This window comes from Apodemus sylvaticus, chromosome 1 (assembly GCF_947179515.1).
Source record: "Apodemus sylvaticus chromosome 1, mApoSyl1.1, whole genome shotgun sequence".
Lineage (NCBI taxonomy): Eukaryota > Metazoa > Chordata > Mammalia > Rodentia > Muridae > Apodemus > Apodemus sylvaticus.
The window spans coordinates 27,836,485-27,908,573 of record NC_067472.1 but is presented as its reverse complement, the minus strand read 5'-3'; the positions used below and the strand labels follow the sequence as shown (position 1 = coordinate 27,908,573).

Here is a 72,089-nt window from a genome sequence, read left to right as displayed (position 1 = left end):
GCTGGAAGACATTTTCCTGAACTGGACAAAGCCGGGCATTTTATTGGCTTCACCGTTTTGGATGTTTCACATTTCAGTTCTTCAATGGGTGTCTCATCTCCAAGCAGGCATGATAAGAACTAATGTGTCTATTTTCCATCTTCAAAGATAAAACTTGATCAAATAAAAAGGGAAAAGGCGATCACAGAACAGGCATATTGCAGGCCAGGGACATGACATAGAGTTCTGCCTGACAGAATTGGACTTTGATCTCTGGAACCTATCATAGAAAAGGGGATTTGACTTCTGTGTATGTGCACTATGTGCATGCCTACATACATACACACATATATTCACATAAATAATAATAATGAGTAATAATAATAATAATAATAATAATAAAACAATGAATGCAGAAGTACTTAATTAAAGTAAGTTTAAATGACCAAATTCCATGTATAAGAGGTGCCCCTGGGAGGGAGAAAATTGAAACCGTCACATTCCTTATCTACATGACTCACTTAGATTCCCACTGGGATCTGAGTGATGGATTAGATAAAATATACTAAGATTTGATGGTAGTTTTATTTCTTCAGATACCACCTGATAAAGGTTAGATCCAAAGTACTCAACTAACTCCTTTATAAATATTTGGATTTGTTTCCCACCCCACCCTTTATTGGTTTGCCAGAAATAAATAACAATGGTAACCACAAGAACAGTTGATTTTTTTTATTTCCAAGCTAATAGGAAATGACATTTGCGAATGCAGATGTACAATACAGACGTTCACAGAGTGGCCCCAGAAATTTGTGCAGTTTCTGCTTCTTGTTCCTAATGCATAATCTCCTGGAGAAACCAGGAAAGAACTGATGGTTACATGGAGGTTCTGTGATAGAGAGCTGACATCCACACCTAGTTTCTTGGCAGATTATCCATGGTGGGGAATGGGGATCGTAACACTGCTAGCTAGGATGGTGGCTTGTTAACTGGCCATTTTAAGTGAAATGAAATAAAGTCTGTGAAGCCTCACAAATAAAGACAGGTCAGCTTAAATTTAGCTGTTGTCTGGGCTTTGGGCAGCCAGAATATGAGAGTTTAATTGGTGTTTATACAGTAGTGATATGGCACAAAGGGAGTGTAGGAACATGATTGATGTCCTCTCATGATCACCCTACTGACAAATAATATAATATCTGAGGTGGGTTAGTGAGCTCAGTCATTTTCTGACTGGTTCCCACATGCGGCCTGTCAGTCTGTTGTCTTCTCTCCCTACCTTTTTTTTTTTAATAGCACTTGAATGTTTTTCCACATTTACTGATTTGTACCTTACCATTCCACACTTTTCTTCTGTGACTTTGAAGGAGTTGCTCTACAGATTAGAATATATGTGTTTAAACAGTCACTGCCCATTGGAATTAATACTACCTCGCTGATAGAGGTAATTAAAACCCTCTGAGAGCCAGGCCACATGCTCCTTCAGGTAGAAACTGAGTGCAAGCCATATAATGGCAGAACTTTCCTTTGCTATTTTCTCTGTTCTTTCTGATGTTGCGAGTATGCCATCAAAGCAAGCACATTTACCCTTTAACGCATTTCTGATTCGGTTCCTAAGGTCTGTCTAACTGAGAATCCTAAAGGCAATTCCGCAGCATCCTTAGGTATTTGGATAACAGTCTAAAAATCCTGAGCCTGAATGTGTGTAAGTTTACATATAAAGACCAGCTGCTGGAGGATTCATTGACTTATACAGAATCGAAGTTGAACTGATAAGGAATTTTAAGAAAGAAAACTTGTAATCTTTAGCCTTTCTAAAAGTGCTTTTAATTTCTATGTTTCATTTATCAGCTTTCATTTCCCCATACAGTCACAGCTCATCAGTGTGTCTCTCCTCCTGAGAGACCATAACTGGAGTTTCACACAGTCCTGAGCTGCCACATGGGTGCTAAGACTGAAGTTAGGGTCTCCATAAGAGCAGCCGGCACTCTTACACGCTGAGTCACATCTCCATGTCTGAACAGCTTTCAGAGAAGCAGGAAGTGCAGTGTTCTAGTAGAGAAAGTGATTGGGCAATCCCAGAAGTTTCCATGGGGACACTTGTGAAACCCTTCCATGCAGTTCACCACAAAGAAAGCAGCAGTTTGTTATATATAATCCCTTCAGTATCCTCTTTCTAAAAAAAAAAAAAAAAAAAAAAAAAAAAAAAAAAAAAAAAAATCACATTGCTTCATCCCCAGCAGCCAACCAGTTTATCAAAGTCAGGGACTGATACCTAGACCATGGTTAGGATCCTGTCTTTATCACTTTTGCATCTCATAGTAAATAGAATAACTAGTAGACACAACCTAAGGGAAAGGGAGTATTTTACCTCACGTTTTTAAAAAATTAGAAATAGTGAGTTAAGTGTGTGTGTGTGTGTGTGTCTGTGTGTGTCTGTGTGTGTGTTTATTTGACAATATATATGCTTGCATGTGCCCATATAAACCAGAAGAGGGTGTCAGATTCTGTGAAACTGGAGTTACAGGGTGCTGTCAGTCACCACATGTGAGTACTGGGAATCAGGCTATATCCTCTGCAAGAGTCGTGTGCTTTTTATTTTATTTTATTTTATTTTATTTTATTTCATTTCATTTCATTTCATTTCATTTCATTTCATTTCATTTCATTTTTTTTTTTGGATTTTTGAGACAGGGTTTTCTCTGTGTAGTTCTGGCTGTCCTGGTACTTACTCTGTAGACCAGGTTGGTTGGCCTTGAACTCAGAAATCTGTCTGCCTCAGCCTCCCAAATGCTGAGATTAAAGGAATGCGCCACCACTGCCTGGCCTGTAGTGTGCATTCTTAACTGCTGAGCCATCATGTCTCCAAACTTTGGCTCATGGTTTATGGGGGTACAGTCTAGCATGCTGGGAAGGATCGGTGGGGTGTATGGCTTCAGGGCTCTTTACATGCAGTAGGTCTGAAGAAAAAAATTCCAAGACCAGATCAGAGGTAGGTGTAAGTTTCAAAGCCGTCCTTTTAATCTATCACCAGGCCTCACCTCTTAAAGGCTCCGATGTCATCAAAACAATGCAAGGCAACAAGCAGCAAGCGCTGGAAATGTGGAACTGTTGAGGCACTCCAGATTCAAACCGTAATGGATGGGCTGAGGTGCTTGCCGCATAACAGCCACCCTCCAAAGCCTTCAGCAGCTGATTATTTTCCTACAGGATCAAAATAATTAACTAAATAAATTTCAGTTATTATTAAATGGTAAAAATTTGAATATGGTCCATATTCATTTTGCCCACTAGAACAAAGCCTTTTCCAAAAGCACATGATAAAACTAGCTTTTACCAAGCTGAATATAGGCATACCTGTAAGGTTTTCATTGTTGTAGATATGACAGAGCTTTAAATTTTTTTAATTATTATTGCAGGTGTGTGTGTTATCTGTAGTGTGTGTGTGTGTGTGTGTGTGTGTGTGTGTGTGTGTGTGTGTAAGCACGAGAATGCCTGTGTACTGTGTCCTGCCTGTGGAGGTCAGAAGGCAATGCTCAGGAGTCAATTCTCCCCTTGCAGCTTATTAGGAAGGGATCTTGTTTCTCCCTTGATACATATTCTAGGCTGCTGGCCAGGAGCTTCTAAGTTGTTGTCCTGTCTCTGACTCGCATCTCTCCATGAGATTGCTGGGAATAGATGCATGTTGGTGCATCTGGCTTTGTTAGATAGGTCCCAGGGATTGGTGGAACCAAGCACCTCAGACTTGCTAAGCAAGAGTTTTCACCCACTGAGTTCTATTGCTAGTCCCAGAGCCTTAACCAATTATACTTTAAACTTAGGGTTGAAACATTGAGATGACTCATAAATGATTAAAAAAAAATGATAAAAAGTAGCTTGGCTACTTGATAAAGGAGTAAAGTTCTCAGGACTTAATTAGTCACATGGTAATTCTGTTAGGCTCTTGAGCCCCATCTCTAGGACAGCAATGCAAACAGAGAGCACTCTTGTTCTCCCCTAAAGGCATGTCTGGAAGGTTTTTACTTTAAATTGGTGCTTTAGGCATTAAAAGTAAGATTACACATAAAGCCCTATCCATTGCTTTGAAAACATTGGAAAGAGAAGCCCCATCATAGAAAAGAGAAGCACTGTCATAGAATGCAACTTGTTAAGGACCTAGGTGGGTCAGCTAAAGGTTAGTGAGCAAGAAAAACATTTCCGTGAATTCCATCTGACCTTGCCAAAGTTGCTTTAGGCTTTGTTTGGTAAAAATAAATCTCTTTTCTCCTATTTAGGAAGCAGCTTTTGGAACCTGAAGAATGTTCTAATGTCCTGGGGTCAGGACATGTGTGCCATGTGGCCTCTGTTTAAGTAAAGCTCCAGGTTACTGAGAAAAGCAGGTGAAGGACATTCTTATGGAAAAAAAACAAACAACAACAACAACAACAAAACCCCAGACTATTATTATTGATTTCTATGGATCTAAAGAGTTGGAAAATATGCTGCTGGTTTTCAAGGTATTTTACTTTATTTATTTACTCTGAGAATTGCATTTGTCTGTGCAATGTATTTTCTTACAACCCCTCCTCCTTCCACTTCTCCCAGATTCCTTCATTTGTTCTCAATCCATCTCTTATGCTTTTTCATTGTAATCCACTGAGTCCAGTTAGCACAGCCAGGATGCCAAGGCTGTAGCATGCCCAATATAGCACGAGAAACATCCTTGAAGAAAACTGAGTCTTTGTTCCCAGAAGCCATTATCTGCCAATAACTTTCAATTAGCCTGTCTCCTATCCATGAGTGCTATAACACACACACACACACACACACACACACACACACCACAGCTGTCAGAAGAATTTGTGTTTTGTTTTCTGCAGAGAAGACAGGGGAAAAAAATATATGTATATATATTCTTTCTCCACTGTCATTGTTCAGATAGGCCAGAAATCTCAGGAGCAGAGAAAAGAACCCATAATAGCAAGAGCCTAGAGACCAAGTGGAGCTTCCAGAAAACACTTCTCTGGACTCTGAAATGAGCAGAACTCAGGCCCTAGCTGCTTTTCTCCCAAACTATACATTTCATGAAGGAAAAAAAAAATTGAAAAATGGATATCACATTTATTATTTAGCATGTCGTCTGTGTGTCTGCAGAAATGTGAAATCCACAGCACGTGTGAAGAACAGAAGGCAACATGCAGAAGCCTATTTTCTGCTACCACCTTGTGAGGCCCTGGGGTTGAACTCAAGTTGCTGGCAAGGAAGCTCTGTCTGCGGGGAGCCGTCTGGCTGACACTTTCCTCTATTTTCTTCATTACTCCAGCCTCGCAATGTAAAATGGCCGACTGTGTAATGGACTCTTGATAAATATTCTCAACGAATGGCCTGTGCAAGATACTACTCAGGTAGGAAGAGACAAGGTAAATCCTTGGTGATTCACAACTTTGAGTCTCAAATGCTCTGGAGCTATCTCTTCCCTCAGCCTTGAGGTGTGTTCAGAGTAGAATTAGCATATTGGATTAGCACTGTCCGGCAGAATCACAGAGCCACACAGCTGGAGTTAGAAGCTTAACCCTAAAAAGCCAAGGTTGTCCAACATATGTTATGGTGTAGGCCTCATCAAGAGTTATTTCACTAGACTCCCCAATCAATTAAAATGCCACCTAAATCCAAATTCTCCCTCAGACTTGAGACCAAGACCAAATTGCCCCAGCACAGAACCTTATGTTTCCTTTAAATGACCAGTCTACCATAGACTGTCATCCTTAATTAGTTATAGAAGTTGTGCAGCATATAAGGCAATATATTAATAAATTACACTGTCACACATGCCAGTAAAGGCAAGAGATAATATATAGTCACAAAAACACAGCTTGAGAGAAAGACAATATGTATATTTGTTCATCACAAGATCATGTAAAACAGAGGAAGACATTAACCACATTTAAATATGCTTTATATTCTATTTTTTATTTCAGAATTCTATACTTTTAACTTCCTTCCCTGTCAGTAACCTGACAATGACTAACATTATTAGTTACATGTCTTGAATATGGGTAGACCCCTAATGATATTACAAATTCGAAAAGTGCACTAAGTATTCAGAGTAGTGACACTTTCAACTAATATGAATCTGTGAAAGAAAATACCAAACAAAAAGTGTTGTAAGTTTTTTTTAAATTTTTTATTAAGCAAATCAAAGCATAAATGTATAGATTTAGCTAGAGGTAAGTTTTGCAAATGGAAATCATTAATTCTTTTCACTAACCCAATACAATACCTGTAGTGTGGCTGCCCTGGAGTTACACTTCACTCTGGGTGAGGAGATTTTTACCTGTGCCCTCTAGATTTTGTTGAGTAATTAGCAAAACCAACCAACCAACTAAAACAAAAAACAAAAACACTCTTGGGCGACCCCATAGGAGAAGCTGATTGATTGATTTGCTCCTCTGGTAGCCAATGAATTATCACTTTCATAAAGAATTATCCATATATTTTAAAAGCTTGGGCACTCTGTTGATTACCTGTTTTACATATAAAACCTAGAAAGCATATAAAACCTAGAAAACAGCTCTGCATCTGTTTGCTGGCTTTTGCAATGAGGCACCAGCTGCACACTGTTGTACCTGCTTTGAGCACAAATTTCTATCACACCCACTGTTCCCTGTCAAAAAAAGGGGTGGGGTTAAGAGAAGGAAAATGTTCTCAGTTGGAACCAATGTAAAGAGAAGGAAGAAAGGCCAACTGGCAAGGCCCATGCTAAGATCTGGGTACAGTAAGAAAGCACCGGATTGCCAATACACTGTACTGCCAAGGAATGGAGAGGAGAATCTCTGTGTGGACAGCCTAAGGCAGTCATTGTGAGTGATTAAACTCAGTCTTCTCTGCTGCTAGCCCAAATTAGAGTCTTCATCTTTAGCAACGTTGCCTTAAATACTTACTATAATACCTGAGATTCTAGGACACCTCCTCCTTTTTAATGTCTAGAATTTTACCTCATCTGTATCATTATTTTATTCATAATAGCTGATCCATCAAGGACTTACTCTGGAACATAATTTATGCAAACTGCATCCTTTACCCTTCAGAGTAAGCAAAAGTTTGCTCTGTTCTCATTCATCTCCTAGACCCAAAGACTAAAATCTCAACAAAGCAAAGTGCAGATGCTTCTTCCCTCAACAGCGACTTGACTGTGCTCTTTGACTCGATGGTGTTGAAGTGTACTCACACAACCATTCTGTTTTTCTTCTGTGTGGAAAGCAGTCAATCTATCTGAAGCAGCATTAGCATTATTGTAAAATAAACTTTCCGAGGCCAGGCTTGATACAGTTCGTCAGTTATCCCAGCATGTTGGAAGCCAGCCTGAGCTATGTAGTAAATCTGAAGTCAGCCTAGGCTACATAGAATGTAAAGTTGGTTTCTGCTCTCAAGGTTCCACCAAGCTAGTTTTGGATTCTAACTGACACAGAAAGCCAAAACCTGTGGGCAAAAATTGTGCATTAGAAGACCTGATAATGGATTTCTTTTGAAATTTTATTGCTTAATTATTTATTTACTGTTCATGATCTTTTATTTTTCTCACTCAGGTATAAATGACCTGAATTGAATCATTTACCAATTCAGTTTCAGAATTGGTGTAAGAATTTGAGATAATGAACAGAAAAATAAGTAGAAATTACACTTGATGCACTTGAAATAGAAAATTAAAAAGTCTAATGCCTGACAGAGCTGCACATACTAAAGAGGGCGGCTTAGAACTCTCTTCTCTTAGGGGAAGAGAGGCTGCAGGAGGGTGCCACACCTCATCAGCATCATGACAGGAAAGCAGGAAGAGCAGGATGAGAACTGAAGCCTGGGTGGCCAACACCCTAAAAAGGCCAGGGATGGCTGTGACAGTTTCCTGAATGTGTCATCTGTTCTTACGTAACTGAGCTGTGAGACTGGGACCACCCTTAACGCCTACTGTATTTCTCTGGGACATCCACTGTACTGTTTGTCCTTTTAAGGAGTTGTAGAATTATGGAAGATTGTTGGGATCCAAATTTAAGCTCAAAGTCTCCATGTAAAGAAACAAAAAAGGAAGGAAAGAGAAGAAGGGAATGATATAATTGTGATAAGAGTACAAAAATGATATAATTATATTTTAATCACAAACAAAGAAATAATTTAAAAAGAAACAGGAAGAAACAGAATCCTCTCAGGTATCTGCTATTCTGACAAGGAAATTTGACAAGGAACAGGTCACATACCATGTAAGGTCAAGTAGATACTGATTAACAAAAGAACAATAATGCAGTCTAGATTGACTTAAAATATTCATTTAAAAAGACAGACAGCTACATGTCACCGGCTCCAATACAACATTCTCTCTTGCTCCCTGTTATGCCAAGGAAGCTCTAGGTTGGGAAAGGTCAGAGTTGGGTGATGTGAGTCAGGAGAGGATACAAGTCTTTAATTTTGCCTTATGTGGGAAGTGAGACTCAAGGAGGGTCTTTTTAGAGGTGATATTTGGGTGAAAGGTCTCCTCAGCTCACATTGCCTATAGAGCCAATTCTTCTTTGCTCTTACCATTCCTTAGTTCTGAATTCCTTGCAGCTGGCCTGTCACCCAGCTGTATTCTTGACGTGAAAATCAGGTAGTAAAGTCTATTTTGAGTGATCTATTCTAGTACTCAAAGCAAGGAATTCAAAATGAAGATGCATTTAATTCACAAGCAAGAGCCCAGGTCAAGGCCCTTCTGAAGCCCTCCAATACCCACTGTGGATATTGTAACGGTGTTCATAGAGTTGCATGGGCGGATGATGTACTATACAGAGGGAGGGTTGAGAGGGGTGCAGAGCAGAGATGAGAAATGGGGTGGAGAAGATGTTAAGCAATGATCATTCCAGAAAAAAGCGTCTCAGGACAAATGCTAATTGTATCAGCCTGAGCTTTGGCTATTGAATGGTTTAAGATGAGCTTTTATTAAAACAAAACACAAGGCAAATGGTCTCATTCACAAAAAACAAAAACAAAAACAAAAACCAAGAGCTAACCACAGAGTTTATTCATATGTACCTTAATTTCCATTTCTGAAAAGACATTTAGGTTCGGTGTGATTAATTATTTAAAAATTCAGCATCTTTTATGTGAAAAGTTGACTAACTCATATATTGTTTTTGGTTCTCTTAATAATAATCATAGGTAACCCATTTAGAGAACTCAGTTATGAGCCACGCACCATTATAAGGCCTTTATAAGTGACTGCATTTTATGCTCATAGAAGTTCCCATGATGCCCTACTGCACCATGGATTTGATCTATCTGTATCAATCAGACAGGTTTGAGAATTAAATGAGTTAATATATCCAAAAAGGTTTGGCATATTTTGAGTTCAATGAACTGTAATATGTAGTATGTAATATGTCAAAGCACATTGCAGAACTCAGGAAACAATTGTTTTGCTTCAAATCTCTGCTCGATAATTTACTTACTGGGTGATGACTGCGTGATGCTTCCTAGTGGGTTCCTTTTGCTATTTCTCCTCTGTAGTAGGGCATCATGGGAACTTTCATGAGCAGAAAATGCAACCATATTTATAAAGCCCGTATAATGGTGCCTGGCTCATACTGAGCTCTCTAAATGTGTTAGCTACGACTAAGAGGACCTAAAGCAGTGCGGGCGTTAGGTTAAGGGCTTTCGTGTAAGAGACGTTGGGATTTTAGATTAGTGAAAGGCCATGGATGAAGTACAGAACTGTAAAATGCAAGTCCCCAGGACAGAAATAAAAAACGCAGAGATTCAAAGAGGGGGCAATTCATGGACATTTATGGTCACATTCTTCTGATTGGCCGAGGGACACAACTGACTTCCAGCCAATTTTCCTTCACTTCACAGAAAAGCTCAGCGTACTTGCAAAGGAAGTCTCTCTCTCTCTCTCTCTCTCTCTCTCTCTCTCTCTCTCTCTCTCTCCCTCTCCCTCTCCCTCTCCCTCTCCCTCTCCCTCTCCCTCTCTCTCTCTCCCTCTCTCCCTCTCTCTTTCTCTCTTCCCTTCCCATCCCCCTCTCCCTCTCCCTCTCCCTTTTCTTCTCCTGATTACCAAAGTCTGGCTTCTGCATTATAATAGGAAGCTATCCTAAATAGGAACCAGGTAACATGCCTGCCAGGAGAGGATTGAGTTCACTAGTTTTCCTGCATTTCTCCCCTAACCCAGCTGCAAAGATGCTCAAACAATAATCCAGCTGACAAAAATGTGAATGGCAGAGAGAGAGAGAGAGAGAGAGAGAGAGAGAGAGAGAGAGAGAGAAGGCCGGCTTGTTTTCATGTACCGGTGGATCCTTGCCGGGAGCTGGTTATACTCTTGCCAGCACTTGGGTCCTTTTAGGTCATAATGTCACTGTTGCCCAGGCAACCACGGCCGCTTAGCCTTCTCAGACTTTAATATATTAGACTCCAAACTTAACAGTAGCTTGTGTGGTACTGGGAATGGAATCCAGGGTTTCACCACAGGTTTGAAATACACACTGTACCACTGAGTAGCATCCCCTGCTCTCTGTATCCTTTTGAATTCGAGATGGTATTTCATCAGATTTCCTACAACAGCCACGAGCTTATAATTCTGCTGCCTCAGCCTCCAATGTAGCGAGAATTCCAGGCTTGCACCAACAGTTACTGTTGCACTTAATGTTAGTAGGTGATTTATTCCAAGTCATAGAGTGTGAAGTTATACCAATATCATCTAAATTCTTCTGTATGTGCACCCAGTGTGTGTGGCTGTGACCCACATTCAGTCTTGAAAAGGAGAATGGGTAGAGGCCGTGGAGAGGAGAAGCAGCCCCTTCTGTGGGGATTTGCTCAGTGCAGTGAAGAGCTTCCTGGGTCATTCTATTAGGATGTTAATGAAGTCAAGGACTTAAGAAAACAGTGTAGTAATGGTGTGTTATGAATCAGCAGGAAACCAAGTATTTGACTAGACAGCAAAACAAGCAGGTTTTCATCATAAGACCACCAACACATGGGGTTGAAAGGAATTGGGCTTAGTATGGATTTTCCAAGTGTACCTTGGAAGCCCACGTAGTCACTGAATGAACATGGGCAAGGAGCTACTCCCTAGGGAAGTGTGAAAACTGGATGGGCTGATACTATGCAAAGAATCCATAGCCAAGCCAGCATCAGTTATATACTACGAATGAATGCAACACCTTAAACTATGCATTCTCAACACACAAACAAAAACTACACAAATCCATTGGTTAACTCTCCAGGTAGCAGACTGCTGTCCTAGTGTCCTTACTCAGCTTGGAAGCTTCTATAAAAATATCCATTGCTCCCTCAGTTTTCTACAATGAGACCATCAGGCAACTTCATTGGGTTTTTTTGTTTGTTTGTTTGTTTTTGTTTTTTGTTTTTGTTTTTTTGTTTTTTTAAATTTTTTTCTATATTCTTTGTTTACATTCCAAATGATTTTCCTGGTTCCCCCCTCCCTATAAGTCCCATAAGCCCTTTTCCCTCTACCCATTCCCCAATCAACCCCCTCCCACTTCTCTGTCCTGGAATCCCCTGCATTGCTGCATCAAGCCTTTCCAGGACCAGGGGCCTCTCCTTCTTTCTTCTTGGGAATCATTTGATATGTTAATTGTGTCTTGGGTATTCAGAGCTTCTGGGCTGATATCCACTTATCAGTGACTGCATTCCATGTGTATTCTTTTGTGATTGGGTTACCTCACTTAGGATGATATTTTTCCACTTCCAACCATTTACCTAAGAATTTCATGAATTCATTGTTTTTAATTGCTGAGTAGTATTCCATTCTATAAATATACCACATTTTCTGTATCCATTTCTCTATTGAGGGACATCTGGGTTCTTTCCAGCTTCTGGCTATTATAAATAAGGCTGCTATGAACATACTGTCCTTATTGCATGCCGGGGAATCCTCTGGGTATATGCCCAGGGTATATGCCCAGGTATATGCAGGGTCCTCCGGAAGTGTCCTGCCCAGTTTTCTGAGGAACCGCCAGACTGATTTCCAGAGTGGTTGTACCAACTTGCATTCCCACCAACAGTGGAGGAGTGTTCCTCTTTCTCCACATTTTGCCGCCTGTATAAAAGATTCTCAAGGAGTAGGAACTGTGTAGGATTAGCCAAAGGCCTCCTGTGTGTATGGGTTGGGGGGGTGGCATCAACTTACAGTTCTCACCTACCACATGGGTCCTGTGACTTTGGTCCAGGTTGTTTAGCTTGGGCCTGCCTCTACCTGGTAAGCTTCCCTATCACCCAAATGTTTTATGGAGTGAGTTTACTTTTGCTTACAGGTACTGCTCTGTACTCTGAATGTTAGGCAAACCTTTGTCAAACCACAGTAAGTTACTGCATCAAGAAAGACTTCTAAATACTGAAAGATCCTTCCTAAGGGAGTGTACTGACTTGGGAAGTGGGGAAGGGAGCAGGTTTTGGAAGGATTTAGGTCAAGAGTAGTACTCAACTCCCAGGAGCATAGGGAGGAGAATCAGGTTTGAAATGGCGGATGAATCATGAAATGGTTAATTCCATGATTCCAAGATCCTTCAGCTGCCACTCTCCCCAGATTTCTGAGGACACAAGTCAGACATTGCCAAGAACAAGTAGGAAGGGCCCAGGCCACAGCCGGCAAGAGCCTCAAAGGATAAAGAACCCTGACATGCCGAATGGAATTGTGACACAGATGTAATTCTGAATTTAAGTTTTAAGTGTTAAAAGCATTGGTGGACCAAAGGGAAGCACTAAATATTTCCCATTTCAATATTTTACTGACTCCTTTTTGCTTTAATATACCAAGAATTTAAACAGTCTGTATGGCCTAAGCTCTCTCTGATCCAGCTCTCTCGGCCTGTGAGAATTTTTTTCTTGAGTTCAGTTTTTCTTGCTTGTGTAAATAAAAAAGTCATATGTGAGGGACAGAGTCAGAAAGAGACAGAGACAGAGAGACAGACAGGCAGAGACAGAGACACAGAGAGACTGAGATTAAAATTGATGGTTTCATTTTCAGATCTAATGAGAGGAAGCAACAGACTCAATGGGAATAACAATCCTGACCCAGTGGTTCTTTTTGGTTCTTGATATGGCTTTGAATGAGTTCCCAAAGATTAAACCACAAATTTAAATGTTGATAATTATTTGGAGTTGGGGTCTTAGGGAGGGGTTTGGAGTCCGATGAGATCGCGGGGACTGAAGCCTTTGGGGCTGACACCTTTATAAGAAGGGCACCTGAAGCCTGCATCCCGCTGCTTTCTCACCTCCGGATGTCTCTGGATGTGAGGAAGCAGCCAGGAGCAGCTCACCAGACAAGGTCCTTGACCTTAGTCATCCTGCTTTTGGTACTATACAAAATCAATGTCCTTTATCTATGAACGAGTTAGTTTGTTGTGTCCTGCACTGGCAGTATGGTAGAGATTAAGACATATTTTCTGAAGCTTAAAAAGAGAATAGAAAAGTAAAATAAAATAAGAGTAGAACTGCAAAGGCAATCATCACATGTTCCCTGAGCTGGAAAGGGAGACAATCCAGATAAACGTGGTGCACCAATGTTGGTGACTATATGTAACCTAGAAAAGATGTTGGTGAAGCGCATGGTCTTGAGAAAGCCATTTGTGAAATGATAGTGAAACATCAGGATGCAAGGGGAACCGTCAGCAAATAGTTAGTATTTAATAGGCTTCCATTTACTGAGGGAGAAAACTGGGGCTGAGAAGGTTGAATACTATGCCCAGTGAGTGAAATAATTGAATTGGAACACAAATCCCTTCAGTCTGTCCTCAGAGGAAGGAAGCATCCCCATGAGCAGGGGCACTCACAGCCTAACAAACCAAACCTCCCAGCTTCTTCCTCCCTGCTTCTGGTGTACCACTCAGCTATCCCACTCTCTCTGTAGGTGGCTAACACTCCTGTCTGCAGAAAACCATACACCCATCTCTGCGTTTACCTGGGCCTGAGCTCTCTTGTCCTCTCTCCCAGCTTCAACTCCGTGATATCTTTTTAACTCCACAGGACTCACTGCAGTCTTCCCTTCTTGCCCTCCCTTGTCTCTCTCTAGATTCCCTTTGGCATCTGCTGACAGGGAAAGGCTGTGCAGGCAGAGGGTACTATCCTATCCCACTCCACTGCAACTGCACTGGCCATCAGAGATAAACTCCCTCCCTCACCCTCCCTCACTCACACCTCACTGCCCCAGCAATTTCTCTCATATCGCCTCTCATCCAGGGCCCTAGGCCAGCTTTGGTAGTCTTAGCTTGTCATTTGGGGATAGTCCACAGGATAACACTGAGAGTATGGACTACGCCTTATATCAACCCTTCAGAAGGACAGTGTCTTACCGGTAGTGATTTGAAAAACAATTTTGGTGGTATGCAGGCAAATATTTTACTTCTTATTTATTTTTGTAGATATTTTCTATTTTTGGCAAGGAATGTCGATTTTTCCATTTTCGACTGTCACGTGATGTCTTATTTTAAGAATACAACAATTGGAGAAAGAAGTAAGCTGATTTTAGAAATACATTTTACTGAAACATGTCTTTAATATATACTGAAGTCAACTGTGTGGTGCACACACATGTCTGGGTAAAACACTCGTGCACATTGAATAAGTAAATCTAAAAGGGAAGCAGAAGAAGAAGAATTAAGGGATGTGGAGCTTTATGTTTTGTCATCAGTTGGCCAGTTGACCTTTTTAGCCAGGTGTCCTGATGATTACAGAAAGATGATGCCCTTGTCAGTTGGGCATATGCTTTGGATCCTTGCCCAGAAGTAGGATGGCTTATGCTGAGTGACTTATAGTCCATCAACCAATCTTTCCCAATGTAAAGCACAGAGATGGCACAGGATGATCATGTCTTAAGTAGGGCCTACCTCAGACTAAAGCTCACCAACACCAGGCAAGCGAGCACTCCTGAAGACAGTGCTCCTCATCCCTCTGTGTGCCAGGCCATGCATGGAGTCCTGGAATGTCTCTGTGTTTACTGCAGCCTCACATACAGAAATGGCAGGCACGAGATGCTCACCTAGGTGTTGAAGTCTGGGTCTTCAGATAAGCTATTTTCCCCACCTGTCTGCTGCAGCCCCTTTCTGCCACCTCCCTCCCTGACTGCATCTCAGTTTCTGAATGTTTTTGATATTGTCGTTTCCATGTTGTCGGATCACAGGGGATATTGGTGTGCTGGTTTTCATGGTGGGAGAATTTGGAAGATTGAATAGTGTACTGGCTGGTTTTGTGTGTCAACTTGACACAGGCTGGACTTATTACAGAGAAAGGAACTTCAATTGGGGAAGTGCCTCCATGAGATCCAGCTGTGGGGCATCTTCTCAATTAATGATAACGAGCAACGAGCGGGGTTGGGGTGGGGGTGGGGGCTGGTGGGGCAGGCCCCTTGTGGGTGGTGCCATCCCTGGGCTGGTAGTGTTGGGTTCTATAAGAAAACAAACTGAGCAAGTCAGGGGAAGCAAGCCGGTAAGAAACATCCCTCCATGGTCTCTGTATCAGCTCCTGTTTCCTAGCCTGCTTGCATTCCAGTCCTGACTTCCTTTAGTGATGAACAGCAATGTGGAAATATAAACTGAATAAACCTTTTCCTCCCCAACTTACTTCTTGGTCATGATATTTTGTCCAGGAATAGAAACCCTGACTAAGTCAAATAGCTTCTTCCACATCTCAGGGGCTAGGCATTCAGCCCTCATCTGTCAGGCTCTGGGCCACTTTTCTTTGGGTGGTGCTGTTTCTTCGGTATGTGAACATGCTTGCACACAGGGAAGGTCAGGAAAGGACACCAGAATCCAGCTAGTTTGTCTCCATATAGTTTGGCTTGTAAAAAGCCACAATGGGACTATCACTGTGCACTTTGAAGCTGGCTTTCAGGTATGCTAAACACTTTGCAAACATAGTCTCTTCATCCTGTGAGAAATATTATCTTCCAGAGGTGAGATGCCTTTGTGATCTGCACTGCAGGTTACTTGCAAAGTTAAGGTTCTTCCTTTACCCTGACTATGAACCTAAATACATTTTTTTCTTTCACAACAGATTTTATTGAGGAGCAGAGTACACAGATGTTCCAATTCTTAACACACGTACCTAAACTTTGAAGAACCATATATTTAGTATGTTCAGGAACCCTAACTCTAAAGAGTCCCATTGTGTTCATGTATGCAAATGAAGATCCTCATATTGTTTCTCATTGAACTTATTCCAATGATGTTCCTGCCTCAAACGTGACAAGTTTCTTTAAGACCAAATGCTCATAATCTTCGGTTCTACAGATTCACGATTTTATGCCACACAGAGAACATACTCAAAATTTCCATCTTTCACAGCACATTATCACTACTGGTAGAAAAAAAAATGGACTGCCATGACCAAAGATGTTACAGTTCTTACAAGGGAAGGAACAAGGAGTGGTTTCCTTAGGAAACGGTTCTACTCCAGGCAATGGTGGCACATGCCTTTAATTCCAGCACTTGGGAGGCAGAGGCAGGTGGATTTCTGAGTTTGAGGCCAGCATGGTCTACAGAGTGAGTTCCAGGACAGTCAGGGCTACAGAGAGAAACCCTGCCTCAAAAAACCAAAACAACAACAGCAAAACCAAACAGTTCTACTAGAAACATGAGACCAGATATAACCAAAATATTCCAGTCACAAATATATAACTGAGACTCCAAATTGCCATTTAGTATGCTTTGTATTGTAAGATATGAAACTAGACCCTTCTATGGAATGTTACATTGACCCCGGAGACAGTCACAGCCTCTCCTGATTCAGTACCCTGCTCTTTTCTGGTTGTACCAAAAACTAAACTAAAGCAAATGATTTAACCATTAACAACAAACACTTACACTTTTAAAATGGGATGTGGTAGGATTCCCTCACCTTTAAAAATGTTTCTAGAGCTACTATAAAACTTGCATTTACAAAATAGTTGAAAAAAAAAAAACCTTCCTCTGGCTTGTACAAGAAGGGAGGCGGGGACCAATGACAGATGTGGTGGAGGCTTAGTCGCTCTCGGTTTCTTCCTCTTCTTTGGAGCTGGACTCTGGTTTTTGGTTTCTCCTGTTTCTGCAGGGAGATCTTCAGTTTGCTGGTCACTTTACCTTTCACTCCCCTCTTCCCCTTTGTTTGCCCTTTGCTGTCTGATAATTTATCCTTTCCGCTTGGGCTCTGTCCTTTGCCCCTCCATCCCTCCATCCCCACTAACCTTCTTCTTGGGCATCGTGGTGACACACGTGACACCAGATCTGTCAAGGAGCTGCACTGCCCAGCAACTACCACCCAACTCCCCTAAATACATTTTTTTATTGGTCAATAGAAAATCCAACCTGTCCTTTGGTCAATGTAAGCAATGATGCCCTCTAGTGACAGAAGATGTATTTTGTAGAGACAGTGTCTCTCTGTCTTAAAGGGAATGTCTAGGCAATCTTCCTTATTTAAGTTTGAAAACAAAATAGCAAATATTAAGCTATTACTTTGATAACGAATAATTTCTTACACTAACCATAAATTTTAATGGCACCTGAAGAAACTTCAGTTGTAAGAATCTAGCTTTTACAACAGCTGAGAACTGACTGCATTAGGCAGTGTGGGGATGCCAAATTTCAATCCTAAAGACAAGTCATCCAGGAGTCAGGTGGAGCCCCAGGCCCCACCTCTCCATGTGACTTCCTCTCAGCGTGAGCACTATTATTTTCACTCTGTCAAACCACAGAACTTTCCCCACAACTAACTGTGCCAATAGCGCATCTCATGTATATATTCATCCCATTTCAAATCCAGTGAGAAAGAGTTTGTGTCTCAGTTGCTTCCAGCAAACGATGCCAAGGTTAATTCCAAGGGAATGTGATATGTTGTTTTTCTAGACTAAGCAGTCCCTGGTTCTATGTTTGGTGTCAACTTTGCTGTGATGGTTAATATTATCTGTCATGTTGACTAGACTGTGATGCCCGAATATTTACTCAAACACTGTTCATGTTTCTGTGATACTCTATTTTGTATGAAATTCAAACTAAATCCATAGGCATTTTGTAAAATTATGGCCCCTAACAATGTAACTAGGTGTCCCCCAAGAAGCTCAAGGCTTTATGAAAAAGACTGACCGTGAATGAGAAGGGTGGGGGGATCCCACCTGCCTTTGGATTTGAACTACAACTCTTTCATGGGTCTCCATCTGGCAGACATGCACTGTAGTTTCTAGGCATATCATACTTGGCAATCATGTGAACCAATTCCAGAAGATCTATCATCTTTCTATCACCTCTCCATCCATCCATCCATCCATCCATCCATCCATCCATCCATCCATCCATCCATCTATCCATCCATTCATCCAACCATCCATCCATCTATTTATCCTTCCATCCCCTATTCTAGTGATTCTGTTTCTCATCCCCTGGAAAGCACTGACTAAAAGAACCACTCAGATAGTCATGGACAGGAGTGGTTGAGCAGTTTTTCTAGAACCATTCTGGAAGTCTCATTACTAGGAAGGAGGAGAAAAACTAAAAGGTGCTGGGTTAAATAAAAGTCATGGATGTCCACTACCGTTGGAGACTATTAAATCAACGTATCGTTATTTAGTTAAAGCAGTTTGGATGATAGCAATGTTTTAAAATAATAGCTCCATGAAGGAAAGAACAGAAATACTGTCTGTAGTGAAAAGTTAAAATGTTTTTACCTGTTAAGTTTTTCCAGTCCGTTGTGTATGTGAATAGCATGCAGTCTGCCCAGGAAACCGTGCTATCTGTTTGCAGTAGAAGTATACTCTAACTTGCATGGTTTGTTTTGAGTAAACCAGTATGACTATCCAAAGCACTCCCCACCTCCAGTGGTGTGCCTGAAGCTATATAAAAGAAGACAATTCATGGAGCTGTAGAGAAAGCTCAGGGGGTAAGGTTGCTTGGTGTGAAAGCATGACTAGCTGAGTTTAGATCCCCAGCACACACTGAAAAAGCCAGGCGTGGCCTCCTCTTCTAACTCCAGATCTGTCTGGGGACAGAGGTAAGAGGATTTCTCAGGCTTTGCCTGGGCCACCAAGGCAGGATAGGTGACAGAACATCAACCTCCAGTTTCAATGACACAGTCTATCTCAAAGGAATATGGTAGACAATAATAGAGGACACTCTGTGACATGCATGGATCCATATTTGCACACACACACACACACAAAAGAGATGATGACTCTTCAAACTGTATTGTTACAAAACAGTAATTTAGGGAGGAAAGAGTTTATTTCACCTTACTTTTGACAACTCTCAGATCACCATCCATCACCGAGGAAAGTCAGTGCAAGAACTTGGAGGGGGAAGCCAGGAGAAGACGCTGCTCACCCCTCGCTCTCCTTGGCTTGCTTTGCTTACTTTGTTGTACAACACAGAGCCACTTGCCTAAGGGTGGCACTGCTCACCCTCCCGTGCCAATCAGCAATCTGTAAAATGCTCCCACCAGCATGCCCACAGGCTCTCTGATGGAAGCAACTCAGCTGGGAGTCCCTCTCACCAGGTTACTGTGTTTGGGTCAAGTTGACAAAAACTAACCAGGGCAAATACCCAAAGTAGTCTCCTCAGAATATCAACAGGGTTCACTCATTCCACAGATTTTTTTCCTCCAAAAGTTCCATAAGAACGAGCTTCATGGAACAGCATATATAGTCATCCCTTCTTAGTACATATTGGCATATTAAAGACGATGAGGAATCACAGATTAGGATACTCTAAGCATTGATAGCTTTATTATCATTGTGTGCATATGTAGAGTATGTGGCATAGTTAACACTCGTGGAGGTCAGAAGACACCGTTTAAGAGTTGACTTTCACTTTCTGGCGTAGGTCTGGATGATAGAATTCAGGTTGTCTGCATTTCCTGGTAAGTGCTTTTAACATAATTTTATAATCACTTACCTTGCCAAGTTAAAAAGTACTAAGAAGGAATCTTATGATTCAGTGAAGTTGCTGACTCAAGTTTATACTCAAGAGCTGTTGGTTTTACCTAGAGCTTGTGCTCTGCACCCCCATGTCCCCCTTCCCCTCCTCTCCCCTCCTCTCCTCTCCCCTCCTCTCTCCTCCCCTCCCCTCCTTTACTCTCCCCTCCCCTCCCCTCTCCTCTTCTCTCCCCTCCCTTCCCCTCCTCTCCTCTCCCCTCTCCTCCCCTCTCCTCTTCTCTCCCCTCTTTCTCCCCATCTCTCCCCTTTTCCCTCCCCTCCCCTACTTCTCCTTTTCCCCCTTCCCTTCCCTTCCCCTCTCCTCCCCTCCCCTCCCCTTCCTTTCCCTTTCCTTCCCTTCCCCTCCCTTCCCTTCTCTTCTTCCTTTCATTTTTGCATGGACTTTTTCATTTCAAATTGTTTTTCCCTTCCTTTCAATTTTAGAATGGTTGTAGGAGGGCACAGCCTGAGGCTTCTTCAACCTACAGGAAGATGATGCAAAATGGGGGTGGGGGAAGGGAGAGGAGGGAGGGGTGGGGGTGGGGAGTGGGTATGAGTTTAGTGACACCTGCCAAACAGAATGACAGAATGAACAGAACGCCCACAGGAAGGAGAGGAAGGTGGGTGACAAGCTAGATTCAGAGTACTTTTAAAAAACACCTGCAGAAGAAATGCTGCAGGATTTTCTCTCTCTCTCTCTCTCTCTCTCTCTCTCTCTCTCTCTCTCTCTCTCTCTCTCTCTCTCTCATCACCTGTGTGTGTGTGTGTGTGTTCTTAATTAGAAGGATCCTCAGGGAAGAAAAGAAGTAGAAGCAGAAGCAAGAGTTGAGTAACCAGTGGATTTTGCAGACATCTGACCCAAAGAGGTGGAGTCCAGAAACCGCTTCCTAAACAGAAAACTCTTGGTGCTGCCCTCGAACAAATTTATCTTCTAGACGAGTCGGTCTCAACCTATGGGGCTCGACCACCATTGAGCTCACATATCAGATGCCCTGCATAGCAGATATTCACACTACCATTCACAACAGCAGCAAACTCACAGTTGTGATGTAGCAGTGAGATAGTGTTACCGTTGAGCGTTGCCGCAGCATGAACTTGTATTTAAGGGTCCAGCATTAGGAAGGATGAGCATCACTGCTCTAGAGTTTTCACAGGACCCAAACATGCTATCTACTTTTCCAAAACAAAAGTGACTTTGCTATCAAGCTGTCAAGAAGTATAAGAATTTTTTTTTAAAGGAAATTGGTCAGGAAATAATCTGTGACAAAAGGAGGAAGTAATAATGTCTAACATAGCAGGTGAGGGTTTTCCCTTTTATTGAAAATACTTTCTTTTCTGATAGATGTATATCTTAACTACGGTCCCTTCCCTCTTCTCATCCCACTCTTTCACACCTCCCCTCCTATCCAGATATTCCCTTTTTGTCTCCTTCAAAAATAAAGTGGAATTCTAAGGAATAATATGAAAAGAAGATATATTAAGATAGAACTAACACACTGCAATTGAATGAAACAAACAAACAGAAGAAGAAGAAGCCCGAGAGAAGGCACAAGAAATAGAGATGAGCTCATTTGCACACTCAGGAATCCCTTAAAAACACTAAAATTGAAGGCATAAATAGATATGCAAAGGACCTGGTACAGACCCATGCAGGCCAGGCCCTGGGCCTGCTGCCTCAGTCTCTGGGAGGTCACTTGAGCTTTGATCTTGCTGACTTGTTTTCTTGGTGTTGCCCACCCCCTCTGGGTCCTACACTCTTCCTGCCTCCTCCTCTTCCTGGGGTTTCCTGAGCATGGCAGGCAGAGATTTGATGGGGACATCCCATTTAGGAGTGTTCCGGTATCTTTGGTATCTTTCACTCTCTGAATAATATCTGACTGTGAGTCTCTGTATTAGGAGTCATTTTATTATAATGTGTGTGTTATTTGTTTGTTTTTTATAATAGGTATTTGATTTTATCCCTAGGTCCCTGGGCTATAGAGTCTCAAGTTCTTGGTTAGTGTCAAGTTTATGTTCCATCTTGTAGAGTGGGCCCAAAGTCAAATCCAATATTTATTGGTGGCTCCCACAAACTTTGTGCCACTATATGCAGTAGCTTATCTTTCAGGCAGGACACCATCATAGATCAAAGGGTTTGGGGCAGAGGTGATGTTTGCTTTTCTCCTTTGGTAGCATGCAGAGTATCTTCTAGTACCAAAGTCGTTAGCATGTAGGGATGAAGACTCTACGTAGGCACTTTCTTCTTGCTCTCGACTTCTTCATATTCAACGAGTTGTGTGGGTGTCAGTTTGTGGAAAGCAACCTATAGTCTTGGCAACAGGCTGCATAGTTTGGGGACTCCTGTGCAACTCTTTTTTGGCCAACAACTCAATTAGATGTAACGCCATCCAGGAACGGGAAACTTCATTTGGTGACAAGAGATGTCCATTTGTGACTCTGTTTCCCCCATTATTGGGCTAAAGATCACTTTCATATATGCATATATTTTAGGAAGCTTCTGCTAGGTTTCCATACTACCCCTCAAATGCCCTTTAATTTTGGCTGTCTCACCCTATATTCCCATTCACCCTCCTCCTTTCCCCTCCCCCACCTGATCTTCCCATCAAAACTACCTATCTTTTTCCTCTTCCCTAATAAGATCTATCTGTCCCCTCCCCCACTCCCTTACTTTATATCTAACCCCTGTTAGATCACTGAGTTAACTGCTGTGTTATTTGTCACAGGTCATTTAGCTTCGTTCTTCATTTAGTAAACGCAGCCAAGGGGATATTTCCCTCATCAGGATCCCACAGCCTAGTATCTCTACCTCTGGTATCGTGATTGTCACCCCATGTTTCATTTATGAGCTTTGTGGAGGGTCCCTTCCTCATCAGGATCCCAGTGTGTGTACCTCCTCTATGGCAATTACCATTCAGGGTACCCCACCACCACCTCCAGAAGCCCCAACAGGCCTGTCACTGACAAAATACTGAAAGTGAAGGCAAAATGGCCTTTGTCTCCAGCAATTAGTCAAAGTCCAGTTTAATGAGTTCAGACTTCGAAAAAGATTTCACTTGACCTGAGGGTGCGACAGTGGAAGCGCCCAGGATGGGGAATACCCATTTATGCAATCAAGGCGGGCTTAGAGACTCCCTCTGCCACAGCCCCACCCCGCCCCCCTCCCCCGTGGGGTGATGAATCAGTGGATTTCCCGGGGAAACCAGCAGAACTTCCTCGCAGCCCCTGGGGCTTTAAGAAGGTTGTGGCTGGTCCCTCAAAAAAAAAAAAAAAAAAAAAAAAAAAAAAAAAAAAGAAGACATACAGGTGTTCAGAGAGATTTCTTGGGAGTACAGAGTGGGAGTGAAGGGGGCGGACCCGGGCAAAGTACACACCCAGAGGGCAGTCTAGAGCTGATGGGTGGAATCGACCGGCAGACTGCCCACTGGCCTGCCGGGCTGCTTTTCCTTGCGGCAGACATGCTGTGGATCTGGGCTGCCCTGCCTCTGGTAAGCTTCGGGATGCCTGGGATGTGAGACGCTACACACTGGGGACGGCCATGTGAGAATCCAGATGTGGCTGGCATTGGGTGACAGCCACCCCACCGATCCAGGTGCTTAGAAACGCAGGGGGGAGTTGCTTTCTCTCTTGGCTAAGTGTTCAAGGCTTATCCCCAAGCTCGGGACCCCCAGTGCTAGCGTTTTTTTCTGGGAAGAGTGGGTGGGGAACTAGCCGACTCTTGGATCGCTTTGGCATGGCTGGAGAGGGACTCTGGCTTAGAAACTTGCCCAGGCAAAGATCCCACTTTGTGGCAGGAGAGAAGTTCCCATGGCGTTTGTTTGACACTTCTGACAGTTCGCCCAACTAGGGAAGTAAGTGACTCTGGGCTGTGTTTACAACCCAAGCGAACGAAGTACGATTTCTCAAAGTAACTTTGCCTCTGCAGGTTTGTTTACGCTCCTGTAACAACACGGAAAAAAGAATAGTTTCCTTCCCTTCCGGGAATTCAGCTGTCAAATTGTAGATGGTTGGATTGGTGGATATATTTATACTGCTTTGTACTGTTTCTTCTGTCATCCTCTTTCAACTGGGACTCTCACAGCTCCCTAGTTCCAGTAACCCTAGGGCTCTGAAACCAGCTAGCTGCAGGCTAGAAATAAGAACCCTCCAGCACTTGGCCTCGGTAGAAATGCCGGTTAATAATGACCAGTCAAAAGGATTCGACCTTTGGAGGTTCGATTCAGTACTGAGCTTAGACAGATTGCTTTATTAGGTCCCTAAAACCCCTCTGGGCACAAAGATCTCAAATCTGTTTTCACAGCAGTGGAGAAGGGAGGAAGACAGCCTGTCCTCACTTTTCTTTCTTCCTTTCTTTCTTTCTTTCTTTCTTTCTTTCTTTCTTTCTTTCTTTCTTTCTTTCTTTCTTTCTTTCTTTCTTTCTTTTTCTCTTTCTTTCTTTCTTTCTTTCTTTCTTTCTTTTTAATTGAATATATTCTTCATTTAAATTTCAAATGCTAAAACCTTTCTCGGCTTCCCACCTCTTCAAAAACCCCCAACCCCTCCTCCCACCCCCTGCCTCCAAGTATATGCCCCTCCACCCCACTCACTCCCACCTCTCCCCCTCCCCTCAATTTCCCTTTTTTGGGGGGGGGGGGCATATGCTGAGCCTTCGCAGGACCAAGAACCTCTCCTCCCACTGATGCCCGACAAGGCATTCCTCTGCCACACTTTTGGTTGGAACCAGGTGTATCTCTTGGTTGATGGTTTAGTCCCTGGGAACCCTGGGGCATCTGGGTGGCCTACATTGTTGTTCTTCCCATGGGGCTGAAAACCCCTTCAGCTCCTCCAGTCTGCCCTCCAGCTCCTCCATTGGGGACCCCACGCTCAGTCCAATGGTTAGCTGCTAGCATCTGCCTCTGTATCTGTAAAGCTCTGGCAGGGCCTTCCGGAGACAGCCATAACAGGCTCCTTTTGGTATGTACTTCTTGCTGTACACAATCGTGTCGGGGTTTGGTGACTGTTTATAGGATGAATCCCCAAGGAGGGCAGTCTCTGGGTGGGCTTTCCTTCAGTCTCTGCTCCATATTTTGTCTCCATAATTGCTCCTGTGAGTATTTTGTTCCCTTTCTCAGAGAAACCAAAACACCCCCACTTCAGACCTCCTTCTTCTTGAGCTTCCTGTGGTCTGTGAATTCTAACTTGTTTATTTTGAGCTTTTGAGCTAACATCCACTTATCAGTGAGTGCATACCATGTGTGTTCTTTTGTGATTGGGTTACCTCAATCAGGATGACTCTTTCTAGTTCCATCCATTTGTCTAAGAATTTCATGAATTCATTGTTTTGAATAGCTGAATAGTACTCCATTGTGTATGTATACCACAATTTTTATACCATTCCTCTGTTGAAGAACATCTGGGTTCTTTCCAGCTTCTGGTTACTATAAATAAAGCAGCTATGAACATAGTGGAGCATGTATCCTTATTACATGTTGGAGCATCTTCTGGGTATATGCCCAGGAGTGGTATAGCTGGGTCCTCAGGTAGTACTCTGCTTAATTTTCTGAGGAACTGCAAAACTGATTTCTGGAGTGGTTTTACCAGCTTGCATTCCACCCAACAATGGAGAAGTGTTTCTCTTTACCCACATCCTCTCCAGCATCTGCTGTCCCCTGAGTTTTTCATCTTAGCCATTCTGACTGGTGTAAGGTGGAATCTCAGTGTTGTTTTGATTTGCATTTCCCTGATAACTACGGATACTGAACACTTCTTTAGGTGCTTCAGAGCCATTTGAGTTTCCTCAGTTTTGAATTCCCTGTTTAGCTCTGTACCCCATTTTTAAAATAGGGTTGACTCTCTGGAGTCTAAGTTCTTGAGTTCTTTGTATACACTGGAATACAAGTATATACACTGTATATACTTGAGTTCTTTGTTATCCCTCTATCGGATGTAGGATTGATAAAGATCTTTTCCCAATCTGTTGGTTGCCTTTTTGTCCTATTGACAGTCCTTTGACTTGCTTTGCAGTTTTATGTGTAATTTATGTGCAGTTTTATGAGAATAGAGAAAACCTAGTTAGAGAAGCAGGATAAGAGCAGAGCAAGGACACAGTGGGAAAAGCAGGATTGTAGGTTGAATGAGTTGCTATGAGATGGGAAGCCCCTGGGATAGAGGGAGCTCGGGTAGGGGAGCTGGTGAGCAAGGCCAGGATGCTCTAGTGTGCACTTAGAAATGCGCAACAGGCATTTGTGGTCCAAGCATGTGCTTTGATGTGCTGATTAATAAGCACCACACATAGTCAACTATGTCCCATCTGCTAGAGGTAAGGGAAATGACTTTCCAGTGGATCGGAAGAAGTACATTTAGTCAGACCCTTAGTTCAAGCAAACCAGATAATCTGACAACATGGTACCGATACTGTTCCCTCGGCAGGGCATGCACAGACTTGTCATCCTGAAGGCCTTTTCCTAACCAGTCTTTCCCATAACCTGATTTACTGACCTCCATCCCTCCCCTAGATCCATATTAATCTTCCCCTAGAAGGATAGCCTGCAGCAGAGGGGCATTCTAAATGGGAAGAGCCCATGGTTAGAGATAGGAGCAAACCCCAAGAGCAATTAGCTGAGAGAGAGAGAGAGAGAGAGAGAGAGAGAGAGAGAGAGAGAGAGAGACGAGGGAGAGGGAGGAGGAGGAGAAGGAGGAGGAGGGAGGAAGGCAGGAAGAGGGAGAGAGGGAAGGAGAGAGGGAGGGAGAAGGATGGAGGGGGAGGGAGGGAGAGGGAGAGAAGGAGGGAGAGAGGGAGGGAGAAAGGGAGGAAGAAGGAGAGGGAGAAAGGGAAGGAGGGAGGGAGGGAGAAGGATGGAGGGGGAGGGAGAGAGAGGGAGAGAAGGAGGGAGAGAGGGAGGAAGAAGGAGAGGGAGGAAGAAGACAAGGAGACATCCTTCAGAAGCACAGTGACTGAGTGGAAGAGGCTTAGAGAAACACCTCCAGAGAGAGGATTCTAATGTCTTAGAGACCCAGGGTGTATTTAGAAATGTCTGCTGTAACTGCATGTCTCGAAGAGCAGGCTCCAGCGAGCCACCAAGGACAGATATAAGCATCTCCGAGGGGGAGGTGAAGAGAGACAAGCAGTTAGCCAGCTCGCCTCTCTTGTTAGAGACACAGTAAGCTCCAGGAGGGAGAGACAGAGCTAGCAAGGAGGCAGCTGTGAGGAGAGAGAGGAGATGGACAAGGGAGACCGAGCAATCTCCAGGAAGGAGCTCAGAACATGTGGGGATGGAGAACAGGGTGAGAGAGAGGGAACTGGCAAGTCTCTTGGTGGCAAGAACATCAATTTCATTTCGGGCATCCGCAAGTGGTCAGGTCTCTCTAAGTGGACTGATAGACTTGTCATAGAGAAATGTCCAAAATCACAAAGGACAGGCATCCCTTTCCATGTGATGGGTTCTCAGTAGGGAGAAACAAGCTTCCTGATACTCCAGCATGACTTCTGTAGCAACAGACAGAGCAGGAGGCTTCAAAGAGGAAGTGGGCAGAAGGAAGAAGCCACTGAAGAAGGCAGGCTCTAAATTTTGGAGTCAGATATGGTAGGTGTTAGAAACCAGAAGAAACAAGTATTCCATACCTTAGGAGAGTCAAGTCAGTAGCTTGGTTTGCTTAGGAGAGGCTGAGCCCCTTGTTGGGCACTAGATATGTAAACTGTGACATGGTGTTTATGCTGAAGTATGGTGAAGCAGGAGGTTTTTATTGTGGACATGAAAGAGAGGGAAGAGCTAGAGGCATCTGGAAGAGTCAAGACTGGAGAGAGAGAAGTAGACTGAACACAGCAGTCTGGGCCTGGTCATAGATATTTGCTAAAAAGGACAATAGCAGGAGATGGGGAAAGAGAAGCAGAGGTGGGGTGGGGGAGGGGCGTAGTGAGCCAAGCTGGGCTCTGAGAGGCTGGTGGAGAGCGAGCGAGAGGCCCAGGACCTGGGGACAGGTCGGGTAGGAGAGGAGGTGAGAAGGCTGGCTAGCATGGACTTTGAAATGTGTAACAATTCATCACAAGCTGGGGCTCATGATACCAGCATACACATTCACATTCTGGCCCTTCTGCTAGAGATAAGGGCAATGTACTCCTTTGGCTGACTTTTATCTAACTGCCAGAAATCCTATAGGCCAGGTTGAGCTCCTTTCTGGACAGTTGGGCAGCTGAATGGTCTTTTGGAGCTCGGGGGGAATTGGAGTCTGTTTTGGATACAGCACTTTGCTGATTGCACCTGATATCTAAAATACACAGAGTGGAATGCCAAAGGCTCTTATGCTTGGTACCTTAAGAAGGAGTGAAAAAAAATTCCCTTTGGTTCTTTAAGAAGTGATGCATAAATATTTGGCCTTTGGAAATGTCTTTAAGGAATTTTAAGATTCTCCTCAATACCAAGCTCCTTGTCCCTACTCCATCACTGGAGTGTGGCTAGCTTGGAAACACCCTCAGCTCTTCGAGGAGGGTTAGTGACGCGTCAGGATGCAAAAGGCCTGGAGCTATACTCGGCTTAGGTGTAGCTGTGTCTTTACCACAGGATGTGGGCCTCAAGCACCAGGAAGCAGCCTTCCTAAAAGGAGACACACACATACATGTATGCACATGTGAATTTTTACACACACATATCAGTACATAAATATTAAAATTAAGTGTAATTTGTTAAATTTGTGATTTGTGGCCTAGGGAATTAAAGTTTATTAAATAGTGTTATAAAGTCAGATGAATAAAATTGTTATAATGATCCCGTCATCTACATAGCCCTTGCTGCATGCTATAGCACCTTCCATCCTTCCCATGAGATACTGAAGTGTCCATACTCAGAGCCTAGTCTTCTCCAACACCATGACTTCATTTTTCTAGCCTTGTGTTACCTCGGTGTCTCCTAAAATATGGCTCTCCATGTAGTATGGCTTCCTCAGTAGAGGCAGAGTGTGAACTGAAACACAAAAGCAAGTTTTGTAATATACTAGTGGTTTCTAGGGAGTAGCTTTGGGGTTCAGCTCTCTCTCTCACTCCCTTCCCTATGCCCTCCTGTCTCCAGCACCATTTGCCTCTCTTCCTTCTCTCTGCTTCTTACAGATTTTTTTCCTCTCCTAGTTATGGGAAATTTTTGCCCACTGAATAAATTTGAAGTCCTAAAACCTTCACAATTTTTTAGAGGTGATAGGAAAACAGTTTAGTTTACTTTACCCCGTGTATATGTATTGTGGGGGTCCCAGGTGTGGTTGGTAGTTTGGAGTATGAGTATGTGTATATGTGCCTGTGTGTATGGTGTATATGTGTGTGTATCTTTGTGCGTCTGTGTTTATGTGCATATGTATATGTGTCTGTATGTGAATCTATGTGTATAGTGTATATGTGTGTGTTTGTGTGTGTGTAGGGTGTCTGTGTATGCATGTGTGTGTTTGTGTGTGAGGTCTGTCTCTGTAAATATGTGTGTAGTGTATGTATGTGTGTGTGTGTGTGTGTGTGTGTGTGTTTGTATTATTACCAAGTGGTTCAAGGTCATAGAAGGTTTATCCTACAGTATTTAGGAATAGTACAGATCACACACTAGACAGCTGCTTTCCTTATATTTCTTAGAGCAGATGTTAAAAATGATGACTGAATAAGATGAGAGGTGATTTAGAAAGCAAACAGTAATTCTACAGAAGAATCCTACAACTGTGGGTATTTTGGTTCATTTTAAAGGGTAGACAAAGACAGCTGTTGAATTTACACTTTAATCATTTTCTTTAAAACAACTCTAGAAACATGAAATGTTTCTCAATTTTTGAAAGGCTTTTATTTATCCCAGAAGGGACTTGAAAGTTTTATGACTGCAATAAGGAGATTAAATATAAACTAAAACATTAACAATAAGAGTGGAAAATCCAAGTTTTGTGGGTTCTGACCCATTGGATTTTTTTCTAACTAAGCGATCTTCTCAGCCCCAAACCCAAGTTTTTAAATCATAGCAAAACTGAGAAGCAAGAATTAAATTAATGTTTGGAGGCGTCAGCATCCCTTGCCAACTACAAACAGAAAGTCTTCTACCACCCCTGTCTATAATAGACGAAGTTATTGCTTTAGAGCCAATAGAAACTTTAATGCAAGATTTTTTTTTAATTCTGGCACTGAGATTACAGGAAGATCAAAGCCGACAAAGAGCTGACAACCAGGGCCAGATACTATTTCTTAGTAAGCTCTTTGAGAGTGAATAGTCTTGGGGTGGGAGTTGCCAGTGTATTAGAAACTGAGGGCTCCCTCATTCTCAGTGGAGAGGCCGATCACCACAATCCGGTTGCCAGTTGGAAAGAATCACTGTTTTTTAGAGATAATTAGAAACTTGAAGAAGGAAATCCCCCTGCAAAAGCCCCTTCTAACTTATGTGTGTTCGGTGAATTCTCTTGCTTCCAAAAGTCCCTAACAAAGCACATGTTTTATACTGGGTACCAGAGACCACTTACTGAAGAGAAACAAAAGGCATGCAATTTAAGACTGCAATGGAATAAAGCAATAAAAAGTAATTGGGAACCAAGTTTAGGAAACCATCTCTTCTTTTTGAGTAAATAAATATTTAAAAATTGCCCAAACAGAGTTAAATTATACATAAATTCTGGAAAATAAAGTCATCTTTTTTTAAAAAATCATCTTTATGGGAACATTTAAAAATTTTACTTACAGCTTCTGAGACTTATCCACACAGATACATAATTTAATCAGTGCAATTTATGGTCAATATACATGACAGGCAATATATATGGAAACCTGCTTATGTTTCTTAAGGTAATTATCACCTCATAATTTTTAATTGATATTTTATAGAGAGTATTTATTAAATGACCTTGAATTATCATAATTTCATTTATTAACTTTATATTTTATAAAGAAATGCTTTGGGTGTAAGAAGTACCTCAGTGGTAGTGTTTAGCTAGTATGTACCAGGCCTGAGTTTGATCTCAGCACAAACTAACAGATAAGCAAACAAATAAATTCTTCAAAAAAGAAAACTGAGTGGAAGTGCTTGCTGGCAAGCCTTCCAACCAGAGCTGGGTCCCTGGGCCCCACATGGTGTGAAAGAGAGTCTTCTTGCAGCTTGCTTTCTGACCACATTTGTGCAGATACACTCACAGACACACATGCATGCCTGCATACAGGCACATGCACACGTTATGTAAGCACCAACGCCTGTAATCTTGTTTTATTTTTGCTGTGGGGGCACATCGAAGTGTTTGTATAACTCTCAAAAGCAGAAAGAAGACCCACCTAGTTACCTACCAGTATCCTTCAGCCTCTGCTCAAATCACTGCTGTCATAGGAGAGGGGAGCTTGGGAGCTGGCTCCACCAGAAAATCTGGCACTATGCAAGTATGAAGTTGATAACTGTAACATCAAGCAACCTACTGGTCATCTTCTCTAACCACTACTCCTTCGTGTATACAGCCCTGTCAGCCCACAGTCATGAGAATTTAGAAGCAGCAGTCACAATTTGTTCAAACAATTGTCTAAGCCCCACTCAGTGCAGATGCTTGGAGGGAGGAGTCTCTGTGACCATCCAGGCTAGCACAGTAATGATCCCAGGAGGAAAGAAGGCAGTTCAGTTCAACACTGCTAAATGTTGGCTCCTACTTTGGGAGTCTGACTCTGAGAAGTTTATTTTAGGCACATTTAAGCATGGCAAAATTGGGTGAAAACTTTCCTGGTGTTAATTAACTCAGTCCTGTGTACATAATAAAGCTTAAGACATGACTACACAGAAAGTTCTTTGTAAAATATATGTGACATCTTCCATAAAGATGGTTTCTATAGATTGACTTCATGTGACACCTTTCATAAAGATAGGGTCTGTAGATGAATTATCTTACAATACGGGTCTTGGGGAGAATGCACTGTGGTCTCAGCCACAAGACATAAAGCATGGAAGGCCATGCAGATGTGTGTGTGTGTGTGTGTGTGTGTGTATGTGTGTAAAATTTTTGTCAAAGAAATAGGCTGCACATTGTTTGAGACTGTTTTGTTTAACACACGAAGTGTACTATGTATCTATGTAAAAATGAATTTATTTATACATTTATTTTTATGGCTAGTTGGAACCATTTGGATGTTAGATGTTTTTGATGTCTGTTGGAAAACAGATCAGGGCTAGTGTAGCACACAGAGCTGTTTCCCTATGGCTCAGTGTGAGCTGGCCCCTGGGTCTAAACGTGGCAGCCCAGCTCCACAAAGTCCACTGCCGCTCAGATACCCTGATTCTCTGGATCACAGCTGGAGCCCAAGCATCTTTACCAAAACGTACCATGTATGAGTCTGATAATTGTTATAGCTTTTGTGTATTACTCAGTAATTTTGATGTCTATTGGGGTTTCTGAGAGCGATTTTAGAAAGTTTGCTTTTAAAGTGTCTATAATACTGTTTTACATTTGCAGCATACTTTGAAAACTGCACCTTATTATGTAAGTATTCTTGTAGGCATAATTTGCAAGTGTAATAAAAGAATGCTTCCAGTTATTTAAAATGCACATTGATGGAATGATCTGGAAGACAGACAACTCAATTTGAAAAGGATGCTATTTACCTTAGAACCTATGTTTTCACCCATCTATTTAAACTTTGGACTTAAAAATGTCCACTTTTGAATTGTAGATTTGAATGCAAACCTTCTAAAATGTGAGCATTAAAAAGTGAATCTTTTTCAATACTTTCCCGGAAGTAGTCTCTCGGTAACTAGGGACCTCACATCACTAGATTTTTCTTTTTCCTCTTATTCATAAAAAACAAAACACAAACAAACACCTGACTCACAGAAGAGAGAATCCACACTTCTCTCCAGGTATAAATGCAAACATATTTCTTTATTCCCAGTTCTAGAGAACCACTGAGTGTCAACTAAGTCACTTTTTCTTGCTGTCTCATTGGTAACCGGAAGGACCTGTCAGGACACGGGTAAGAAGGCATAGCATACTTTTATAGCAAGTATACTATCATTCTTTAGGAATGATGCCCAGAGACACTTCAGAAAGATGGCTCCCCATGCACAGCAGTCACAAGTTTGTAAAGTTTGTAACGAATAATGTGACAGAGCTTTCAATTCAGCCAACAGTTCTTTCCCGTATAACTTTAAATGCCTCCTGCCCTTTTTGTCCAGTCTGCTTAAATATGACAGACTTTCCCTCATAATGAAGCAAAGCTCATCGTTCCAGAGGTGGCAGAGCTGGAGTCGGAGCAGCAGGGGAAACAGACAGCTCTGACCACACAAAGCGAAGCAGAGAGGAACAACTAAAAAAAAAAAAAAGATTGTATTTACAATCCTGGATTCAGTAAGCTGATAGGACTGCCATCAGAACCAGATGACCAAAAAATTACCCCAAATGTTCATGAAAGATCAAGTGCTACTCACTAAAACACAAACTTTTTTCATCTTTGAGATATTAAGTGGTTCCTGTTTCAGATTTACTACTGTTATCTTGAAGTTCCTAATCCTATCAGTGAACACAAACCAGAAACCTTTGCAGAACTTCAGACTTCATACAGTCTCGCTACCTCCAAAGCTGCCTCCTTTCACTTGTTGAACAATGAATTCATACTCTGAGCAAGCAGCAGCATTCACATTTTGATGCATTTTAAAAAATAATTTCTTGTCTTTGTTTTGTTTTGTATTTCTCCCTTCCCTCTCTTGGAACAGTATCTCTGCATATAGGAACCAGCCTCGCATCAAACTGGCAATTCTCCTGCTTCAAACACCCCAGGATCTGGAATTATAAATGTACGCTGCTATGGCTGGATCAGACATTTTCTTTTCTTCTTTTTCTTTTTCTTTTTCTTTTTCTTTTTCTTTTTCTTTTTCTTTTCTCTCTTCTTCTTCTTCTTCTTCTTCTTCTTCTTCTTCTTCTTCTTCTTCTTCTTCTTCTTCTTCTTCTTCTTCTTCTTCTTCTTCCTCCTCCTCCTCCTCCTCCTCCTCCTCCTCCTCCTCCTCCTCCTCCTCTTCTTTCTCCTCCTCCTCCTCCTCCTCTTTCTCCTCCTCCTCCTCCTCCTCTTTCTCCTCCTCCTCCTCCTCCTCTTTCTCCTCCTCCTCCTTCTCCTCCTCCTCCTCCTCTTCTTCCTCCTCCTCCTCCTTTCCAAATCCTTCGACTTCTAGACCAATGTCATAGCCGTGTTTTTCAGTAGTAACTGTGCACTATGGTCTTAGTGAAGAAAACACTCTTGTGGCTTTGACAAGGCATAAGAATCACTTTTCATTTTACTGATGAGGATGGAGCTGAGGCTTCCTGTGTCACTACAGAGACACAGTGTCACTGCAGACCGCCTTCAGTCCATGCTGGTGTCAGAACAGAGCAAAGAGTGTGGCTGAGCTAGCCATCTAGCAACTCACTCTTGCCACTTACAGGGCTGACATTTTTCACTACCCAACCCCTTTTTCCCTTCCACTCTTGCTTAAAAAAGTCTTTTCCTGTTTGTTTTGAACCTGAGAAAAGAAAAAAACGTAATTTCTTTCTTTCTTTCTTTCTTTCTTTCTTTCTTTCTTTCTTTCTTTCTTTCTTTCTTTCTTTCTTTCTCTCTCTCTCTCTCTCTCTCTTTCTTTCTTCCTTTCTTTCTTTCTTCCTTTATTTCTTTCCTTCTTATTTTCTAAAATCTAGTTCAACCCTTAAGATTGGTTGCCATACTTATCCCTAGGCACCAGCCATATCTACCAGGAGGCTCGAGGTCTTTAAGTAGGCAGCTTATTTCAGTCGCCTGGGTGTCACTGGGCTTCTCACTGTCTTGTGACTTCTTGAGTGCTGACATTTCCTGGGAATGGTGTGGTGAGCTCATCCTAGAGGGTGCCGTGGTACGGGGGCTGTGCCTTCTGGGTATGTTCATTCCTGCACCATGTCTTCTGTTTGTTAACTTGAGGGGCTCTGAACAGCACTTCTTCATTAGGCTACAGGCCAAGAAGATGCCAACTCGTGTCTGTTTCTTATAATCTGGTAATGGGGACAAGGACCCACTGTCATTTTTTGTGAGAAATGATTTGCCCCCAAGAAAACAAATGTGAAGACTCAGGCTTCCATGTCCCAGAGCCACAACTCTACCAGACTCACTGCAATGCAGTCATGTCTGTTCATACAAATGCTGCCCCACCTGGAGGGAGGACCAGCAAACTGAGGTTGACAGGCAAGCCTCCCATCCCTACTAGCCACAACCCTGACTTTCACGGTCCTCCTACATTTTTCCACCCTAGACTAGGTTCATGAGCCCTTCTGGATCTGAGAGCAATCCTCTCAAATCTATTCTTCTGCCCAGCATGGCTTTTGTTAAATTGATGTGCTGTGAGATGCTGTAATAAACAAACACCAGCCTGCTCCTTTCCTCAGTAAGAAAGATGACTGCCCTCAGACTGTCTTAGGGCTTGAGATGCAGATTTCCTGGTTGATGGTCTATACTATCTGGTCTGAGGGCTGACATAGCCAATTCTTAAAATACACCCCCATCTGCATGCCAAGCATGGATGTGTAATACACACACACACACTGTGATAAATTCCCATTTCCCTGGTGACAAATACACTCACTTATATATAAACAATGCTACAAGAGAAAGCATATCTTTCCACTGTTTTTCTCAGGCATTTACCAGACCATTCCTGACACACAGTAGGTACTCGACAGTACATTTCCTGATTTGATACTTTTTTCAGTAGACTGCACAACCAAGGCCTCTCTGACTTTAAAATGATTTACTTAAGAAAGGCGGATTTAAATACCTTTGTATTCCCTTCTTTCCCTCCTGTCCCTTGTCATAGTTTTTCTACTTTCCTGCCATGAATTCATTTTCTGATTATTCTGCTTCTCAAACAAAACAAAATAACCACTACCCACTCAGAACATTTAACTCTGTGTGGGCTTCCTGCCCTATCACAGTTGAAATGCCCCTGTTTCTGTCTAAATGGTTTCAGGGAAATCATTAAATTCTGCAAAGATTACTACTGCTGAATGCAAAAAAAAAAAAGTAAAATAATTTTAAAAAACAACAACAACAAATTCTTTAAATGTGAACGGTGCAAACTGAGCATGGTTTACCTCACCTCTGCCAACAGTCATGAGAGATCTTTCAGACCGTCTTTCTTTTCAGCACCTGACACGATTCATTGATGTCATGCTACGTAAGGGACATTTTCAGAAGAAATCATCTCTGAAGTGTGTGTGAGACCACATCTGAAAGACAGCTGCTTCTGGGATAGCATCAGCTGGGTTACGTCTCTTGACTCCTCCAGACGACAGAGTTCATATTCTTCAGCTCTGGATGTATTTTGGATAATACTTCCCTGTCCTCAGTGCTGAGGAAGTAGGGCCTCAGGCATTCTTGGCAAGTGTGATACCTTTGAATTACTTTATAAACAATCTTTTTATAGCAATCTTTTTATTTTGAGCCGGTCTCACTCTGTCGCTAGGCTGGCCTGGAACTCGCTGAGGAGCCCAACAGACTTGTACTTGTGGCTTCAGCCTGATGACTAGGGCTATAGCACTGTCCTACCAGGCTTCCCTGGTTGAATTTTGGCTCCAGTTCAGGGCTTCAAAACTAAAGCAGAATGAAGTAGGGCCGGGGGTTACATTTCTTTTAGAAAGCTCCAAAAGGCAGAATCTATGCATACTTTCCTGAGAAAGCTACCAGTGGCAACAATCCAGAACCACAAAGTGTCTTCTGCTCTGTTACCTTGAATGTTTACACATATATGAGTTCCTCAGCCATAGGCTGAGATTTTCACACCAAGGACAGGCTACATACCCACAGGACACATACAATTGGGCATGAAGCTTAGTTTTGTTATTTTGCCATAGCCCCAGCCCTATAAATGCCCTCTCTTTGAGTTTCAATCTGTGTCATTTTCTTGTTTCTACCGAAAAACCAGAATTGATGGGAAAGAAAAGCAATTTACTCCTTACCACAAGTGACGTGGCTGATACTAGGAACCGTTTCTTCTCTTCCACGCGGTGGGTTAGACTCAGCTTTGATCGTTGTCACCAAAGAATATTGATTGAATGCTTCTAGCCTTAGAGGTATTTTCCTGATTTGAGGATTCTTTTTCTCTCTTTCTCAAGTCCCCCCCAACCGGCCCATGTGCATATTTGTGTGTACATGTGCACATGTGTGCATGCCTGTATATGTATGTAGGTGTGTGTGTCTGCATGTGTGTGTATGTCTGTCTGTGTATGAAGGTTGAAAGTCAACATTAGGTATTTCCCTCAATCATTCTTCACCTGGTTTCCTTGTAAGAAGCCTTTTCACAGAGCCTGGAGCATGCTGAGTCACCTGGCTTGGCCAGACTGCATTCCAGGGAATTTCCTTGTCTCCCTCTTTTTCTCCAGTGAAAAGCACATGGCATTTTAAGAGGGTTCTGGAGAATCCAACTCAGGTCGTCATACTTGCCTCACAAACACTTTACCAACTAGCCCATCTCCCAGCTCTAGTTTGAGAATTTCCACGGTGTTGCCAATTTCTGGAATGTCAAAGAGGGCAGTTCACCCCTCATTGGCCAACAGGACTTTGACACAGCCAAACAGTAGGAAGTCATAAGAATTTAAATGGCTTTTGTGTAAAACATCTCTCATTTGAACAATTCATGTTTGGTATATTTCCTAATAAATTACTGTTCCCTAGTGCCCCCAGTCCTGTCACCATAGCTGATGGCTATCCAATCTGAAAGACAACCCAACATCAACTGGACTAGTACCCTATCTATTGGTGCTGAGAAAGCAAGAGACCGAAACTGCCCTGAAAAGAGAAGTTGATGCCAATAAGTATAGTTTATTTAAGCTTCCCTGTTAGAAATATCTTAAAGAAACAGTACAGATTTCAGTGTGTTTTAAAAACAATAGGTTGTGGGTATAGTTTGCCAACTGACAACTCTCTAGACCTCCAATGAGGTCCTGGGTTCAATTCCCAGCACTACAAAAGGAAAAACAAAAGACCAGGCAAATACAAAGTGTGAAACATCCCTGCATATTATCTTGTTATAAAGCACCAATTTATATGCAAGTCTGACTTTGGGAACTTACCTATTTCCCGTTAATAATTGATTGTATTTATAGTCATTATAACCTGGCTTAACAAATGTCTGTTGGGTTGCGTTGACAGTACTTTGGCTGTGATGCTGGCATTCTGAGGCTCAATTCTTCTCATCTTTGTGGTATTTCTTATTGTCCTTTACACATAATGGCTCAAGTGCAGAAAGTCAGTCTGATACATTCTTAGTCATCTCTGAGTACAGGGAAAGAACACTATACTGGGAGCTGGAAAATTCAGGGACATCCTAGCTGTCCCCTTTTCTAGTGAGAAAGTCCAGGCAAGTCAAATGTTTCCTGACATTTTAGTGTCATTTTTCCCTATTTGGAATCTGGATGTCAGAGATACAACCTAAAATACATCTATCCCAGAAGAAAATGTGGCTACCACAGAAGGCTAAAAATGTGCGTAGAGAAATCCCAAGAAAGGAAGCATGCAGCTGTGCTTTAATACATCTATGTGTTTTAATACATCTTTCCGCTTATTTTCCCAAGGAACTCCAACTCTATAGCTAGCAAAGATAAAATGGAAATAATTTTACTTGGGATTGTGGGTTTATGTCTTCAGGAGAAAAGAATTAGACATAGATTTAAAGATTTGTTCTCCATAAAGAAAAGAAATTACACACACACACACACACACACACACACACACACACAAGGGTGAAGAGATTGCTAAGGACTTAGCGGGAAGTTTATTGTATCCTTGAAAACAGCGAAACATTGGTTCTGTGACTGGTAGCAAGAAGGAAACACAGACATACTCTGCATAAGAATCAAGTCTGATCTAAGTGACTGCTTTTATCTTCATGATTAACCTGTAAAGACAGGAAATACTAGTCTCTCTAACAGGTAAAGAAATCAAGGCACAGAAAAGTCAGTCGCTCTTGGTGGTAGAAACTAGGTTTCAAACTCCATTTACTTTGATTTGTTTTCCCCTCTATTTTGTTGTGGGGACTTCATGTCAATAGTAACAGTAGCAATACTACCACTTACAGGAAGCATTTTTACTAGCTACCATTCATGGTTCAATTTAATTATCATTAGAGGCCTGTGAGGCAGGGGGTATGTCCACTGTTCAGATGAAGAACCAGAGACTGGGAGGCAGTATGGAGGATTCTCAAACCTCCCCTCCATCACCCATGGATGGAACAAGTATGTGAGGCCAAGGCTGCGTTCCTAGCGCAGGCTAGGAGAGCCTGCGGTTGGACCCGCCAAGGCACAGGGTGCCTCTCTCCTGGCAACCACCAGCATGCCTTGCTTTAGCCTGTGTGCAGATCTAGTCACTTCTGGGTGTGTGACACATATTTCTCACCCTGCTTGGTTCAGAAATCACTAATGTCCTTATTATGTTTCTCTTCTGCAGGTGCTTGCTGACTCGCAGTTAAGTGTTCATACTCAAGGTACTGAGAGCATCTTCCAGGGTTTGGGGTTGAGGAGGAGAGTTCGAGAAACTGGCAACAACTGCTCAGAAGGACTATATCAAGGGGGCCCATTTTGCTGTCAACCGTGCCAACCTGGTAGGTCACATGAAGCATCCAGAGATGAGTGTGAGAACCAGGGTGAAGGATTGCCCTATGTGTAAGAATGTGTTGGACCGTTATACAGCTATTGGCTGTGCTATAGGTTAGAGCATTTCAAAGAAGGGGGAGGCGGGCTATAAAATTGTTGTCCAAGCACAATTCTTTTCGTCTTTATCACATTTGTCTGGGCTGCTTATGAAGGAGCATCATTTACAGATGATGTGCATATCGGAAGTGAGAAGACCCATCTTTAGTTCTATTTCTTACCACCTAAGGAAAATCCATTTGCCAGGATTAAAAAGCCTAAGCCAATCATGGATCATGGTGTGCCTGACTAATTTGGGGGTTCCCTCAACAAGGGACTTCTACCTTCAGGGGTCTGTGTCAGCTCCTTTCTTCAGTCTGTCTCTAAATCTCCTTGCCTGGCACTGAAGCCTGCAAAAAATACATTTGCATTTTACAGCCGAATGACCAGATGAACCAGAAAGGCAATGAGCAGCAGATAACAGTTTTTCAAACATCAGTATTTTGAAATGCAAATCAATTTCAGTTTGGAAGTCTTTCAAGCGCCAGGAAATGAGGGGCTAAGGAAACGTAGGGCTTCTGCAAACGTAGTTTCCACTTTTGGGCTGACCACACTTACACACAAATATCTATCTTGGACGCATTGGGAGGGTAAGAGGTTGGCACAGTGGCATATAGATTTGTTTGCTAGGCCTCAGGCAACAGACCTCCAGAATGCTTCTGTAAGTTTTATCATTAGCATCTCAGGCTTGTGGTACTCAAAGAGAGAAACTGGTTCAGGTCATGCACACACAGAGATGATTTTACTAAGCCTAGCAGGAATTATTTTCTTATAATACAACCCACTTATACCTAAGTTCCTAAACAGTTACCCTTTTCCAAACAGGAATTGGGAATCATCTACTGGCTTTTTTTTCTTTTTCTTTTCTTTTCTTTCTTTCTTTCTTTTTTTTTTCTTAAGTTGTCAAAGACAACCGATTTAGCCTATGAGTTAAAAATCTGTGTTTCTACTTTGAAAGTTTGATACAAACTATACTTTACATGCTTAAAATTTAATGTACAAACTAAAGCGAAGGCAATGTGTTTTGTCTGTGTGCTTTTCTAACTCTAATTTTGTCTTGTTCACATTTAAAAGGGGACTCTCATGCCTGGGGTTTGGATCTGCTAATGCTCATAGCACTGTAGGATGTGAATGGTGCAAACATTTAAGAAGGAAAAGGGAACACGGGCGGAGAACCCCTGCAATGATTTTGTTTGCCGACACAGTAATGGATTAATTTATCTGGAAATGCCTTAAAGATTACAAGTATGTGTATATGGCATTCCATTTTGATACCCAACAGTGTACAGTTTGGTGTGTAAGTTCTGGAGTAATGGAAACCTGGGATAGGTTGTATCAACCAGAGTCTAAGTGCTCAGCCTTCCTTTTATGTTTCTAACACAGTCCTTGGTTATATGATTTCTTTTAGCAATTGCCGGCTGGCATTCTGGCTGTGTTAAAGGTTTTTCTGTGGTCCTTCACTAATACATACCAACTGCCATTCAACATGCACCCACAACTCTCTCCTCCTGTCTTCTCCCTGGTTGAATTTTACATTTACCAAGAGTTAAGTTAGTTTCAAGTCTGTTTACAGCACTGATGATCTGATAGTAACATAGTATATTAACAATGATTGAAGTCAGTGAATATCAACTATTGGGACAAGAAGCGAAGTAGAAACCATAGGGAATGCTTTTGTGGATGTAACTTTAATGAAGAGACTATAACTTATCTCTGTGTCAAATGATTGACATACAGAGAGGCTCTTTATAATGAAAACACAATATAGACTTTTTCAGTGATAATATATGTGAACTAGTGCTTGTGATGGATTAAAATACACTGTATGCTTACAGCAATTTTTTTAACTGAAAATAGATTCTTCTCTCATACAATCATCCCAACCACAGTTACCCCTCCCTCCACTCTTCCTGTCTCCCCTCCCCCCCCCAGCTGCGCTCTGTTTCCTATTCCCTTCAAAAAAAGACCAGGCCTCCAAGAGACAGCAACTAAACATGACAAAGCAAGACACAGCAAGGCAAGGTAAAAACCCTCAAATTGAGGCTGGACAAGGCAACCCAGCAGGAGGAAAGCAGCCCCAAGAGTAGGCAAAAGAGTCAGAGACACACCCACTCCCACTGTTAACACCAAGCTAACAATCATAACATATATGCAAACCAAGGGCAGACCCAGGCTGGCTCTGTGCTTGTCTCTGTGAGCCTATAAGAGCCCCCCTTAGTTGATTTGGTAGGCTGTGTTCCCCTGATGTCCTCCACCGCCTCTGACTCCACAGTCTTTCCCTACCACCCCTTCCATGAGCTTCCTGGAGCTCTGAGGGGAGGGACTCAACAGAGACCTCCAGTTCAGACTTTCTCTGCATAATATCTGGCTGTAGGTCTCTGAACCCACTCTCATCTGTAGAGTGTCTGACTGTGGGGTCTCCATACCCACTCCCATGGGGGGAGTGTCTCTGATTCTGATGACAACTGGATAAAACACCCATCTAGAAGTATAGCAGAATATCATTGGGAATCATTTTATTGATTTTTTTTTTTTTTTTTTTTTTTTTTTTGCCTGTTCCCTTTGGTTCTACCTTAGATCTCTGAGCTGCCCAGTTTCTGATTCCTGGCCATGTAGGCAGTGTCAGGCTCCCTTTCATGGCGTGGGCCTCAAGTTAAACAAGAGAATGGTTGGTCACTCCCACAAGTTCTGTGCCCAGCAGATCCTTGCAGGCAGGATACATGTAAGTCTAGAGTTTTGTTTTTGGGTTGGTTCCCAGTTTCCTTTTCGGTAGAGCCTGCAGAGTACATTCCTGCACCAAAGAGACGAGCATATAGGGATGTAGGGATGTAGGGTTGTAGGGTTGTAGGAATGTAGGGTTGTAGGGATGTAGGGTTGTAGGGATGTAGGGATGTAGGGTTGTAAGGATATAGGGTGGTAGGGATGTAGGGATGTAGGGTTGTAGGGTTGTAGGGATGTAGGGATGTAGGGATGTAGGGTTGTAGGGATGTAGGGTTGTAGGGCTGTAGGGATGTAGGGTTGTAGGGATGTAGGGTTGTAGGGATGAAGGGTTGTAGGGTTGTATGGATGTAGGGATGTAGGGTTGTAGGGTTGTAGGGATGTAGGGATGTAGGGATGTAGGGTTGTAGGGATGTAGGGTTGTAGGGCTGTAGGGATGTAGGGTTGTAGGGATGTAGGGCTGTAGGGTTTTAGGGATGTAGGGTTGTAGGGCTGTAGGGTTGTAGGGATGAAGGGTTGTAGGGTTGTATGGATGTAGGGATGTAGGGATGTAGGGTTGTAGGGTTGTAGGGATGTAGGGTTTTAGGGATGTAGGGTTGTAGGGTTGTAGGGATGTAGGGTTGTAGGGATGAAGGCATGTAGGGATGAAGGAATGTAGGGATGTAGGGATGAAGGGATGTAGGGATGTAGGGTTGTAGGGATGTAGGGATGAAGGGATGTAGGGATGTAGGGTTGTTGGGATGTAGGGATGTAGGAATGTAGGGATGTAGGGTTGTAAGGATGTAGGGTTTTAGGGATGTAGGGTTGTAGGGATGTAGGGTTTTAGGGATGAAGGGTTGTATGGATGTAGGGATGTAGGGATGAAGGGATGTAGGGATGAAGGGATGTAGGGATGTAGGGATATAGGGAATGTAGGAATGTAGGGATGTAGGGATGTAGGGCTGTAGGGTTGTAGGGATGAAGGGATGTAGGGATGTAGGGTTGTAGGGATGTGGGGATGTAGGGATGTAGGGTTGTAGGAATATAGGGAATGTAGGGATGTAGGGATGTAGGGTTGTAGGGATATAGGGAATGTAGGGATGAAGGGATGTAGGGATGTAGGGATGTAGGGTTGTATGGCTGTAGGGCTGTAAGGTTTTAGGGATGTAGGGTTGTAGGGATGAAGGGTTGTAGGGTTGTATGGATGTAGGGATGTAGGGTTGTAGGGTTGTAGGGATGTAGGGTTTTAGGGATGTAGGGATGTAGGGATATAGGGAATATAGGGTTGTAGGGATGAAGGCATGTAGGGATGAAGGAATGTAGGGATGTAGGGATGTAGGGATGAAGGGATGTAGGGATGTAGGGTTGTAGGGATGTAGGGATGTAGGGTTGTAGGGATGTAGGGTTTTAGGGATGTAGGGTTGTAGGGTTGTAGGGATGTAGGGTTGTAGGGATGAAGGGATGTAGGGATGAAGGAATGTAGGGATGTAGGGATGTAGGGTTTTAGGGAATGTAGGGATGTAGGGATATAGGGATGTAGGGATGTAGGGATGTAGGGTTGTAGGGTTGTAAGGATGAAGGGATGTAGGGATGTAGGGTTGTAGGGTTGTAGGGATAAAGGGATGTAGGGATGAAGGAATGTAGGGATGTAGGAATGTAGGGATATAGGGAATGTAGGGATGTAGGGATGTAGGGATATAGGGATGTAGGGTTGTAGGGTTGTAGGGATGAAGGGATGTAGGGATGTAGGGTTGTAGGGATATAGGGATGTAGGGATGTAGGGATGTAGGGATGTAGGGATATAGGGAATGTAGGGATGTAGGGATGTAGGGTTGTAGGGATATAGGGAATGTAGGGATGTAGGGATGTAGGGATGTAGGGTTGTAGGGTTGTAGGGATGAAGGGATGTAGGGATGAAGGAATGTAGGGATGTAGGGATGAAGGAATGTAGGGTTTTAGGGATGTAGGGATGAAGGAATGTAGGGATGTAGGGATATAGGGATGTAGGGTTGTAGGGATGTAGGGATGTAGGGATGTAGGGATATAGGGATGTAGGTTTGTAGGGATGTAGGGATGTAAGGTTGTAGGGATATAGGGAATGTAGGGTTGTAGGGATGTAGGGATATAGGGATGTAGGGATGTAGGGATATAGGGAATGTAGGGATGTAGGGATGTAGGGATGTAGGGATGTAGGGATGTAGGGATGTAGGGATGTAGGGTTGTAGGGTTGTAGGGATGTAGGGATGTAGGGATGTAGGGATGTAGGGTTGTAGGGTTGTAGGGATGAAGGGATGTAGGGATGTGGAAGGCCTCATGCAGGTACCAGCTTGGCGTCTCTATGATCAATGAGTTGTGTGGATGTTGTCCTCAGCAATAGGGTCCCGCTGTTAGCTTTCAGAGGGCATCTTCTGTTCTAGCATCACTCTGGGTTGTTTAGGAATTTCCATAGTACCCCCTCAGCCAACAATTCAACTGGATGCAGCCCAGTTCCACCACTGGAAGCCTTGCCTGGCTAGAAAAGATGACCAGTTCTGACTCTGTTTCCTCTGTTACTTGGAATCCTCACTAAGATCAGCCTCACAGATTTCAGGATGTATCCATTGTACTATGTCTCCATACTTCCCCAAAATGTCCACCAATTCCAGCTCTCTCTCTTCCCAAACTCTCTCCCTCAATCCCTCCCCATCCCCAACCAGATACCTCCCAGTCTCATCCCCACCCATCCCAATTTACCTGCAAAATATATTGTTTCCCCTTACAAGGAGAAGCATGTAACCACCCGTAGAGGCCTCCTCTTTCACTAATGTCTCTGGGTCTGTGAATTATATCATTTGATTATCATTTAACTAACAGCTAATATTCACTTATAAGAGAATACATACTTGTGTCCATGCAAATACCATGTTTGTCTTTCTTGGTCTGGGTTTTCTCCCTCAGGACAATCTTTTTCTGGTTCCATCATTTGTTCACAAATTTTATATCATTAACTTTTTAACAGCTGAGTAGTACTCCATTGTGTATACATACCACATGTTTCTTTATCCATTCCTATATTGATGGGCATCTAGGTTGTTTACTAGCTATTACAAATAAAGCTTCAGTGAACATAGTAGAGCAAGTGTCTTCGTGGTGGGATGGAGCATTGTCTGGGTACAGTAAGAGTGGTATAGCTGGATCTTAAGGTAGATCGATTCCCAATTTTCTGAGGAACTGCCATATTGATTTCTGTAGTGGCTCTGCAAGTCTGCACTCCTCCTTGCTCCACATCTCACCAGCATGCGCTGTCACTGTGTTATTGATCTTAGCCATTCAGTCAGGTGTAAGATGGAATCTCAAAGTAGTTTTAATTTGCATTTTCCCAATGGCTAAGGATGTTGAAAGTTTACTTAAGTGTTTCTTAATCATTTGAGATTCCTGTGTTGATAATTCTCTGTTTAGATCTGTGTCCCATTTTTAATTGGATTATTTGGGGCTTTTTGATATCTAGTTTCTTAACTTCTTTATATGTTTTAGATATTAGACTTCTATCTAAGGTACAGTTAGTAAAAATATTTTCCCATTCTGTAAGTTGCTGCTTTGCCCAACTGACAGTGTCCTTTTCTTTACAGAAGCTTTTCAGTTTCATGAGGTCCCATCTATGACATTTTTTTGATTAAGATACACTGTATACATATATAAAACTTTTAAAAAAAAATAGAAATTAAACACTTGAAAAGTCTTTATCACATTCTGATATCCAATAGGATAAACCCAACAGTTCATTTTTTATATTATACACATACATATATACACTTATCTATTGCTTCTATACATGTATATATATATATATATACATATATACACATACATACATACATACACACTTATCTGTTGCTTCTATACATATCTATGGTATATATTTTGGTTTATTTTTATGCAAAGAAATGCAACAAAATTAGACAATAAATATATCAAGCCAGTTGCTATGTGAGTGCTTTTAATATTTTCCTAGCTTTTCCTGTCTTTCTGCAATAAGTATGTGTGTGGCTTTCAGAAAATGATGCATTTTGAGACCTTATGTTCATGGAAATAACCATTTTTTTTTGTATTTTTGTAAATTTAGATTGTGTACTTTAGAGGAAAGAATCTGTGGTTAATTATATCCATATAAAGCTAGACACTTTCTACAACCTAGCTGGTGAGATATTTCAGTTCCCTCAAACGACAGTATCACGTCTCCTTAAGGAAACGCAATGCCTCTTCTGCTCTGTCCCCTGCAATGCAAGGCTGTCTGGCTCTGAGGGACTATTTTACTTTTGCTCTAGACTCTCACGCTTTACTTTTTAAAAACAAACTTGTTATTTATTTATTAAAAGGTTATAAAAAGTCACCCATGTTTTCACTTTACTAATTGACTTACCAAGTAAACATTGCGGTTCATCAGTAGGACTCCTGTGAGGTAATTCTCCAAGCCATGCTCTGGAGAACGCAGCATAGATTCCATTTGCTGCGGTGCGCATGTTGAGCAGATTTGACTGCGTTTGTCATTTATATTCATGGCTCGAGCTAATTGTTAGTTACACTGCTAACATCGAGGTGTACTAGTAATGCAGTCTGCTACATTGCCCTGTGCCTTCGCAGCCTTTGCTCTGAGCACACTGCTCACTGACCCTAGCTTCCCCCTGCACTCGCTGCTGATTCTCATCTCTGCCTGAGAAAGTGAAAGCCCTGGAGACTAACCTCTTGTCTCACTTCCAGCGGGATTCCCTTCAGCTCTTAGAAAGCCCTTAGCACATAATAGGCATTTAGTAAAAGCTTGTGAAATATGCAACCTTTCCAGGAGGCATTGTTCTATAATGCTTAGTCACAGAGGTAGAATGACTTACTTAATAAATCAAAGCAAACATGAATATGTATGAGAATAACAAAGAAATAGTAAACAAAATTTATTAGAGTTTTGTGTTTGTCTACAAAACAAAACAAAACAAAACAAAACAAAAACATCCTGTGTTTCTGGGCAGAAAAGAAATTGAAAGGGGAGAGAAGAAACACTGACTATTCTACCTGTGGCCTGAGCATGGCTCTGAGCACAAAGACAGAGGAGTCCTCATCATTTGCATGACAAAAACTTAGGCTTACAGATACTAGTGCTCTATCAAAGATTTCACAACTACTTCAATTTTGATCAAGATTTCTAGAAACTTCCAGTGTTCTTTTGTTTAAACTGTGTTGTCTATAAGCACAATTTGTGGACTTTGAAAGATAAAATGAGAATCAGAAAAAAAGTGAGTTTGTTCGGTTGTCTCAGTGACCAAGGACAGCCATCTCCGTGACCTGTTTTCTCCTTCCTGTCACAGAATTGCATCTGGTCACTCAAATTGACCCTTCCCCCATTGGCCACTCGAATTGATCCTTCCCCCATGTGTCTCTGTGGCTAACTACCCTACTAACTTTTTTTAAATCTTTAGAGACAGAGTTTCTCTGTGTAGCCTTAGCTGTCTTGGAACTTGATCTGTAGACCAGGTTTGCCTCAAACTCACAGAGATCCATTCACCTCTGCTGGGATTAAAAGCATGAGCTACCACTACCCAGCTTAACTATCTCACTTTTATAAGAATATTGTTTGCCCCTTTGTTTTGCAAGGCTTCCTGGCTTTATTTTTTTTAACTTTCTATTAGAATTGTGTGTGTGTGGGGGTGGGGGGGCGGGGGGGCGGGATCCTCTTGTGGAAGCTGTAGTGTGTCAATGTGTCCCAAAGTATTTATTCCCTCTTGTCCACACTTCATTCTTTGCAAATGTTGGTTGCAATGATTCATTGGTGTGGTAGGAGGCCTTTGGTTTCTCTTACTCTGTCAATACTGGAGCCTCACTGGGACTCCTCAGATATCCTGTTGTTGCCCTGTGTCATGGAGAGCCTGTAGTTTGGGGTCTGTAGGACCGGCCCCTTCTTGCACTCCAACAGTTCATCCAGGGGTAGATGCTGGGTTGGGTCAATTCAAAGGCCTGATTAGGGCCTGAGAGGAGTCTGAGCTGGTTGGCCTGCAAGCTCTCACGGTCTCACACCCACAGGCCTGGCTCAGCCGAGCCAGCTCTACTCTGCTGCCCAGGTGAGTTGCAGGACTTGCTCTCCCAAGTGTTTCTGTTAGTGAAGGTCATAGCCAGTTATCCCACTCTTATAATCCTAGGGTGAGGTCTCCTGTCTGCCATAGCTGGTGATGGTCAGCGGAAGGAAGAGGGTGTCTTTCCCTCAGCTGGGCCACACCACCACTCAGCTGACAAGAGGTAGGGCTGGATCTCCTCCACTCAGGCTCTCAGGACAGGGCCGCTCACCTACATCTCCCACACCCATGGCCAGCTCTCTTATGTGCAGGGCTCGCTCTCCCAAGGGCTGCAGCAGGTGACGGGTGGGGACAGATCTTCTTCTCTTGTGATTCTGTTGGGTCCAGCCTTTCAGTGTGCCACCAGAGGCCGGGCAAAAGGGAGGGGAGGGGATCTCTCCTTTATCGAAGCCACCACACAGCAGACGAGACAGGGCTGACTCTCCCACATACACACTCTCCTTCATCCGTAACCCCGCATGGTGGGTCAGCTCCATTGTGCTGCACAGGTGAGATGTAGTGCATGCTCTGCTGAGTGCCTCGGGTGGTGAGGGGCGAGCGGGTATTTCTTCCCGCTGGCTCTTGATGTGATTTTCCCCCCAAATAGCTGTCTTTTACATTGCATTTGCATATAATCGGCCTAATACAATGTCTCCTGAAGTTAAGATTCTTTATTATCGTCCTTACATACTTTGCCTGCTGTTAACAAGGACACTGCCCTTACTCCAGAAATTCAACTTCTCTCTCTCTCTCTCTCTCTCTCTCTCTCTCTCTCTCTCTCTCTCTCTCTCTGTGTGTGTGTGTGTGTGTGTGTGTGTCTGTCTCTCTCTCCCTCCATCCCTTCCTCGCTCCCTCTCTTCCTTTATTTTTTCATGATAGGTGAACAAAAAGTTAAGGACTGCACAAACAATGGGGGTGCACCAACCTGCGCTCCTTGCACCGAAGGGAAGGAGTACATGGACAAGAAACATTATTCTGATAAATGTAGAAGATGCACATTATGTGACGAAGGGCATGGTATGTATCGATGATGCAATTTAAAGAGGCCGATCCTGAGCCTCCAGTGTAGAACCACGTACGATATAGTCTGAGACTGGCACTTTCCCTGCCCCATGCTGGCATGCAGGAAAGAGCAGAATGAGGCTACCTGGGTAATGTGGAGCCATCTCATAAGGTAGGAATCGATTGGAAAGGTCTTCTCAGCGATTCTTCCAGATGGAAGCTAAGGACGAAATAACCCGACGCGGAGAGGCGCACCAGCCGCAGTCCAAGCCACCCATGGATGCCTTTCGCCCTCTACTGCAATTTAAACTTGTCTGTGGCTCTTGTTCATGGGCTTACAAAGAAACTCACAATGTGGCGAGGATGTCCCCTCATCTTCGGGGATCCCATCTGTCATCTTTCTACTTGGGGACCTGAATTTTTGTAGCTATTTCAATCTCTTCCCCAGGCCAGAATGGATTTTAAGAAATGGCAGAATCTCCAGGCGAGGCCTGAACATTTGTCGAATTAAGCCTAGTTTAGACTTATGAAGCACGATGACGATGACGATGACGGTGGTTTCCAGGCCATGTATTTAAGGTGCAAGGTTTGGTAGAAAGTGCCTGGCCTTCTGGATTATCTATGCACTAACTTCTCTACTAAATGGCTATCTTTTATTCTGGTACCGCTTTTTGGTTTGTAAACATTGTTATTAAAAGTGTAATAGTGTAATAGCTATATCTTAAAAAAAATAAATCTATGCAGCCCCTGGCCATTTTTTGCATCACTAATGTTTAACTAGCTACTACAATTAAAACTTTATAAACTGGCTTTCCAGGTTTAGAAGTGGAAACAAACTGTACCCGGACCCAGGATACCAAGTGCAAGTGCAAACCAAACTTCTATTGCGATTCTTCTGGCTGCGAACACTGTGTTCAATGTACCTTGTAAGTCTTAGTATCCGGTGCTTAAGACACTCGCTATGACATGAGACAGCCTTCCTTCCTAGAGTAGAGCCACCCTGAATGAGAGTTCAGAACTGAGTTCTAGTCTTATCTCGCCTCCATTTGTTCAGTCAGCACCAATCAGCACTGACCACCACTGAGTTAGCACCAATCAGCACTGAACACCATTGAGTTAGCACCAATCAGCAGCAAGGCACCACTGACTTAGCACCAATCAGCAGCAAACACCACTGAGCACTTTTTACCAAAAAGATCCTGTACAAGTGATGTTGTTAGCTGCTGACCATTGTAATGGGAGACAAGTGACTGTCATCAAGGTTTTGGTTCTAGGGCAAAGTCAGCCAAAAGTTAAAAAAACAAACAAACAAAAAAAGCAAAACAACAACAACAAAAAAACCAATTAATGCTCATTGCACATCAGCTCCTTATGGTGTATGTCAAGCATGAGACATTTGTGCTCGGATTGGTGCGAGTTATGCAGGAAGACCTTTTGACTCTGTCTGAAAGGTGGGAGTCTGGAGGAGGCAAGAAAACGCATTAGTAACTACAAGTGGGTGGAAAGTGAGTTCAGGCAGAGACCAACAGCTTTAAAGAGGCATAAGAAGCTCCCTTATCTGCCGGAGGACAGAAAAGCCTGGGAGGAATTTGGATAAGGACTTTGCCTTGACGCTAAGGGGCTTGCTTTTGACTCAGATCTAGAAAATCTGGTTGTACTGCTCACTTGTCTGCTTATTAACTGAGCTACTTTGAGCAGATCACTTATCCTGTCTGGACTTCAGTTTCGTCACTCACAAAAAGCAAAGAATATTTAATGAACTCCCTGCACCTGCCACATTTCTCTAGAGACCCGCACTAGGCAATACATTTTGCAAACATGGCTTTTGCAAATGGGCGTGAACAGGGTAGGGGTAGAGCACTTGTCCGGCATGCGCGCCAAGAGTCTCAGGTTCGATTCCAGGCACTGAAAGATATGCAGCTTTTGTTTTGTGGGAGACTGGCATTGTATAGAATGTTTAGGACTGCTATTTCCTTGCCATTCCTTAACCCTGTAACTCACCTTCAGAGCCTTCTGGTCATTCATCTAATACTAAGCTAATATTAATACTAGATGTATTAGAGACATGCTGCTTTGTGTCTTATTATTAGGAAAAACATTTGTGTTGCCTCTCTTTCCAACCCCAAGTGTCTGAGAGGCAAGGTGTGGATTGTGGGGAAGTAGCTAACTGAGCTCAGTAATAACACAATAATAGTTCCATATGCTTTATAATCACCATTTAATTTTTTTTCACCAGCTCTCTTTGGGGTAGATAGTGTAATTATCTTTGTGCTGTCGGTGAGATTACAGGCTCCTACAGGTCAACTGCTTTCCCACCCTGGCCTGCTTAGGCTTCAGGAAGAGGTCGGCTGTGAACCTGCAGAGTTTAGCTAGCTGAAGAAAATCCCACAAGTGCCTCTTGATTGTCCCAATCACTTCCTGCTGGGGCTCTGGGAAGCATCCTCAGTGGTGTATACCTGAAGGAAGTTTTAAGATTTTTTTTAAACATTTATTTTTTTGAAATTGTTTTTAATACGTTATTTTTAAAATAGCTTATTACATGTTGGAGCATCTTCTGGGTATATGCCCAGGAGTGGTATAGCTGGGTCCTCCAGTAGTACTATGTTCAATTTTCTGAGGAACTGCCAAACTGATTTCCAGAGTGGTTGTACCAGCTTGCAATCCCACCAACAATGGAGGAGTGTTCCTCTTTCTCCACATCCTCACCAGAATCTGCTGTCACCTGAGTTTTTGACATGCTCCACTATGTTCATAGCAGCCTTATTTATAATAGCCAGAAGCTGAAAAGAACCCAGATGTCCCTCAACAAAGGAATGGATAGAAAAAAATGTGGTGTGTTTACACAATGGAGTACTACTCAGCTATTAAAAACAATGAATTCATGAAATTTTTAGGCAAATGGAGGGAACTAGAAAATATCATCCTCAGTGAGGTAACCCAATCACAAAAGAACACACATGGTATGCACTCACTGATAAGTGGATATTAGCCCAGAGATTTGGAATACCCAAAATACAATTCACATATCAAATGATGCTCAAGAAGAAGGAAGCCCAAAGTCTAGATACTTTGGTCCTTCTTAGAAAGGGGAACAAAATACCCATGGGAGGAGATACAGAGACAAAGTGTGGAGCAGAGACTGAAGGAAAGGCCATTTAGAGACTGCCCCACCTGTAGATCCATCCCATATACAGTTACCAAACCCAGACACTCTTTTGGATACTCTACTGGCTGGTTTTGTGTTTCAACTTGACACAAGCTAGAGTTATCATCAAGCAAGGAGCTTCAGTTGGGGAAGTGCCTCCATGAGATCCAGCTGTAGGGCATTTTCTCAATTAGTGATCAAGGGAGGAGGGCCCCTTGTGGGTGGTTTGACCCCTCGGCTGGTATTCTTGGGTTCTATAAGAGAGCAGGCTAAACAAGCCAGGGGAAGCAAGCCAGTAAGAAACATCCCTCCATGGCCTCTGCATCAGCTCCTGCTTCCTGACTTGCTTGAGTGCCAGTCCTGACTTCCTTTGGTGATCAACAGCAATGTTTCCACAGTTAAGCTGAATAAACCCTTTCCTCCCCAACTTGTTTCTTGGTCATGATGTTTGTGCAGGAATAGAAACCATGGCTAAGACAAATACCAACAAGTGCATGCTGACAGCAGCCTGATATAGCTGTCTCCTAAGAGGCTCTGCCAGTGCCTGACAAATACAGAGGTGGATGCTCCCAGCCAACCATTGGACTGAGCACAGGGACCCCAATGGATGAGCTAGAGAAAGGACCAAAGGAACTGAAGGGGTTTGCAGCTCCATAGTAGGAACAACAATATGAACCAGCCAATATCCCCAGAGCTCCCAGGGACAAAACCACCAACCAAGAGTACATATGGAGGAACCCAAGGCTCTAGCCACATAGGTAGCAGAAGATAGCCCTGTTGGCCCATCAGTAAGAGGAAAGGCCCTTGTTCCTGTGAAGGCTCAATGCCCTAATGTAGGGGAATGGCAGGGCAGGGAGGTGAGAGGATGTGATGGGGGTTTTCAGAGGGGAAACAAGGAAAGGGGATAACATTTGAAATGTAAATAAAAATACCTAATAAAAACAAAACATAGCTTATTTTTAGCTCTTATATTTTAAGAATTCAATGTGCTACCAATTTGACGTTTATTTTTAATCTATCTCCTTTTGCATATCAGTATTTTGTTACTTTTTTAAACTCTTGCTATCATCAAGACTTTTGTTTTCAGCTTTTAAATATGGGGGCCCAGGGCTATGCATGGGACTGTGGTGCTGGAAAAGCCAGAAGATGTTGTTGGATGCTCTGGTGCTGGAGTTACAGGAGGCCGTGGGCTGTTTGGTGCGGGGCTCTGGGAACTGCACTCTGATCTTCTCCACAGGCAGCCAGCACTCCTAACCACTGAGCCACTTCTCCAGCCCCTAAATCTTAGAACAGATTTAACATTTGCCACCAAACACTCAGTCACACTCCTTAGCTTGTGTGCATTTTAGATGGTGATCTAGAAATATCTGAGAGGAAAAAAGGGCCAGGAAGGAGAGGCCAGATAAAGAATCCAGAATCTAGTGTACATTGGAAAAAATGGGGAAGGGATCTACCCAAGCCTTCTGAGTTTCTTCTGCCTTTTCCCCTAGGTGTGAACATGGAACCCTTGAGCACTGCACACCGACCAGCAATGCCAAATGCAAGAAACAAAGTAATCACTTGTTCTTATGACTACTTTCCTTTCCTCTTCCCATCCTCACAAGTCAGAATAAAAAGATCATTGGTTTACTATTGATTGAGAGAACAGAGATCCTCCTTCTCTTAAAACACACTTAATTTCATATACAATATCCAATATTCCTAGGTTCCAAATACCATTTCCTGTGGTTGTCGCTCATCCCTGTTTTGATAATATCATTTGGTAAGTACTAAGTTTGTTCAAAATGTAGATTAAAGTGACCTGATAAGTAGCCACTGTGCCCACTGAAAAAGCCCAGAAAGCCAAGCAGTGTGTTATAATGACACCCAGTAAACCCAGCCTTCTCTATGCCTGCCCTCCCTCAGCCACCTGTTTATTTTAATGGTTATTTTTTTTTTAAAAAATCACTCCTTATTTTGTGTCTTTAAAATGTATGACAAGTTTTGTTCAAAGATTACTTAACAATATCAGTACTTAAGGGAAGGCTGGGTACCATTGGAATTATTCTGGAAAAGCATCTGAACGCCTAGAGATGATAAGATACACCAATTTTCAATGACTGAATCTTCTAATTTTTCTTTTAAATAGCTTACTTTTAGCTCTTGTCTTAAGAATTCAATGCGTTACCAATTTAAGGTTTATTTTTATCTATCTCCTTTTGTATATCAGTATTTTGTTACTTTTTATAACTTAATATCACTAAGACTTTTGTTTTTATTTTTAAATATGGGGGTGCAGGGAAATGTATTTGACTGTGGTGCTGGGGAGGCCAGAAGATGCTGTTGGATGTGCTGGGGCTGGAGTTACAGAAGGAGTTAAGATTTTGCTCTGAATGTTTCCTGATAGTGTGATCTGAAGTAACATGTTAATTTAGTTCTCTTAGTGTGAGGACGTCCTAAGAATGGCATTTGAGTCTGACAGAACTCTCTTGGATCTTTCAGTATTTATATATAAAAAGTGCTGGAAAAGGCATCATGATGACCCTGAATCTGGAATCCCAAGTCCTGTGAGTATGAAAGTACAGAGTCTCGTGTTCCTCCATGCCCACGTTAAAATAACATTAATGATGAATTAATACACCACAGTGTATTAATTAGTACATTTTGGTGGGGTGTTACACAAAAGGGTCTGCCTCCTATAGTCATTTTGGGTCTAGGTGGAACTGCATCTGACCTGTCCACTTCTTTCTCAAATTGAAGACCATTCCTGCTTTCTATTGAGCTGCACGATAGAGCATGGTATTGGAAAAGATAAGGGAACTTATTGCTAACAACTCTTTTACCAGAGTTTAACAAGGGAAGTAGCTGCTTTCTCACCCCTGCTGACCCGGATGAACGCTCACAGTCATTTGCAGATTTAATCAACCAGTACTCATATGTTGCCTTCACCATTTACGATGGATATTTATCAAGGTCGCAGTCAGCCTACTGGCTGCTTCCAGGGAATGAGGTTAGACTGAATTATCACAGCACCCATGCACACATCTCATCATTGTGGATGAGAGGCATGATTAAGGAGCACAGTTTAAGATAAAAGCTGCGCATTAACGTTAGCTTGTAAAATAGAATTTTGAATGGAGTCTCAGGCGTAGTTGGGTTGCTTACATTGTTTGCTCAAAGGGTTGGGGGAGGGGGCTTTAGATGTAAGGAGACAGACTGAACAGATAGTTTTAAATAGCCTCAAAGCATATTGTGAAGTTGTTTGGAAAAGTTGGGTTTCTGAAGGCAAGCTTGCAAGAGATACTTACTAGAATAAAATAAATCCTTGTAAGGCTGTACATAAATACTGTGAAGAGCAATGGAGGAGCAGGAACGCCTACCTGTGTGAGCTGGACGGGTACGTGCAAAGTTCCCAGTTACATGGAAACGTCATTGGTCAAAGCATGGGACTCGGATTTCCAACCCTCAGCAAAGATTTTGCTCTTAAAATCCACCTAAAGGTCACAGTCTGGCTCCTTCCAGCTGGCCAGAGCTAATGCTACATTGTATCTAACGCAGAGGGTGGAACCTTTCAGAATCAAAATTGAATGACTGAAAGAGTTTATCTTAACCACAAAGGCTAGTTTCGTGTGTGTGTGTGTGTGTGTGTGTGTGTGTGTGTGTGTGTGTGTGTAGAGGTGTGTGTGTGTATGTCGCAATTGTATGATATTTTCTTCTGAATTTAGAAAAAAATTAAATAACATGCATATATGTTTCTTTTCTCTCTGCCTCTGATTTTTTTCTTCCCAGGAAAGCATGCCAATGAATGTCTCAGGTAAGTCTTTTTTATTATTTTATTTCACAGAAGTGACTTACTTTATCAGAATAGGCCTAACTTGGAACAGGCTCTAACATTTTAGAGTGAAATCATGTTTGAATTTCAGTGACACCTACAGCTTTCCTGTTATTTGAACTTTCAGTTCTATCAAAAGCTTAAATTAATAACAGTCTCAATTTAAAATATACTAGGAAGCGATGAAAGTGGTAAAACCATATATGATGACAGGTTTAAGGAAAACATTCTCATAATCAGTTAGCTGTCTCACAGAACCCCTTGGAACCTGATCAAATGGAACCATAAACTCTATATATGCTCTCGTCTCTGCAATGACATGTCCAATTCTGTTCCGCCCTGTCCCTTGACCTGTGACTTAGACATAGGATGAACTGACCTTTAAGGATTGTGGGTTTGGTCATTAAGTCTCTAGGGGGCATTAGAGGTGATCTCTTTTTAAGCTTCTGATTTCATTTATTTTTAATGAACACATTTTTTATTTAATTAGGAAAAAAAAACCTGTTCCAAACATCAGAAGTCTCTATACAATCCTCTGCATATAATATTCGGTCATTTAAAGTATTCTCCACATTGGAAATATATATATATATATATATATATATATATATATATATATATATATATATATATATATATATAAATGGTTCATCAATTAAGAGCATTTGCTACTCTTGTAGGAGACCTGGGTTTGAGTCCCAGCATCCTCATAGTGTCTCACTACCATTTGTAACTCTAGTTTTAAGGGATGTAACCCCTTGTTTTGATTCTATGGGCACCATGCACGCATATGGCACAAGCATACATTCAGACATAACACAAGCATGTATACACACACATACACACACACACAGAGAGAGAGAGAGAGAGAGAGAGAGAGAATGGGAGGGAGGGAGAGAGAAAGAGGTGAGGTCACAGAAGCAAAAGAACCAGGCTCCATGGCCTTTTAGTCTGTTCATATCTATCTTGCCATTCACTTTTATTCCTTATTTAAAATAGAAAATACATGTCCAGTATACAAACTTCAAAAGATGCACTAGTATAATGTGAAGTGAAATTCGACTTCTTACTATAATCAGTGTGACTCTGTATACTTTCAGTACTAAGCTATAAGCACATCTGCAAATATCTGCTTTTGTGGTTATGTGTGCATATATGCCTGGACCCATGTTATGCTTGCATTCAAGTTCAGATTTGGGGAGGTTTTAGTTTTGCATGAATTTGTGTGTATATTTTTAAATGAAATATAATGGAAAGAATGTTTAAATTTGCAATATGACTTTTAAGTCCTTAAAATAATCTACAATAGTTAAATGCCTCTTAAATATTCATGATATCTTCTGAATCTAAAGTAATGTGTACTAAACCAGTTTTTAAAATCTATTTGGAACATTAAACATGATAGGAGCAGAAAAACATCTCTTATGAAGTCCTATATGAAAGGAAATTGTGACAAGTTCCTGATTAGACAGAAACTGTTTCATCTCCAAGGAAGAATGTGCAGTGCAACTGTGGCTTCATAGAACAAATTGGGTAGTGTTCCTTCTGTATCCATTTTGTGGAATAGTTTGAAGAGTATTGGTTTTAGGTATTCTTTAAAGGTCTGATAGAATTCTGCACTAAACCCATCTGGTCCTGGTCTTTTTTGGTTGGGAGACATTTAATGACTGCTTCTATTTCTTTAGGGATTATAGGACTGTTTAGATGGTCTATCTGATCCCGATTTAACTTCAGTATTTGGTATCTGTCTAGAAAACTGACCATTCCATCCACATTTTCCAGTTTTGGTTAATATATATAGACTTTTGTAATAGGATCTGATGATTTTTAAAAATTTCTTCAGTTTCTGTTGCTATGTCTCTCTCTTCATTTCTGATTTTGTTAAATTGAATTCTTTCTCTGTGCCATCTGGCTAGTCTGGCTAAGGGTTTATCTATCTTGTTCATTTTCTCAAAAAAACATCTCCAAGGTTTTGGTGATTCCTTGTACAGTTCTTTTTGTTTCTACTTGGTTGATTTCAGTCCCGAGTTGATTATTTCCTGCCATCTATTCCACTTTGGTGTTATTGCTTTTTCTTGTTCTATAGCTTTCAGGTTTTGCTGTTAAGATGGTAGTGTAGCCTCTTTCCAGTTTCTTTTTGGAGGCACTCAGAGCTGACTTTTCCTTTTAGCACTGCTTTCATTGTGTCCCATAAGTCTGGGTATGTTGTGCCTTCATTTTCATTAAATTCTAAAAAGTCTTTAATTTCTTTATTTCTTCCTTGACCAAGTTATCATTGAGTAGGGCATTGTTCAGCTTCCTTGTGTAAATGGGATTTCTGTTTTTGTTGCTATTGAAGACCAGCCTTCGTCTGTGATGATCTGATAGGATGCATGGGATTATTTCAATCTTCTTGTATCTGTTGAGGCTTGTTTTGTGACTGACTATATGGTCAACTTTGGAGAAAGTACCATGGGGTTAGGTGCCGAAAAGAAGGTATATTCTTGTGTTTTAGGATGAAATGTTCTATAGATACCTGTTAAATTCATTTGGTCCATAACATCTGTTAGTTTCACTGTGTCTCTCTTTAGTTTGTTTTTCCATGATCTGACAGTTGATGAGAATAGGGTGTTGAAATCTCCCACTTTTATTGTGTGAGGAATAAAGTGTGCTTTGAGCTTTGGTAAAGTTTATTTTATGAAAGTTGGTACTCTTGCATTTGTAGCACAGATGTTCAGAATTGAGAGTTCTTCTTGGTTGATTTTTTTCTTTGATAAGTATGAATTGCCCTTCCTTATCCTTTTTGACAACTTTTGGTTAAAAGTTGATTTTATTCGATATTACAATAGCTAGTCCAGCTTGTTTCTTGGGACCATTTGCTTGGACCTTTACTCCGAGGTAGTGTCTGTCTTTGACACTGAGGTGATTTTCCTGTATGTAGCAAAATGCTGGGTTCTGTTCCCATACCCAGTCTGTTATTCTATGTCTTTTTATTGGAGAATTGAGCTCATTAATCTTAAGATATAATAAGGCATAGTGATTATTGAGTTCTGTTATTTTTGATATTATTTTTATGTTCATTTGGTTACCTTCTTTTGGGTTTGTTAAAAGAAGATTACATCCTTGTTTTTTCTAGGGTGTAGTTTCCCTCCTTGTGCTGGTGTTTTCCATCTATTATCCTTTTTAGGGCTGGATTTGTGGAAAGATATTATATAAATTTGTTTTTGTCATGGAATATCTTGGTTTCTGCATCTATGGTAATTGAGAGTTTTGTTGGGTATAGTATCCTGGGTTGATATTTGTGTTCTCTTATGTAACACATTTTCCCAGGTTCTTTTAGCTTTCATGGTCTCTGGTGAGAAGTCTGGTGTAATTCTGATAGGCCTGCCTTTATTTGTTATTTGACCTTTTTCCCTTACCGCTTTTAATATTCTTTCTTTGTTTATTGCATTTGGTGTTTTGATTATCATGTGACAGGAGGAATTTTTTTCTGGTCCAATGTATTCGTAGGTCTTTACACTTCTTGTATGTTCAGGGGCATCTCTTTCTTAGGGTTAGGAAGGTTTTCTTCTATAATTTTGTTGAAGATACTTACTGGCACGTTAAGTTGGGAATCTTTGCTCTTGTCTATACCTATTATTCTTAGGTTTGGTCTTCCCATTTTGTTCTGGATTTCTTGGATGTTTTGGGTTAGGAGCTTTTTGCATTTTGCATTTTCTTTATTGTGTCAATATTTTATGGTATTTTCTACACCTGAGATTCTCTCTTCTATCTTTCTGTATTCTCTCTTCTATCTTTTGTTGATGATGCTTGCATCTATGACTCCTGATCTTTTTCCTAAGTTTTCTATATCCGGGGTTGCCTCCCATTGTGATTTCTTTATTGTTTCTATTTCCATTTTTAGATCCTTGATGGTTTTGTTCAATTCCTTCACCTGTTTGGTTATGTTTTCCTGTAATTCTTCAAGGCATATTTACGTTTCTTCCTTAAGTGCTTCTAAGTGTTTGATGTGTTCTTCTGTACTTTTTAAAGTGAGTTACTTATGTCCTTCTTAAAGTCCTCTATCATCATTATGAGATGTGAAATTAAATCATAGTCTTGCTTTTCTGGTGGTTTGGGATATCCAGAGCTCGCTGTGGTGGGAGATGATGTGGTGGTTCTGAAACTGTGAAGTAGCCTTGGTTTCTGTTTCTTATGTTCTTGCCCTTGCTACTCGCCCTCTGGTTATCAGCTGGTCTTGCTGTCTCTGACTGTGGCTTGTCCCTCCTGCATGCCTGTATGTCAGTAGTGTGGGAGACCAATTCTTTCTGAGAGGAATTTGCTCTTGGGTGTAGACAAAAACTGTAAGTATCCTGTCCCTGGCCGTTCCTTGATTCCCATGTCCTGATGTCTCTGGGCGGGTCCCTCCTGGGCCAGGAATTTCAACATAAGTGGTGTTCTTACCTGTGCACATAAGTGTATTGGCTCTCCTGGGAGACCAGCTCTCTCCCGACAATATTTGGGTATAGAGTGTTGTGGCACAGGATCAACTCCCAGTGCAGATCAAGCTTCTGATTTCATAAATGCATAGATGCCATGTATCACGTCTGGCACAGAGAGTAAAGTATACAAGCTACAGCAAGTTTGGTAGGACAACTCAAGCTTACCTTAGGGGACTCACCTGTACTCTAAACTTTATGGGGAGAAGTGAACCGAGCTTCTGTAATGGGAGTTTCTCTTAGATATTTTCAGAGACTATTTTCTGTTTTTCAGATGTTAACTTGGATAAATACATCTCGAGAATTGCTGAACAGATGACCATCAGCCAAGTTAGAAAATTTGCTCGGGAAAATGACATCTCAGAATCCAAGATAGATGAAATCAAGCATGACAACTTCCAAAACACAGCTGAGGAGAAGACTAAGCTGCTCCAGTGCTGGTACCAATCTCACGGGAAGAACGGTGCCCACGCGGCTTTAATCAGGGGTCTCAAAAAAGCCAACTGTCGTGCCGTTGTAGAGAATATTCAGGCCATGGTTCGGGAGGACCGTGAAAACTCAACCTCAGACCTCAGTAATGAAAATGAAGGACAACGTCTGGAGTGAAAACTCCCTCACTCCAGAATTCCCAATGAAGAGAGCGGAGTGCCTACCACCCGTGATGGGCACAAAATGAATGCCAACTGTATTGACACTGGCAATTCCTGGTGTGTTCTCTTTGCCAGCAAATGGCAGATGATGCTAAGCGAGGGTCAAATGGCCAGCAGGTTTCAGAGACTGCTTCTGTTATACTCTGCAGGTGCTGAGATGAACCATTTTCTCTGTCTGCTGCTATTTTGTTATTTTTTTTTTACATTCAAACCTCCATGAAAGTTGTATTAAAAGTAAATTGTTATCTGAAGTATTTGTGTTTAGATTCATATACTGTGAACTGAGGAGAATTATAAACAGAAATCTCACTACCATGGCCTCAAAAGACTATGGCATGCTCACGAAAGGTGACCTAGCATGACTGCACTCCAGAAGACCCATCAAGCAGCTGAAAGAGTCAGATGCAGATATTTGCACCCAACTAATGGACAGAAGCAGCTGACTCCTCTTATTGAATAAAGGAAGACTGCTAAAACCTGAGAAGGGCAATCCTGTAGGAGGACCAGCAATCTCAATTAAACTGGACTCCCAAAATCTTTCAAACACTGGACCACCAACCAGGCAGCATACACCAGTTGATATGAGACCCCCAACACACACACAGCAGAGGACTGCTGGGTATGTGTTCATTCAGAGATGATGCACCTAACCCTCAAGAGACTGGAGGCCCCAGGAAGTTTAGAGGTCAGGTGGGGTGGGAGGTGGAGACGGGTTGGGAAGAGGTAAGGGATGTGGGACAGTCAGAGGGTGGACGGGGGTGGGAGGGAATAAAATATGGAATGCAAAAAATAAATAAATTATTAATAATAAAAAAGTTCATTTAAGTAGAAAGATTGATTAACTTGGGGATTTGCCTATAGTTTTCTCTGAGAGATGAAAGTCTTGGCTGTCTTGTCCAGCTTTCTAGTTTGACAGAACAGGACAAACCCAGTAGAGTTCAGCAATGAAACTCCCACGTTTTAAGGTGAAATTAAGCATGAGAACATCTTGTGCCTACTTTGGTGAGTTTGAACTTGAACCAAGAACTTTGAGTCCCTTTGAAAAGGCTTTGTACTTGAGGATATGAGTCTTTTCCTCTTGGCTTCACCCAGAGGTTCCAGGAATGACCACTCCCACATCAATAACCATGGCTGTGTTCTGGACTTACAATGACTTCTTGCTCCAAAGTTGCCTTGTTTCATTGATCACATCTTGTTTGTGGAAGACATCATGAGCAGGAATACACTTAAATGTCACTTATGGGCTGCAGAAAAAAAAAGTACTATCTACAAAAGGAGGTCAGAGACCCTGTGGGCCTTTCATACTTAAACATCTAGGCATTCTTTATTAGCAAGTACAGAGTCCTCTGGTATCTGAACAGGCCCTCTGCAGTACTACATTGTTAATTTCTGTATAGTTATTTAGATATGGCATACAGCACAACATTATTTGCAAGTATTTCCTGTGCTCTCATCTGAATAGAAGTATATCTGCATTAGAATTTTATACCAGGGACTGGGAAGTAACTCAGTAGTAGACCATCTTCTTAACACCCTTAAGGTCCTTGGATCAATCCCTACTATCCAGATATAGATAGATAGACAGACAGACAGAGAGACAGACAGACAGACAGACAGATAAACCAGGAATGGAAAGGGGAAGTCTACACAATGCAAGGTATTTGTAGTTTCTTCCTGGCTTTTAAAACCATCAGTCCACTGTATTCTTTTGTTCATTGCTGATGATATGCCCACTGCTGGTCTAAATATTCCTTTCTAGGTAATTCTTCTTTTTTCTTCTAATGGATTCTGAAGCTTCCTTTACCACACTTGTTTGGTGTTCTACAATTTGACTTAAAGGATTTATTCATCTCTTTTTCCTGTTTTCTTCCTGACTCCTCCCCTTTCTTCTTCTTTCCCCCAACCTTTATCCACTCTGTTTTCTTGGGGTCTTCATCTATGGTCTAGGCTGGCCTGAAATTTGTAGTAATCCTCCCGCCTCAGCCTCCTAATTGTTGGGATTACAGTGGACTTGTTATTTTTTAACTCATTTGCTAAGCAGAATGACTTTTTTCTTTCATCCTTTGAGATTATAATCAAATCAGCTCTGCTTCCCTTTCCTCTCTCCAACACCCTCATTTCCCTCTTTCAAACTCATGCCCTCATGTGTACACACTTTGTTTCTGCTTCCTTTTCATGGACATTTTAAGATTATCTGGAAAATTCTGTCCATCAGTTACTTTTCTTGTTGTAAACAAAGACCTGGCAAGAAGCAACCAAAGGAAGAAGGCTTGGCTTGTGCTTGAGTGTTCAGTCAGTCCATCATGGCAAAGAGGCTGTGGCTGGGGGACCATGGCAACTGGTCGAGCTGTGTCTGCAGTTAGGAAGGAGGGACCTCAGGGCTAGTGCTCCACTAATCTTCTCCATTTCCATCCTATTCACACTGGGACCCTGGCCCATGGGATGGTGTGCAGACTCCCAATGTAGGCCTTTCCTCTCCTCTTAAGCTTCTCTGGAACTTGCTCACAGGCCTATCCAGAGGTGTGTCTCTTAAGTGATTTTAAATCCAGCCTAGGCTACAATCACAATTTTATTCCATCATTGCTACTTGAAGGAGCCTACAGTTCTCCGGAAATCCTTCCTAAAAGTACTTTGAAATTTAAATTTTACATGTGATTCCATTGCTGCCAATCGTAAGCTCACTTTCCTCCCGTGACTCGGAAGACTTCGTGCATGTTCACTGTATACACGTTTGTGTCCAGGAGTATGTGCCTATGTGCATAAACTGGGACGCCATAGGACAAGAGGTGTCCTGCTCTAGCACCCTCCACCTTATCAGACTCTTACTGAACCTGGACCTAGACTGGCGGCCAGCCAGCCATCTCTGCCCACTTCCCATTACAGAGCTTACAGATACACATGTGCCAAGGCCGGCTTTTACACAAGTTCTGGGGACTTGTACTAAGGTTACCCATTGAGCCACATCTCTAGCCATACTCATGTGACTTTGATGTAATTTTGAACTTGGATTGTAGGTCTCCTTAATGACAACTCTTTTATTTATGTGTACCAACTTATGCATAGCAATTTTATGAGCCCATTTACCAACTCCTCCAGAGACTCCTGTTCTGAACCAGGATTTCTTAGTATCTTGGGACTTGTATCTCTCAGTAATTTCAGGGTCCAAATAGGCTTGTGTTCCACAGGAAGGAAGCTTGGCTTCCCCGTTGGTCTGACTTTCTAATGCCATTGGTGGTGTTTAACTGGAACTTAGGTTAAGCTGTCTTTTGACACCAACTCAGATCATTTGTTAGCAAAGGGATTTTAATAAGGCTTTAACTCCGTCACAGCTCTGGCTTGTCCTCCTGTCTCCAGTGGTCTGGCTGGAACAAATCATAGAAAGCTGCGGGAGGCCTTGTGTCACACTTATTAGCATACATTTACATTGGCTTATGCTTACCTAGGCCTCTTGGAAGCTCTGTATTTGGATGAATACCTTGGTTCTAGGCAAAAAGAAGATAATAAACTGTAAAAAGCTGATTTGCTGCATTATATAAAGCACCAACTCCATGAAGTAGTTTTGTTCGAGTGTGACAAACCCCTTCCAGATACCCACCAGTGAAAGGCTCCAAAGATAGAAACCCACCTAGAAAGGCTGTGCTATCACCTGAAACAGCTTGGAGATCTGTAATGGAGATCTTACATATATCTATAGACTTTTGGGACAGAAGAGTTATAGCCAACTTTGTATTTTAAGGTAGAAATTGGGATAGGACAGGGGCATGTAGCCTAGAGCATAAAGCATTTGGTGCACATGCTCTCCAGTCTGACTTTGCATCCTCCCCACCCAGCACTGAAAGAAACCGGTCACAGTAATGGCGGCACATTCTTGTAACCCCAGTGTTGGAAAGCACTGGTAATGCTAGAAGCTCCTGACCAGTCTACCAGAACCGTGAGAGTTAGAGACTGTCTCAAACCAAAATGGTGGAGAGCAATTAAGGGGGCATCCTAAGTAAGTATGACTGCATGCACATGTGCACCTGCGAATGCACACACACACACACACACACACACACACACACACACACACACACACGCATGCACACATGCACATACAAACCACAGACACAATAATTAAATACGTTAGAAAAGAAGATGTTATGTAACCCCAAGTGCCTGCAAATATATATACATATATATGTATATATATATATGTACATATATATATTCAGCTTTTATATCACATGTTTAATTTCTAATCAGAAAGATGGATCTCCATTCCAGACACAGTCACTATCAGTAAAATCATGATCAATCTCTAACTTTGTTTCTAATATAACAGTGTTTTAGGGGGAGAGCTTACTACTTTTAGTGAGAGGAGACATGTTCCTGATACTTTGGGCTTCATTGGAAGAAGCTTCCAGTTACAGGGTAGAAGGATCTACCTGAGCCTCAAGCCGGAGATCACACAAGTGGACAAAATGATCCAACTCCCAATAAATAAAGTAAGAATAAGAATCACTTGACTGCTGGTTGCTATCACATGACTCTAATGACCTTACAGTCCTGGTTTTTGGTGAGTAAATTCATGTAATGCAGGATAAAAACGTCTCAGCTATAAAGTAAAAGGCCCAAGGATCTGTCAATAAAATAGAACAGCTGCTAAAGTGGGCTCCAAACAAATTGAGAGGAGAGCAGTGCTATGGTTCCATATGGCCACAAGATGGCACTGTTTCTCCAGCACTGTCTCAGACCCTGATTTTAAAGTTCCTCCAAATTATGTCATGGTTTAAGTCTCATACTCAACACGCAACAAAAGAACAGAACAAAATAGATATTACAAGAGTTTTTATCTAGAATAAGGCAACGCATGGTTCAAAGTCAACCCCGTTTCATGACCTGGCTGTGTAATTTTAGATTTAACATCTTGGATGTTTGTTTTCCATATCTGTAAATTAAAGTCATAGTCCACCAGTCTGTATAACCGCGAGGCATAGAAAGGGGATACACGTGTGATGGTAGGATTATAATAGACTGTGATATTGGTTCTTAAGTTTAAAGTTCATAAAAGCCACCTGAGGACATTTGGAAATGTGTCCTGTGGATGATGTGGCTTGGAGAGTAGAGTACTTGCCCCACAGTCATGATGAACAGCACTCTAAAAATTCATATTCCCAGGTCCAGACATGCTTCAGTCGGCTTGAGACTGAAAATATTCACGTGCTGCGTAATTAAGCAGCAATTACAAAATGTGCAAAACCTCAGATCACAGCCCGAGAGGCTTCAGTATGCCAACACCCATGGAAAGAAATGCTTAAGAGATTAATTCACCATTTAACTAAAAGTTGAATGAGCGCTCCACCATTTTTAGATAAACTAGCAGTATGTCTATACTATATCATAACAAAAGTGTATCGAGTGTATGTGTCTCTCTTAAGTTAATAGAACAGACTTGCGAAGGAAGTGTTCGCTGGGTGACCATCAGATAATAGGACCAGGTGCAGATCATCTGAAGGTCAGCTGATAGACAGGCATATTCATGTATAGGACCCTGGCAGAGTTGGGGGAATCCCCCTGGACTTTGCCTTGGGACCCTGATTCACTCTGATTTGTCTATCAACAAGTGACTTGGTGTCTTCTATTGAAGGCTGGAGCAAGCTCTACTGTGCTGAAATGGAGTAAGACAATCTAGCAGTGAAGTCCCATGAACCTCTTAGAATTCTTTGTCACACAGCTACTACAGACCACCAGGATTTGTTGGCTAGAGCCAATGGAACTTTCCTAATCCCTTGTTTTCCTTCTCTGTCTCTGAGGGGTCTCATTGCGGTTCCCGGAAAACATGGTGGGAAACAGGCTTGTTTCCACCAGTTTTGTTATCTTCAGAACCTGGGTGTGCGTGCTCAAATCCCATCTTAGATATCAACACTGCACAACAGCAGTGACGCCTTTAGAAAGTGTGAAACTGGCTTCATTTGGAAATGTGTTCAGCAAGACAGAAGAGAGAAAGCAGTTTGTGTTGGACTACAGAGCTCTCCATCTTTCTACAACTATTTATCAAACAGTTCTTACATTTTTACAGCTGGGCATTATTCTAGGACAACACACTGATAAAATACAGAAGGACTGCTAGTGCGGAGCTGGATCTCTCGCAACTGGATGGACAAGAATTCACCTAATGATTGTGCAGAATGCTATGTTATAAGGTTATAAGTACTCTGCTCGGTAGATCGTGATAGGGCGAATGGAGGCAAGAGTGGGGAGAGAGAAAAAAAAAGCAAGGTGTGTTACTAAATAGAGCCGTCAGGAGACACGCAGTGAGATGGAGCAAAGATTTGCAGCACGGTGGCCCAAATCTGAGGGAGGCTTGAAGTAAACACCAGGACAAGCCAAGCACACGTGAGGGGCAGCGAAGGGTCAGTGTGGCTGCAGTGTACGAAAGAAAAGGCGTGATGAAGATGAGGTAAGAGAGGTGACAGGATCCAGGCGGCTGGAGCTGGCCTTGCTGGGGGACAAAGGCCTTACCAATGCAACTTCCTATTTTCAACAGCTGATGCAAGGATAAAGCTCACAGACCAGATATCTCTATTGTGTGGCTTTATTATGTTTAAAAAATAATCCTGTGGCAGAGATATGACAAAGTTGTGGGTCTTCGGGAAATGAACGTTCCTTTGGGAAACGAGAGATTATGCGAAATGGTTTCTGAAGAGACCCAGGACCTAAGGATGAGTTGGAGGGTGTGCAGAAAGTGCTGCTGGAATTAGCAGGACTCTGAGGAATGCCCCCTCCCCCACCCCCAGAGTTCCCACTGCAGCACTTTCTCCACACTGTTCTGCTGAAATCTGGTCCAGGCCTCACTCTGTCCAGATGGGTTTCTCCGTCCCTCTCCCATGGCCTAGCACTTGACTGACCAACCCATCACACCTTACTCATCCCTTTAGGAGAAAGGACTTTCTCAAGAACTTGGAAATCGGAAAGTCCCTTCCTTTTCTTCCCTTTTGTTTTTAATCTAGGCGAAAATCACATAACATAAAAACCAACCATCCTAAAGTATACAGTTCAGTGGTATTTAGTATTTCACAACATTGTGCAACTTTTTTACTTCCATCTGGTTCCAAAAACTTTTATTGCTTCGAAGGAAAACTGGTGTGTACTAAGCAGTTTCCCCTGCTATCCCTTAGCGGCCCCCCCCCCCCACCGCCCTGCCCCCAAAGCAGGAATCAGTAAGGAGATTTCTGCATCTTTAGGATTAACTATTCTGAGCACGTCATTGAAATAATCATGCTTTGCACATCCTTATATGTAGTGCATTTTTCCAAGAAAGAGCATTTCTTTTTTTTTTTTTAAATATTTTTATTTTCTATATTCTTTGTTTACATTCCAAATGATTTCCCCTTTCCCGGATCCCCCCTCCCCGTATATCCCATAAACCTTCTTCTCTCCATCCCTTCTCCAATCACCTCCCTCCTTTTTCTCTGTCCTTATATTCCCTTCCCATGCTAGATCAATCCTTTCCAGGATCAGGACCCTCTCCATACTTCTTCATGGGCGTCATTTGTTATGCAATTTGTGCCTTGGGTATTCAGGGCTTCTGGACTAATTAATATCCACTTATCAGAGATTGCATTCCATGTGTATTCTTTTGTGATTGGGTTACCTCACTTAGGATGATATTTTCCAGATCAAACCATTTGCCTAAAAATTTTGTGAACTCATTGTTTCTAATTGCTGAGTAGTATTCCATTGTGTAAACATACCACATTTTCTGTATCCATTCCTCCTTTGAGGGACATCTGGGTTCTTTCCAGCTTCTGGCTATTATAAATAAGGCTGGTATGAACATAATGTAGCATGTGTCTTTATTGCATGCCGGGGAATCCTTTGGGTATATGCCCAGGAGAGGTATAGCAGGGTCCTCCGGAAGTCTCATGTCCAGTTTTCTGAGGAACCTCCAGACTGATTTCTACAGTGGTTGTACCATCTTACAACCCCACCAGCAGTGGAGGAGTGTTCCTCTTTCTCCACATCCTCGCTAACACCTGCTGTCTCCTGAGTTTTTGACCTTAGCCATTCTGACTGGTGTGAGGTGAAATCTCAGGGTTGTTTTGATCTGCATTTCCCTAATGACTAATGAGAGAGCATTTCTTAGCAGTAAAATTGCTCGGGTGAAGAAGACTGCAGAGTTTAGTTGCTCCACAGTCATGCAACGGCATCCAGTTATATTGTGTGCTCGCCAAGCCAAACAGCTTGGATTTCCTCAGCTTTACAAAGTGACATGATAGAAATAAAATGCTCCTCCTGCAACTCAAATTTGTGTAGCTGTTCATGTCAAGTGCATGTATAGATGCATGTCACATGCATCTATGCGTGTGGCGTGCGGTGTAGTAAGAACCCTTCTGCTTCCCAGGGTGTCTAATCATGTTTGGACCATTCAGAAAAATGGATGACATTGGAGATGGCACAGATACATCATCTCATAGCCTCCATTACTTACTTTCTGCCCTGTCAAAAACACCACAGGCTAGAATCAGTCAGTTTGCTGTGCTCCTATTCTGAGGGCAGTAGTAAAAGAGAGTGCAGATGCGGTCTTGTTTTTAAGTTTATGGCATAACACAAGCAAAAGAAAAAAAAAGTCTTTCATTATTACGTAGCCATTCTGATATATGACATCCATAGGTCCGTCAGTATTGGGAACTCAGAGGCAGTAATCTTGACATATCACCTACATGCAAGGTCATCTGTGGGCTTTTATGACGATCTTGTTTCTCTACATGTTTTCAAAACCCACCTATCTGTATCATATCAGTGCCTCTTTTCTTTTACTGGGCAGATACTATCTTACTGGCAGCAGAGACTGGGATCAGGAGGGGCAGTCTGTCTTCTTGGTAAAGGATGAACCATGACATAGAGGGAGCGATGGGGACAGCATCCTAGAGAGATCTGGTGCAGGCGGCAGGATCCATTGAACTATGTATTTTAATCGGGTGTAACGTAGAAGTTTCTCAGCCTCCTGTTCTCATTTTTTTCTCTCACCCAGGAATGGCCACTCAACTCGAGTAAGCTTTATATATTTATTTATTTTGTCTCCCCATCTCAAACTTCAAACTCAGGCTTAGTGAGTCATGAGTAGGCTCTCTCCATGCCACCATTAATGCTCTGTAGCCAAATGGAAATACAGAACGAGAGAACAAAACTGGGTAGAGTGGTCTTCGGTTTTAATGTGTTTCTAACGGCTCTGCCGACTCCCTCACATGATTTTGTGTCACTCCTCCGAACACGTTTCTCACCTCTAAGCCACGAGCAACAAGAATGGACTCTTGTAGTGAAATGCACATGTGTATTTATGCACATGTGGATCAGCCGCGGGCAAAGACAAAGGCTGCCCGCAGACCAAGTATTGCTATCAGAACATTCCAAAGCCAGAAGTGCTGTCCATTCCTCGTGAACAGGCAGATGAGTGTATTTTACCTCATTTTTAAAAATATTTAACCTTTCATTTAGTTTCATGATTACTTCCATCTTCATTTCATTATAAAAGTAACTTAATTATTAAACTTCTTGATAGTGGCTCCAATATGCAATCAAAATAAATATTTCAGAAAAGATGCAATTTTATCTTACTGATTTTCATAATCTCTGTGGCTATAACTTTGATTTCAGTTGTGTCAAGATGAAAGCCACAAACAGACACTCTTTACTCTTCCTTGAACTTTCCTCCCTACATCTTCCTCATGGACTTCGATGTGATTTTTGTCTACTGGGAACCTGGCAATACCAAGAAGTTGCCAGAAATCACATACTGAGAGAAAAGGAAATAGATACATATATACACACATATAGGTATGTATATATTTCATACATATATTCTGTGCATGTATATGTGTGTATATATGTATGTAAGTATATATCTTGTGTGCATGTGTGTGTGTGTGTGTGTGTGTGTGTGTGTGTGTAGATAGACTCTTAAAGGAAAAAGGGAACATGAAGATGCGTAAATTATCAAGTATTATCTTGGATTTCACAAAATTCGTGGATTCACAAAGAAGAGAGTGTTTGTTTATAGCCCAAATTATTCTTTACCGGAAACAATCCAATGCTGTATGATGACAGACTGTGGAGTTGAAAGGATGCTTGGCAGGTGGGCGCTAAGCACCTTGTGAATCATCCACTAGGATTCAAAGTTAGACCCAGAGAAGTCTTTTGGAAGTGATAAAACCTTTTAAGAAGCTGGTAGAAATAGCAGTGGTATGTAAATTGAAATCAAGTCATTACTGAAATTTATTTCTCAAATGAGGTCTTTTCCTTGAAAAGTTTCATTTATTCTTCTAATAAATCAACAGACTCTCTTCTATTCCTAGGAAATCTATGTTTATTCAGCTCATCTAGAAAAGGTAATGACAGAAAAGATTTATTCAGTCTTTCTTGGTAAACCAGTGAAATTTAACCACAATGTAAAGAAGTCCCCTGTGCAGCTTCTTGGCAGCTCTGACATAGGAAGCCTTCTCCTCCCAGGAACTGTTTACTACTCCAATTCCCCAGGAGTGAAGGGACATCTTGAGCCTCACCCCACCCTCCACCTGGAAATGTTAAGAGGCCCAATCTTGTAAGGACCTCGGCTACATGAAGCACAGCTGCTCTGATCTAAGAGAATAATCGTGTCTAACAGAAGGAAACAGCCAGTTAACACCATCCATCAGGTTCTCAGCAAATACTGACTACCCTGTACATTCTGCACAAATCCCTTAACAACAGGGATAAAGTTGATGACTTTTTACACTCTT

The 72,089-nt window shown here is 42.1% G+C and overlaps 1 protein-coding gene across 2 annotated transcripts; it reads left to right on the top strand.

Annotated features, from left to right (window-relative positions):
* The first annotated feature begins 23,168 nt into the window (after positions 1-23,168).
* Positions 23,169-62,079, top strand: Fas (Fas cell surface death receptor). Of its 2 annotated transcripts, XM_052186989.1 has the most exons (9): positions 23,172-23,352; positions 39,252-39,405; positions 49,147-49,284; positions 50,087-50,195; positions 53,905-53,966; positions 54,120-54,176; positions 54,896-54,960; positions 56,183-56,207; positions 60,957-62,078. In XM_052186989.1, exons 1-9 carry the CDS (start codon positions 23,260-23,262, stop codon positions 61,286-61,288), a joined length of 1,035 nt encoding a protein of 344 aa, XP_052042949.1. In that variant the 5' UTR covers positions 23,172-23,259; the 3' UTR covers positions 61,289-62,078. The 2 variants fall into 2 exon arrangements, with proteins under 2 accessions (XP_052042958.1, XP_052042949.1); XM_052186998.1 differs by lacking the exon at positions 49,147-49,284 and having other exon boundaries at positions 23,169-23,352; positions 60,957-62,079.
* Positions 62,080-72,089: the final 10,010 nt, after the last annotated feature.

What these genes read in the sequence shown, in the direction of transcription:
- Fas (XM_052186989.1), top strand. Translation starts at nt 23,260, where the DNA reads ATGGGTGGAATCGACCGGCAGACTGCCCACTGGCCTGCCGGGCTGCTT. An exon ending in TGCCAAATGCAAGAAACAAA is followed by an intron (nt 53,967 to 54,119) that starts GTAATCACTTGT and finishes CAATATTCCTAG; the next exon opens with GTTCCAAATACCATTTCCTG. An exon ending in CATGCCAATGAATGTCTCAG is followed by an intron (nt 56,208 to 60,956) that starts GTAAGTCTTTTT and finishes TCTGTTTTTCAG; the next exon opens with ATGTTAACTTGGATAAATAC.